Here is a 63,246-nt window from a genome sequence, read left to right as displayed (position 1 = left end):
AGTTTCATCTCCAACTCCACAGGACTTTCTGAAGTGGACCTAAGCGCTGACTTGGTGTTCCGGAAATTGCAGCACTTAAGACTTGACACTTCTCCTGGCCCGGATATGGTTCATCCTGCCATACTGAGGGAGGCAGCCTCAATCCTAGCAACGCCGCTTAGCGTGATGTTTTCACACTCGCTTAGCCGAGGCAAATTACCGGAAAACTGGAAGTTGGCTCACATCACACCAATTTTCAAAGGTGGTCGACGCAATGAACCTTCAAGTTATCGGCCGGTGGCTCTTCTGTCATTACCTTCAAAACTCATGGAGTCCCTGATATGCGACGGTTTAAATGACTATCTACTGTCCTTAAATTTCTTCTCACCCCAACAGCATGGTTTCAGGAAGGGTTACTCTTGTATAACCAACCTGCTGACTGCGGTGGACAGATGGACAAGCATCCTCGATCGCAAGGGAAAGGTTGATATCATCTACCTAGATTTCTCAAAAGCTTTTGATAAGGTTAACCATTTGCGTCTTATCAATAAGCTCAAACAACTAAGTATCAAACCACCTCTAATCGATTGGCTTACTTCATATCTAAAAAATCGACACTTTAAGGTTAGAGTTAATTTCACTTTATCTCAGGCTATGGAATGTCCTAGTGGGGTCCCCCAGGGCTCAGTACTAGGACCTCTTCTCTTCTTGATCTACATAAATGATCTTCCTCAACAGGTAACGTCAGACTTATTACTTTTTGCCGACGACGTGAAACTTTGGAGAGAGATACGCAACCAAGACGATATACAGGCACTTCAGGAGAATCTGACTCGACTTCAAAGTTGGGCAGACGATAACGGACTTACCTTTAACACTTCAAAGTGTAAAGTAGTCCATCTGCGACATGTCGCAAACTACAGTTACAACTTAGGAAACTCCTCTCTAGTAGCATCCCAAGTCGAAAAAGATTTAGGAGTCCTGGTGCCCCATGATTTGAAGTCTTACGCTAACTGTGACAAAAATGCCTTCCGAGCAAACCTTGCACTGGTAACGTTGAAGCGCATTTTTTGCCAGTTTGACGGACGAACTTTCCATACAATCTTCAATAGTTTCATCCGTCCCCATTTAGAGTACGGAAACATAAAACTCCCCCTCACTCCAAAAGGACAAGGTCACTTTGGAGCGTATCCAACGGCGAGCCACGAAATCAGTTCGAGGACTCAAATCTAAGCCTTACGAAGAACGCCTCCGTTCACTAGACCTTTACCCACTAGAATATAGGCGTCTTAGAGGTGATTTACTAATGGCTTATAGTATTCTTAACACTTCTGGACATCCTCTTTAACACCTACTTAAGCTTAGTTCGAATAATAACCTAAGGGGTAACACCCAGAAACTGGAAACACAACATAGCAAGACGGAATGTAGACACAACCTCTACTCCCTAAGAGTTGTCAAAAGCTGGAATTCGCTGCCGGCCGAGCTAGTCCAAGCGACTTCTCAGGAGTCCTTCAAGAGGCAACTTGACCTATTCTTAAGGACCAAGGACAGCATCACATTATGATTTACCAATTTCTTCTCCTTTTTTATTGTTAACATACCTAGGTTCCTGCCTGGAGGATTTGGTGATCCCCTGCTACTAGACACGGAAGCCTGTTAAGCGAAAGCTTCTTCTATTCCGTCCACAACCATTTGAACCATTTGAACCATTTGAACAAAACTGCTCTCTTCTCTAAGTTATCCCTACATAGTTAGAAGAAAAAGGGAGAATTAACAAAGTGACAACTCATAACTGAGCATTCAACGGATCGTTAATTATTTACCTCTAACTCTGTGGCAAGTTGAAGTAAACAGGTTCAGCTTTTCGAGACACACTGCATATTGCTAAACAAGCAGATCCGGCATTACATGAATAGCTATATTCTCTTCTTGTACTAAGAAATCTAAAATGACTTGAGAGCACTGATTTACAGCATGACATTAATCCAGCATTGGCAAAACACTGTCAAAAAGTTTCACAACTATCTACTCCTCTATCTTATGTGAACATTATAGTTTTAAATTTCCTATTTTGATTGATTAAATCAGTGTGTTTCTCACTGAGCAGTCCTAAAAAAAGAAATGTTGCATATGCTACCTTAGTGATAAATAAATCCCCAAAATAGATGGATCAGCAAGTCCTCGACATTAATGCTGACCGGATTAGTTTTACCGTATACTTCCTAGCTGAAGGCGCTCATTCACGGATTCGCACCAGATCACGAGTAGAAACGACGTGTCCCCCTCTATTTGGTCGGACACTTCTCAAATAATCGACAACCTTCCAAATGTGTCTTCAGAATCATTCATCCTTGACCTCTTGTGTCACTGGGTTAGTATCCTTTGATTATGAGTGCGTTACAGAGAAAACAGCTGACAAACTCTGAATATCAGTGACGAGCATGTCGTAAATCGATAAAATAAGTAGTGTTCATTACAATAGTTCTTACTTAATTACTTACTTGCCCACTTACTTACTTACTCCTGTTAGCCGTCATCGATAAGCATATGCCGCTCACTACAATTCTCCATCCAACTCTGTCCTGGACTATCCTTTCCGTTGGCTTCCAGTTGCTATTCATTCTTTTGATAATTTCTTCAAATTCCCGACGTGGTGTGTTCTTTAGCCTTCCTCTTTTCCTGTTCCCCCCAATATTCCAAGTTAATGCTTGCCTCATGATATAGTTTGGTGATTTCCTCAATGTATGTCCTATTCACTTCCAACGTATTTTCGTAATTTCCTCTTCAAATGGAAGCTGGTTTGTTCTCCCTCATGGTAGCTTGTTACTGATGGTATACGATAAACCGACATTGAGTATTTTGAGTAGACAATTGTTCAGAAATACTAGTACTTTTTCGATGTTGTTTGTAATAGTGGTCCCTCATGTTTCATCTCCGTTCATCAGAACTGTCTTGACGTTCTTATTGAAGATTCTGACTGGATGTTGGTTGACAGTTGTTTTGAATTCTGTATGTGTTTCATATGTACGACTGCTATCCTTGCTAATGATCGTCACAGTAATTTAAATGCTTTGAGTTTAATCTGTAACACTTGGAGGAAAAGAGGTTATATTTTATGCTGAGGCTGTTAAGCCTACTGAAATGTTGAAGAGTAGGCTCGTCCATGCACTTATGTTAACGCCTCCAGACCCTAATTCCCCAGACGTATGTTGAGGATTAAGTAAGTAAAAAACTGGAGATATTAGCAATCCAGTTTTGTGTACTTTTAGGAGGTATAAAGCCATAATACCGCGGTATCTGTGTGTCTGAGTGTTGCATATGAGCCCTGGGAGATTCCACCTGTTTGTTTTAGTAACCGAGTCGACTATTGTTCAATCGTTCATTCAGGTCTTTTATGGAGGTAATTCCTGAAACTCACGGTGATCAGTGAACAATGTATTCATCTTTTCTCTGTAGGTTGTTTCTGTACATAATGTGTATACATCAACAAACTAAACGTTTTTGTACAAAAATATCTTATTTACTTCATCAGAATTTTCTTGACTTTCTTGTTGAAGATTTTGACTGGATGTAGGTTGACAGTTGTTTTGAATTCTGTGTGTGTTTCATCTGTAAAAATGTGGCCCTTAGTTTGCCAATCCTTAATTTTACTCTTGCATCGGATTCTTTTCGTTGATCGTTGATCTTGCTGACCAACTACGTTAAACATTCCACTTCCCACTGAGTTTCTCCATCAAGTATAGTCGGGTTAGTGTTCACTGTTGTATTTGAAGATCTTGCCTGCCCCATTGTGTGGGTTGAAGCCTGATAATGTAGAGTCTGCTGCTGCTACACTAGCTGTCTTCATCTGCATTCGTTGCTGTGTGAGATAAAAGGGCCGAGTTATCTGCGAAGTCTAAATCGTCCACCCGCACATAGCCTATCCTTTTTATTCTGTGCTTCCCCTCAGATGTCAATATCCTGATAATGATCAGAAGAAAGATACAGCGGGAGAGTAAGAAGCCTTATCTGACTCCGCTCCCCACTTGAAATACATCTGTCAGCTGTTCTCCATTCACGACTTTGCAGTGTAGTCTGTCGTATGAATTCCGAATAATGTTGACGGTCTTCTCATGTACACCAGTGTGGAAGAAGGTTGTAAAGGTCTACCTATCCAATATTTCAAACGCCTTCTCATAGTCAAGGAAGTTGGTGCATAGTGACGAGCTCCATTCAACTGATTGTTCGACGATGATTCGTAGTTTCGCGGTGTGCTCAGTGCACAACCGATCCTTACGGAATCTGAACTTGAAGTTGGGCATCTACCGAGTCCTTCATCCATTTCAGAAACACTCTGTTAAAAACCTTCCCTGATACTGACAACAGTGTGATGACTCTGTAGTTAGTTCTCGCATTTGCTTAAATCTTTCTTTAGTATCTTGACGAGGTGTCGTTTCTTCCAGTTTATTGGGACTTGTTCTTCCTCCTAAATAGAACGTGGAGCATCTTTGCAGTTACTTCTATGTATTATATAATTATTTCATATTTTCTTCTCTTGTAGCATTTTCCGCTGTCGTTGCTAACACATATTTCTGCTTATCGGCTCCAATGCTCCACTTCAATTCCTTGTTTGTCTCTGTGTATTCAGTTTATGTCTTGGCTTTCCCCGTTTTTTTCGACTGTCGTTAATAGCTGTCTTCTTCTTTTTCCTTCCAATCTTGGATTCCCGGAATAGTACAATGTAAAGTAGGTATAACTAGATGAGCACAAATCGACGTAATATGTTTGCGATTCTTAGTCAGAGGGCAATCATGTACAAAGGAACCATAAGTTCGTACAACCATTAGGTTCTCCTATCCACCATGTCATATGCCTTCTCATAGTCATGGAAGTCGGTGTATGGCGATGAGTGTCACTCAAACGACTAACCCGTAAGGATTCGTAGTGTAACGATTTGCTCGGCGCATTAGCCACCTTTGCGGATATTGTCATCTACTAAATCTTTCATCCGATTCAACAACATTTTGTTGAAAACTTTTCATGGCACCGATAGTATTGTGATGCCTCTGTAGGCCTCACGCTGACCGATTTCTGTTTTTTTTAGTACCTTGATGAGGTATCATTCTTTCCAATCTGTCGGTACTTCTTATCCCCCCAAAACGTTTGTGAAGAAAGTGGAGCAGACTCTGATTTACCGATTTAATTAAAGGATCTCAGTAAATAATTGATCACTTACATTCAGTAAGTTTTTTATTATGTTCTCCGGTTTGTATTCACACATGAAGGCCGCCAATGTAATGAACCCTCTTACGATTTCCATTATTATAAAAACTGATGAGCGAATACAAAAGCTGTTCTCATACTACTGAGTAGTTCATACAACTGGTTATGACGTTTATATGGATATAGAAGTTGCAGAATCTCATCAAAATAATTTTCTCGACTTTTATGTTTATAAATTTGTGCTAAAGTCTACGTGATATTCTTTGTTTCTTTCTCTTCAGTCTGAGAGTACATTTGTTTAATAACAGTACCTCTGATAAAGACTTTATATCTCATTTTAAAGTATGTAACCGTCTTCTTTCCAATGATTTTGTATACAGATATGAAGTTTCAAAACCATTTCGTGCCTTAAGGTAACCCTCGTGCTATTGATAGGAGAAACCAGAGAAGTAGTGAATAGGTCTTTATTTCGATCTTCGCGCAGTCACAGTGGGGCGTGGGATTATCTGTTCAGACAAACAAAGGCTCTCAACACTCAATATAAGATAATAGGGAATATAACGCTTATAAAAAATAAGGGAGTGAATGAATACTTGAACAATACTGTTTTAGCATATGCTTGGTTGTTTGGTGTCAACTCTTAACCAACCAACCTGAGCTGTTACATTAGCTTCCCCTTAGAATCGACTTCCGTAGGAACGTCGGTTCGATTAACCTATCTATCGAAATCACCTTAGTTCTATTTCTCATCCCAAGGGAAAATTATCAACTCGCTCACTATTTGACTTACACTCAGTTACGACTAACGCTGTCCACGATAGTCCATGGATGTCTCTTCATTTACTAGCTTGTCATCTTATTTTGTAGCATGTGATCTCTTCTACAACTATCGCTGACGGTTTGCTGCGTGCTTTCAAGAGAAAGAGTGTGAGAATGTGGAATAAGAATATCTGAGGAAGTGCTGCGTTTCTCAGGCCGAATGGCATGCGTACAAACTCGAATAAGCCGAAGGGTGTTGTAATAGCTGTTTTGGGGATATCTTCATCAGCCACCGGGATATTGTGATATGCCCTGACTAAGTCAATTTTAGTGAATATGTTCATACCCTGTAAACCGTTGGTGAAATCTTGGATATGAGGTATTGGGTACCTATCTGGTACGGTTTGACGGTTTAGGGCTCTGTAATCCCCGCACAGTCGCCATTCACCTTCATTCTTCTTTGGGACCATATGCAAAGGGGATGCCCATTGACTATCAGAGGGACGGATAATTCCCAGTTGTAGCATATAATCAAACTCGGCCCTAGCGATTTTGAGCTTATCTGGTGCTAGTCTCCTGGGTTTCGCAAAAACCGGTGCACCTTCGGTTTTGATAGTGTGACTTACTTTTAGTTTGTCTTTGGAAGGCTGTGGGTTTTGTTTAGTTAAGTTTGGAAATTCCGCGAGTATATCTTGGAATTTCGCTGTTGTTACTGGAGGAGTTTGAATCAAGTTAAGAGAGCTTATGTGACTTTCTTTGCCTTTTGTGTAATACGAAGTTTCTCTTAGTGTTAATCGCCGTTTCTTGGTGTCAACTAGAAATTCGTATCTCTCTAGAAAGTCCATCCCCAGTATTGCCAGATCTAAGTCGGCTACCGTGAAAACCCAAGGGAATTGCCTCCTGAACCCCAAATCTAGGGTTAAATTTTTCTGCCCAAATGTCGCAATTTTAGTTTTATTTGCAGCTTGAAGTGTAATTGATGATGTTTCTCGACTAATCTCAGTTTTATTTTAAGGGATGATGCTAAGAGCAGCGCCAGTATCCACCAAGAAATTCAAGCCAGAGTTTCTGTCTCCAACATAAAACAAGCGACTGTTTAGGCGCCCCTCCTCAGTCGTCGCGACCTGGGGAGGGGTTACTCGTTTCCCGCTGTCTTAGAATTATGCTTAGGCCAGACGCATGGTTGCATGCACTTGGTTGAGTTGACACCAAACGTCCAGTGGTACTAACAAAACTGCCCAGATTGTCTGGACATTTGTGACCTGTTTTGTGACTTGGATCGTGGTCGTTGTGGTGACCTGCTCCTGTTTCTATGACCCATTTGCATTCTGGTGACAGCCTCAGTGAGACTCTTAACACTCGCAATGAGTCCTTCTATTACGGGGTCTTTTGCTGATTCTACTTTTTGTGTGTGACTTATTGTGCCTGATCCAGTTGGAGGACCTCTTTCCATTATTCTATCGGCTATACGCGCTAAGTGAGATAATGAGGTTTCAGGATCTTGTGCATCCAAACAGTGTTGGACGTAGCGTGGGAGAGCTTGTATCCATCCTTGTTTTAGGACTGTTTCACCCACTGTGTTATCACCCACTAAGACTTGGAGGTGACGTAAAAACTGTGACGGCGACCGATCACCTAGTGTTTCACCTTGAAAAAGTCTTTGAATTCTTTGACTATCTGATAATGATAAACGGTTCATTATCTCTCGTCTTAAGATGGTGTATGGTTGTGGTGATGGTGGATCTAAAATCAAGTCACGGACTTCTCTGGCGACTGAAGGAGGAAGGATAGAACACAAGTCTCTATAGCGAATCCCTTCAGATTTGATATTGTGTCTCGTGAAATAATGCTCTAGTTGAGCAAACCACAACTCAGGATCACTACGATCAAATTCTGGAAGTCGGGATTTCGTAGTCATAACAGTGTCTATCTCCACTGGTGACAAATCCTCCAGATTATGGGCTTCTATTGAGTCTGACATGAGGTATGTGACAAATATAGCAATAAAGTTGGCACGAAAAATGGTTACTATAACACGAATAACTTAAGATAATACGGAATAAACTAGTTATATACTCAACTTAGTTTACGGATAATCAGGTCTACTTTTACGATTAAGTAAAAAAAATGTTAATAACAGAAATGAGATTAAATTTGTGTTCAAAAAGGGCTCACCACTTTCGTGTCTTAAGGTAACCCTCGTGCTATTGATAGGAGAAACCAGAGAAGTAGTGAATAGGTCTTTATTTCGATCTTCGCGCAGTCACAGTGGGGCGTGGGATTATCTGTTCAGACAAACAAAGGCTCTCAACACTCAATATAAGATAATAGGGAATATAACGCTTATAAAAAATAAGGGAGTGAATGAATACTTGAACAATACTGTTTTAGCATATGCTTGGTTGTTTGGTGTCAACTCTTAACCAACCAACCTGAGCTGTTACAAGCAAACTCTTTTAAAAGTGCTGACTGGGAAAGTTGAATTTCAGGCTTTTATTCTTATGTAAAGTAATAATATAATCATAAACTTAAAATAAAGACGACGATCAATAGTTTGTTTCGTTTGGTTTACTGAGTAGTGTTGTCAACATTAGTAAGTCGAAGTTTACCGACTATTTTGATAATTCATTTCATGATTACAATAATACATAATATGTACCCAGTTTCTTGTTAAATGTGAATTAGGAATAAATCGCAAGTTGGTGCTGCTATTCCCAAAACAGAAATGAGAATATCAGGACAGGTACAAAAGAATATGTTATTGAATTTAAAATACGCTAGCTTTACCCTGAAGTTTTCACTTAGTAGCATAATGATTTTACACGAACTTGATGATTAGTTAATAAATACCACATACAAGGAAAGCAAATAGAATTACAAAAGAATACATTAGGTTGATACAAAATATATAATGCTAAGTAAGTGTCATACAAGAATAAAATTAGTGGGATTCTACACAAAATATCACAGTGAAAAAATTTAATATTACGTTGAGCAGCTATCGCACTGAATCGAATAAAGTATAATGTTCAACAAAAATCACACCGAATTAAAACAATCAATCTAACTCTTATGCAGCAGTTCGCGTCTAGCCAGAAGTTAATTTGTGTACTAGGATAGCATGTAGAGTAGTGTGAGTGTGGAAAATAGAAGATGAATAAACGAAAAAATTGAATCAACGACCCAGAAAGCGTGTATAATGAACTCACACTTAATTAGGAAAGCAGTGAACAACAATTAACGATAACATAAGCTTCAGATTAAAACAGTCTGGAAATCGAAACTGGAAGAAGATAACATAAAGTTTATAGTTCACTACACTTCGTTCACTATATCACCCCCACTAAGCAATGCTGTATGGTTCCTGCTAAACATGATTAATAAGGAGTTAGCCTCTTTAAACTCTTCATCACTGCACTCTGTAATACTTAAACGCAATAGAATTCCTTTTTTTCTCTAACTACGAATATTGGAGCTATCCAAGGTGAATTTTTTACAGATTTTAAAGACCGAATTCCTCCGATATCTCCAACACATTATTTACTAACGGTAAGGCAGCAAATGAAACTGGTCTTTTGGTTATGAAGGAAGGCTATTAAGATAAATAAATTGAGAAAAGTAAAGTTATGAATAAAAATTGAATTAGACTTGGACTTTTAAGAAACATAAGAGTATTCAAATAGGAGACCACTGTAAATTGAAAAGCTAAATAAAATATTTTTGTACAAAAACGTTTAGTTTGTTGATGTATACACATTATGTACAGAAACAACCTACAGAGAAAAGATGAATACATTGTTCACTGATCACCGTGAGTTTCAGGAATTACCTCCATAAAAGACCTGAATGAACGATTGAACAATAGTCGACTCGGTTACTAAAACAAACAGGTGGAATCTCCCAGGGCTCATATGCAACACTCAGACACACAGATACCGCGGTATTATGGCTTTATACCTCCTAAAAGTACACAAAACTGGATTGCTAATATCTCCAGTTTTTTACTTACTTAATCCTCAACATACGTCTGGGGAATTAGGGTCTGGAGGCGTTAACATAAGTGCATGGACGAGCCTACTCTTCAACATTTCAGTAGGCTTAACAGCCTCAGCATAAAATATAACCTCTTTTCCTCCAAGTGTTACAGATTAAACTCAAAGCATTTAAATTACTGTGACGATCATTAGCAAGGATAGCAGTCGTACATATGAAACACATACAGAATTCAAAACAACTGTCAACCAACATCCAGTCAGAATCTTCAATAAGAACGTCAAGACAGTTCTGATGAACGGAGATGAAACATGAGGGACCACTATTACAAACAACATCGAAAAAGTACTAGTATTTCTGAACAATTGTCTACTCAAAATACTCAATGTCGGTTTATCGTATACCATCAGTAACAAGCTACCATGAGGGAGAACAAACCAGCTTCCATTTGAAGAGGAAATTACGAAAATACGTTGGAAGTGAATAGGACATACATTGAGGAAATCACCAAACTATATCATGAGGCAAGCATTAACTTGGAATATTGGGGGGAACAGGAAAAGAGGAAGGCTAAAGAACACACCACGTCGGGAATTTGAAGAAATTATCAAAAGAATGAATAGCAACTGGAAGCCAACGGAAAGGATAGTCCAGGACAGAGTTGGATGGAGAATTGTAGTGAGCGGCATATGCTTATCGATGACGGCTAACAGGAGTAAGTAAGTAAGTAGGTAAGTAAACTAATTTGATTACTTCTAATTATTATACCTACCTCTTCTATCATACACACGCTAACAAATGAAGGTAAAGACAGACAGTGTAGCAGCATCTTCTGCTGCAATAAGCCTCAACGCGAAAAAATAAAAAAACGAGATCCTAAAATACAACACAGTGAGTACCAGACCAATCATAATTGATGGAGAAACTCTTGGTGAGGTAGGAATTTTTACGTACATGGACAAAATCATTGAAAAACAAGGATGATGCAAGGCATATGTAAGTACACTGTTTGACAAAGCAGTGTCAGCATTCCTATCACTAAAGAAGATTTGAAACTCAAAATCACTGTCGGCCATCACCAAAATCACACTATAAATGTCAAGATAGTTGTATTGTATGGAGCTGAAACTCTAAGAACTACTAAAATCATCATCATCAATAAACTGCAGATATTGACAAACAGTTGTCCACACAAGATACTCAGTATATGTAGGAAAGATCTCTGGAGTTAGATAGAACATACATTGCTAAAATCATGGAACTGCATCATGAGACAAAGTTTAACTTGAAATCCTCAGTGCAAAAGGAAAAGAAGCAGACCAAATGACACATTCCGTTGGGAACTGAGGATAGGTTTCAAAAGAATGAATTCATTTGACTACATTTAGAAAGAAGAGCTTAAAATAGAGTTTGTTAAAGAATCCTGGTCGGTGGCCTATCATCCAAAATAGGTAACAGGAGTAACTACACATTGAATAAGAGACAACAATGTATTCTGGATATACCACTCAGTAAGAAAGAATGAATGAATTCTGTGATATGTAAATGTATTTTGTAGGTTTATTATATTTTATTATTCATAGTCCCAGGCAAAAATGAAATAACTATCCTGCTTATTAGTACATATTCACCCAGTTTTAATTAACTATACGTTTTAATTATAAACTACAGAGCTGAAGAGATTTTATAACCCTACCCTACCTATTCCTTCCGAAGGAAAATGTATCATTAAGAATGTTTGATGTACAAAAGGTGTACATTTTTAAATGAATGATTATAATAATCTTCAGAATGTCTTGTTTTTATTGCTTAATAGTTTTGAGAAAGACAGCCCCCCAAAATGCAATAGTACGGTCAAGAATGGCGAGAGTCATCTCTCCCTCTCAAAATGCTCTCAAGTAGTCATGTGCATACAATCACTGAAACGGAAGTCATACTCACTGCTTTCTCGTTGCATTACTGTTGTTTACGAAATCAAGAGGACGAAAAGAGAATGTCCGGTGCTTTAATCGGGCTGATGGATACAGAAAATCTACCTAGGGGATTTGGAAAACCCTGATTCCAAACCAATGGTGTACATGTACTCCAGGATAATGAGGTAACAAAATGATATGATGGGAAGAAAAATCAATTTTCGATTGATTTACTTATTATGAGTTTTGTTCAATATTACTTCCCTTCTAATTCAATGTGATGATCATTCACTGTAGTAATTGTTTTTTTTTTGTCGTATGATATTTTATTCTTGTATTCCATTGACACGAACTATAATCAGTCTGTGATTTGTAATAACTCTAAGTATCCTTCATACATGTGATTTCATCCTAATTATTAATCAAAAATGGGTGTAAAATCAATATATAAACCAGTGTGTTTTAGACTATTTTGATCATCGTTCGTCGTCGTGTTTTGGGGCTAATAAATCATCAGTTAAACCAGTCTTTGTGTTCTTACTTTCGCATCATGGGAATTGCAAAAGTCCCTCGTTCCTAGTATAAGTGATCAGCGGCTTTTTCCGGCACAACAATTGTGACGACCGAACAAAACACACAAGGCGTATGAACCTACGGTTGGTCACTGACTTCCATGGGACTATATCTCTTTACGTTACTCTAATGCCTTCTGGATTGAACCTTTAGGCCAAAGGCTTGAGGTGTGACCCCCTAAGAAAACCACCTGTTTCTGTTTGGACACCGGAGTAGTAGCCCAACCCTCACATAAATTGAATGGTTTCTGTGGCGCATATCTGTTTGGTGCCTCCTTGTACCAATATTTATATGTTTAAATAAATAAATAAAATTGAGAAAGATAAATTAATCTTAAGGATCTCTTAAACTTTCACTGAATAATTCATGGCATGAACAATAAAGTTAAATCATCTGTAGTATCTACTTCAGAGTTTACAAAAACAAACAATAATTCAACTTATGAATGTGAATACTTGTTGTAACTTCTTATTTTTTATTGAAAAAACAAACAAACAAACAAAAGGGATTTCTCATTTTCATTAACAAAAAAACAAATAAATCAACATCATTTCGATCATAGTGATCAATGTTTGTTTTGTTTTTGTTGTTGGTTTTGCACATATTTATCATTTAGTGATCGAATCAATTCTATTATAGTTTATAATTGTTATACATCCCGTTTCTCACAGTGAACAATGTTGTTATGGATAAAGTAATTTCCACAGATAGATCTTAATGATCACCACATGAACTATAATTGTTAAATGTTGTTTAAAAACAAAACAAGGATGATCTAATCATTATTCATTTTGATCATTTGAGATGAAACATTACAGAGTTACTTCATAAAATAGAAAAACCATACTATAATATTTAATTTGCAAAATGTTCAATGATTGCCTCAAACTTCATTGTTCTTGCATTTCTATACTAATTGCTTACTATTCCCTCTCTTCCTTTCTTGATCTTCCTCATCTTCTGCTGCCGGACATTACATTCCTGACTCACGTCATATACTACTTATATCAATATAAGTAGCACGCACCACAATATTACTGATTGAATTCGATTAGAAAACTATTGAAAACTAGGAAACACTTTAGTGGTCCAGGATCTGACTCTAGTTGGATCATATATTGATCACTATTGAATGATTGCTATATATATATATATATATATATATATATATATATATATATATATATATATATATATATATATATATATATATATATATATATATATATATTGCCTACCGTCGTATATAATTATCAACTTAATGCGCGTTCGTGAATAACGGGATTAAAATAAGTCAAATACGAGAAAGGATTTTTGAATACATATAATTTGTAGAATCATTAATCTGGACAGACAATCAGAGGGACAAAGCGAATAGAAGAGAGAGAAACAAAATGACGCTCAATGGAGAAGTCGTGTGAGCCAACTTCTCTTTAATCAAGCGTTAATCAATATTTAGAGTCACATAAAAATAAGTTACAGGCATGTGATGAATGGGATAAGAAGTGCACATATATACGCTCATATAAAAAACAGTCAAAGTTGATAAGTGAATAATTAATAGTGTCAAAACGTGATTCCAGAAGAATGGATAAATTGGCCTCTCCAGAAGCTAGAATAAGTTATATGGGCTTAATATAGTAACCGACACTACAGCTTTATGAATGGAGTGTCATATACTTATGGAAATCAAGTTAATAGGACTTTTAATTTTTAAATAGCTTTACTTTTATAAGTATGCGTGGATAATGGGTCCTCTCGAGTTGAACAGGAATAATTTAACCTCTATAACCTATGGCAAAGTTACATCTCTCGAGCATTACATAAACTGGGCTACCGTATCATGGTAAAGGAGCAATACAGCCACTTTGGCGACTGTACAAAACAAATAAAATTTTACCAGGGCGATTTCGTGTATTTGATTTAACAGTTTAGAGCAGCTCAGAGTATGAACATACTGTGGCATACATTGATTCATAATGTACAGTTCTCCAGTTCTCTTTGATTATCCTCAACCTTAATAAAACTCGGTAGAAAAATACAATTTCTAGTAATCAGTCCTCTAATGTAGAAACGGTTCAGCTTGATGGATGTTTTCGTTGGTGTTCAATAACATTTCGTTGACTTTACGTATATTACTCACAGCTTGTTATTTCGATATCCAAGCAAGTAAGTAATTGATGAGAATTTATTGTAGTTTATGTTATTCTACGTTAATAAAAAGTTATTCAGTCAGTCACTCAGCTACAAAGTAGAATCAGGCACATATATGCATCGGTCCAAGTTGCCACACCTCATTAGCACATCAAGATGAACACTGGATTCATAGAAGTAGTCACTTCAATGGTGGTAATATATAAAAGAAAGATTGCATATAAGGATATAGTACAGGAAGAAAGAATTGGCTCATAGAAAGAAATATATGAAGCGATTTTAATCTCATAGTTGAAGGGAAGTTGAATAGTGTATACACCTACACCATTGTGACCGATTCTGAGACATGTCATCCACAGTCTCCAATCATTGGTTTCGATAGTCACTCGGACCCCATCCCAACCAAGTAATCTGCATCTAACAACATGTCTCAGACCACAAGTTAGTGACATTATGGACTGATGTCACGTTTTGATTTGACTGTCTCTCACTCTCTTACAACCATCCCCTACACTAGTCAGCATTGCACGTCGTGGTAATCGGTGTTCAGGAATGCACAACACGTGGCCCAATCATCTCAGTCGATGAAGATTTACAACCTCATCAAGTGATTTACCATCATTCTCTAATACCCAGTGTCTAGCCTCACTATTACTTATCCGGTGATCCCAACAGATGCTGGTAATGTCTCCAATACATCTGTGGTCAAACAAAAACTTATTGATATTACATTTTAAAGTTAACAAAAGTGTTGTGAATATAAAATAATACATAACAAATAAATAAAGATTAAAAGCTGGACAATCCAAGATTTGTAAGTCATTTAGTAAAGTACTTAGTTTATTCGTTTATCGTATAAAAATCATAGAAAAATTCATTTGTATTATTTGCTTAAATCTCCCCATTGATGTTTAGGACAACAATTGATCAGTTTCTTTTTGACATATGTACATCTTGTAATGCTTGCCTCGATATTATCATAAAGTCATTAAGCACTTTGATAGAGTTTTGTTCTCTGAACTAATTGGTTTGATCGTGTGTAGCTCAGGTGAATGAGCTAAAAATCTTTCTCCACTATCTCAATCATTAGGTACATCCAGTTAACGAGTCCCAAAAAGGACGAAACTGGTTCCTTAAACTCCATTGTTACTTACCATCCATCTCTGCTACTGCTAATGATGAAGAACATATTTTGAATAGTCCCTGATAGATGATATTTCATCATAGATTTTTTTTAAAATTTACTTTTCATTGTATATAAAACTGTAATATTACAATATAATATTGGTTTTAGTAATACAGTGTTCACTGATTTATACATTTTAGCCCTAACTATTGTTTATAGTAAAGGAATTTTTTGTTGTTGTTGAAAGTATTAAAAGTATTGACTGAGTTGAATTTCATTAAAACTTATTAACTCATTTTCCCAGTGAAACTTAATACATTATTGTTTTATTAAACTGATCAAATTATATTTCCTTATAGTATAGGATTCTGAGATGGTGGAGAAGATTTTTAGCTCAAGTGGATGATTTTGGTGGAGTTTTGTTCTCTGAGCTGGATGGTTTGGTCATGGAGCTTTCATCGTCCTTCTGAACGACATCATCAGCACAAACTTCAAATAGTTCTATTTGAAAGCTCCACGACCAAACCATCCAGCTCAGAGAACAAAACTCCACCAAAAGTATAGGATTCATTAGTAGTGTTTATAGTAATAGTTCATAGGTCAAAATAAAATTTATAATAAGAGGAATATGAATAGTCTAGTTACATAACAATTATACGATAAAAATATACATTTAGTATTGGTTCATAAAAGGATCCCAAAGTTACCATTCATTATGTTTCTCGGGACCTAACAGTTTGAAATATAATGATTCATATTATCAGAATGGGTTTTGTGGAGATTTTTTAGAAATTTCACAGATTGAAATCATGAGTCAATTGAAGCTAGACCACCATGGAAAACCTGAGAAGCACTGGACGGCCGTTTCGTCCTGGTATGAGACTCTTCAACAGTGCGCATCCACGACCCCGCACCTCACGGGATTCGAACCAAGGACTTAATGGTTTCGCGCGCGAGCACTTAACCATTAGACCACTGTAGAAGATGAGATTGGTGTTCTGGACTTAACTGGCTGAGCTAGGTTAGGAGGAAAGCAGGACCAATCAAGACTCTAGGCTGCTTGTACGTGTTTTACGCGTCCTCGGTTCGATCGTTAATTCACTGCCAATCTAATCGGCGATCACAAGTTATAACACACATAAATATTCTATTCACTTGATTAGTGTCATCAATTAACTTTGTTATAATTATATCATAATTATTAGGCTATATATATATATATATATATATTACATGTTTATATGGAGTTTGTATTAAATAAGTACATATATTTTATATCCAAATACAATGGATACGTATGCACACACACACACACACACAATTTAACAAGTGCAAAATTGTAAGGTCATGTGTCAAAAGTTATTTATTATTGAATGAAACAATTATACAATTACATCAGCTGTTTAGTTTTGTATTTTTTAGCATTTATTTCAGTAGTATATTTGGTAATTTTATATTGATAAATAATAAATGATGATAAATCATAGTTTACAATATAAGAATTGGGAATTCTGTCAAAGTATTTGTTAAGAATTGTTTATATGTAACATATATCATTTAGTTAATAGTGATTACTTATTCGTTTCAGCTTATTGAATACATGGATGTCAAATGTACTTGTTTTTTTCTCTTTCTTTCTTTCTTTCTTTCTTTCTTTCTTTCGTTCGTTCGTTCGTTCGTTCGTTCGTTCGTTCGTTCGTTCGTTCGTTCGTTCCAAAACGGTTCCTTTCACTAACTAAAAATGAAACTTCGTATATTTACAAATTATTATAACCAATTGATTATAATCTACCAAGATTTAGTGTTAAATTCTACTATTTTTAGTTCTTTGATATGTTATATAATGTTGATTGTAGTGGTTGATTTCTTACTGTATTTCAGAAGAATAAAGGTCAATACAATAAGGCATTCTGTGTCATTCAAAGGAATTCAAATTCAAATCTCGTGGGGATGGATCGTGAATACACAATGCAGAGGAGTCCCATAGTAGAACGAAATGACCGTCCAATGCTTCCAGGTTTTCCATCGTGACCTCGCTTCAATTGACTCATGAACTCAACTATTAAATTACTATAATATTCAAAAAATCCACTTTCTGATAATAATAATAATAATAATAATAATAATAATAATATGCTCACTAGTGACTGGCTTCAAAAGGTACTTCCTGAATTTCTAGTGAGAAGTAGTGAAGTTCAACTGAATCTGTTGTGAGATAGTAACTCACTGGAGACAATGGTGGACGGCAACTCAATGCCGTGGATTGGTTGGAGTTGGACGTTGACACCACTGGATTCCGGGTCGTTGATGTGCACTGTCAAGGATTCCCGTAGTAGGATGAAACGACCGTCCAGTTCTTCCAGATTTTCCATGGTGATCTTGCTTCAATTGACTCATGAACTCAACTATTAAATTACTATAATATCCACAAAAACCCCTTACTGAGTATTTTAATTGTCCGTCTGTGACAAAATTATCAGGTCATGAAGAAATTTACTTTATAAATATTCTAATTCCTCAACGAAACCATCTAACTTCATTAAAATTATATGATACTAAATATCCTCAAGATAGCATTCAGCTATTTCTTGTAGGTTTCCATGACCTATAGAGTTGATGAAGTTGGAAATCTGTTTCCATTACATAAAATGAACTATAAATATTTCAAACTCACTATAAAACCTGAACGTTCAACAATTGATCTAGTTAGATTGCATGGGTGTATACATTTATAGACGTTCGTCCTAAAGTAAAATGAATTTCCACTATTCATCTTCTTATACTAGCAAGCATATACATATAGTATTCATATATTGCCTGAGATAAACTCGTTTATAATTGTGTGAATCAGATAACTTTTTATCAATAATTGGTCTGATACTTAATTTAATCGGTTGTTCATTGACTCACTGATATTTTAATAATTTCATTATGATTTCCAATTTTATTTGTAATTACTTTCTTTTTTTTTCATTTTTATCGAATATTTAATAAACCTTTAATCAGCAAATTTCTAACATTAATTAACAATAAGTTAGTCAGCTACAACGTAGAACCAGGCACATATATGTATCGGTTCAAGTTGTCACACTGCTTTAGCATAACAAGATGAACACCCGATTCATAGGAATAGTTAATTCAATGATAGTTATGTATAAAGGATAAGGATATAATACAGGGAGAAATAATTAGTTCATACAAAGAAAGGTATAAAGTGTTAGGACCCGAGTTATACCCAGTAGATTAATTATTGCTTGATATGATGGAAAGAAAAGTCAATTTTCGATTGATTTACTCATTATGAGTTTTGTTCAACATTAATTCCTTTCTAATTCAATGTGATGATCATTCAGTGTAGTATTTGATTGTTTTCCCAGTATGATATTTTCTTCTGTATAATATACGATATTCTTGTATTCAATTGACATGAACTATGCTCACTAAGTGATTTGTTATATCTGAGTATGTGATCTAACCCTAATTATTAATCAAAATGGGTGTACAATCAATATATAAACCAGTGTATTTTAGACAATATTCGATTCGTCCTTGTCATAGTGTTTGGGCTAATAAATCTTCACTTATACCAGTCTTGTGTTCTTACTTCGTGCCGTGGGAATTGCAGGGGTCCCACGTTCCGAGTATAAATGATCAGCGCTTGTGTTTTTTCGGCACAACAATTGCGACGACCAAATATAACATAAAGTAATTTAAATCTCATGGTTTAAGAGAAGACAAAGAGTGTATACACCTACGTCATTATGATCGATTCTACACGATGTCATACAGAGTCTCCAAAAATTGGTTACGACAGTCGCGCAGATCCCAACCAAGTCAGTCAGTCAGCTACAACGTAGAACCAGGCACATATATGCATTGGTTCAAGTTGCAATACCGCATTAGCACATCAAGATGAACACTGGATTCATAGAAGTAGTCACTTCAATGGTGGTAATATATAAAAGGAAGATTGCATATAAAGATATAGTACAGGAAGAAAGAATTAGTTGGTAGAAAGAAAGATATGAAGCGATTTTAATCTCATAGTTTAAGAGAAAACAGAGAGTGTATACATCTACACCATTGTGACCGATTCTGAGACATGTCATCCACAGTCTCCAATCATTGGTTTCGATAGTCACTCGGACCCCATCCCAACCAAGTAATCTGCATCTAACAACATGTCTCAGACCACAAGTTAGTGACATTATGGACTGATGCCTCGTTTTAGTTTGACCGACCCTAACATTTTCTCAACCGTCTCCAACACTAGTCACCATTGTACGTCGTGGTAATCGGTGTTCAGGCATACACAGCACGTGGCCCAATCATCTCAGTCGATGAAGATTCACAACCTCATCAAGTGATTTACCATCATTCTCTAATACCCAGTGTCTAACCTCACTATTACTTACCCGATGATCCCAGAAGATGCTGGAAATATTCCTGAGTCATCTGTGGTCGAATACTAGTAACTTACGAGTATCTTTTACTCTTAATGGCTACGTTTCGCAGACGTAAAGTAGAACACAACGAACGTCTACGCAGTATACTCGTCCGTTAATTGATAGACGGATATCTCGCCTTTCGCCATAGTTGACGTAAGTTAGCAAAAGCCAAGTGAACTTTTCGAGTCTGTGCTGAGATTTCGTCAGACACCGACCCATTAAGGCTGATCAGACTTCCAAGATGAAGTTGTCAATGCGTCCGACTACTTCACTTCCTATCCTTAGTTCAGGTGTTCATGCATCCCAGTCCTGAAGCAAAAACTTGCACTTAGAGGTCCCAACCAAGTAGTCTACATCTACCAACATGTCTCAGATCACAAGTTAATGACTTGAAGCAGTGATTCCACGTTTTGGTTTGACCTCGCCTCACTTTCTTTCATCCATCTCCAACACTAATCAGCATTACATATCGTGGTTATCGTTTATACAACAAACAACTTGATTATATTTGAAATTTTTTATTTTCAACAAACCAAGCAATTCACTAGTCAAAATACATTTGATTATTCATTAAATCGATTGTTTTAAGTAATTTCAATGGTTGATATCATGAGTCAGTTTAAGCTAGACTACCATGAAAAACCTGCAAGCACTGAACGGCCGTTTCGTCCTGTTTTGAGACTCCTCAGTAGTCTACATTCACGACCCCGCCCCCCGCGAGATTTGAACCCAGGACGTATCAGTCTCGCTCGCGAGCGCTTAACCACTAAACTACTGAGCTGACCGACATCTAAAGGTGTTATTATCTAACTTCAACATTTGATTATTTATTAAATCAAATGTCTTAAAATAAGTATTTCCATATTATGAACATAATGATTTGACATTTTGTTACTAAGGATTTGTTTCGATTATATTTCTCTATGATGGTTTGATTCTGTTATTCAAACTATAAATCAAATAAATTTTAGCTTAATATTCAAAGTGTTCTTTTTCGAAATAAACGGTATGTCAAAAAAAATCTATGCAAATATTCCAATAATTTTTGACCTAGATACAATCAGGTCTAATAAATGAATTTGGTTACAAATAATATAGGTGAGTCTGATTTAACATTTATACTGTATATTGACAGTAATGTATTTGTTTTTGTCTTACATAATGTATTTAGCCGATATTACTTATTTACTTACTTACTTACTTACTTACGCCTGTTACTCCTCGTGAATAACCAATATTAACATAGTTGCAAATAAGACATTTTAACAAAAAGATTGTATCTTTTGAAGGGAAAATAGTAAAGAATAACTTCAATGCTTTAATTGTCTTTTCTTTAACCTTAAACAAAAGTGATTTGTATATATATAGATCGTTATGTATAGCTTGAAAGTTACTTGTAATTATTGATTAGGAGAATTTGTAGTTTAATCAATTAAGATACGTTTTTGCAGTTCAGGTTTATGTTTGTCAATATTTCGAGTAAGTAAAATATTTCACTTGTATTTGTTTATTATTTATTTATTTTAATACATAGATATTGGTACAAGGAGGCACCAAATATATATGCGCCACACAAATCTCATTCGATATGTGTGAGGGCTGTGGTACTGCCCGGGTGCCAAAACCGAAGCAGGTGGTTTTCTTAGGAGGCCACTCCACGAGCCTCCGACCTGAAGGTCTGATCCACAAGGCAGTGGAGCGTCGTATGGAGATACAGTCCCATGGTAGTCGGTGACCAACAATTGGTTCATACACCATTTGTTTCCTCAGGATACTGAAGCCCATGTGCACCACTGGTTTAGAATCCGGTTAAAGCACTGGACATTCGGTTTTTGTTCTCTCATTTTCGTAAACAACACCCCCGCCACGAGAAGGCAGTGAATAGGACTCTCAAGGCAGAGGCTATATACGCGTAGCCATGTGAGAGCATTTCGAGAGGGAGAGCGGACTCTCCCCACTCTCGGCCGTACCAGGGCATTTGGGGGTTAAATAGACTCACAAAGGAGTAAGAAATGTTCAGAATTAGGAGGACAACGTTTGTATTGTTAGATATACTAAGAATTGAATTGTAACTAACTTCATTGACTGAAAAAATTTTATAATTTAAACATATTTGTTTGTGATTAGGTAATAGATCTTGGTAATATTTGGGTTATATGCTCTTTATGGGAAGTTATCATATTAGTAGGAAAATTAGTATGAGATTTCAAAAGTACCAATAACCATGTTAAACTTCACAACAAATAAATAAAGATGCTTGAAACTGGTAATTTTATTCACAGTGAAGTCAACTTTAAAAAATAGCAAGTGAATTTAGTACACTCTCCTCCTGGAGTGAAGGAGAACACAGGTGAGGACAACCAAATTATATTTAGTACAACATTACAGAGTTACTTAGTAAAATAGAAAAACCATATTTTAATACCTAATTTGCAAGATGTTCAATGATTGTCTCGGACTTCATTGTTCTTGCATTTCTATACTAATTGATTTCTATTCCCGTTCTTTCTTTCTTGATTTTCCCAATCTTCTGCTGCCAGACATTACATTCCTGACTCGTGTCATATACTACTTATATCAATATAAGTAGCACGCACCACACTCCTACTGATTCTTTGCAATTGTATTTCTTAAATACGTTAAATCTGATTAGTATTTATAGTTCAATAAGTGAGTATACTGTAGTCTGTTAACTGATAAATTCAATTAAGTTCATTTTTAAACCAATAATTTTCTGCTCAATACGAAAAGAGTACTGTATTTTGCTTCCGAACGCTAATCATTGTATCGACGGTTAAACAAGTAATCCTAGAATTATACTTCATGCAAATATATATAATGTATTATACAACACGTTGTGTCATTTATCTTATTCGGATTTTTGAGATCGGTTTTGGCATAACTAACAGGAATATTCTATTTATTTATTTAAACATAAACATTGGTACAAGGAGACACAAAATACACATTTGTGTGAGGACTGCAATATTGATCGTGTGTCTAAACCAAAACAGGTAGTTTTTCTAAGGAGCCACACCCCGAGCCTTTAACCCACAGGTTTAATCCAGAAGGCAGTGGAGCGACGTCAGGAGATTCAGTCCCACGGTAGTCGGTGACTGACAATAGATTCATACATATTTTGTTCCCTCAGGATCCTGGAGCCCATGTACACCATTGGTTTGGAATCAGGGTTTTACAACTTCCTTAGGTGGATCCCCCATATACACCAACCCAGTTTAAGCGCCATACACCCGCTTTTCGTCCTCTTAGTTCGGTAAACAGCACCCCCGTAGGGAGAAGGCAGTGAGCAGAACTATGCTTACGGTGGCTGTATATGGATGGGTGTTACAGTGTTTCGAGAGAGGGAGAGCGAACGGACTCTCCCCACTCTCGGTCGTACCAGGGCATTTGGGGGCGAAGTAGTATTCACATTTCTTCATTAAGAAGGAGCACAGTATCAGACTTATTGTATAATCAACTTGTTTAAGGTGATTAAATATGGTCTTAAAAACATTGTTTTATTAATGAATCTTACAAAATAATTAGTGGAACACAATCATGTTTTAAGATAGGCCTGGTTATAAAAGATGAAATTAACATTAACAAAATATTAGCTTAAAAATTGATAATGATTTGTCAACAATGCAGTTTTCTTCAATGCTGTTCACTTAATCACAAGGTACTGATTCATTCATAAAGTGCGTATTTACAGAGGTAAAGTGCACTGTACATGTGAGTTTTGAGTTAGATTTGTTTCATTCAAAAACACTACAATACTTTATGAGCTGATTATGATCAAGGTTATACTACTATTGTAAGAGAAATCACAAGTCATTCATATGGTTGAATGCAAGCAACAATTTAACAACATTGTACTAATAATAATGCATGTGTATGATTATTCAGTTTTGTAAGGAGGTTAGGTGTCAGTATGCTAGGCCAGAGGAACTAATTTCTGTTACCAGCAATCGGGTTGTGAACATGCGTTTCTGAGAAGTCCTATAATAGGACGAAACGCAAGTCCAATGATCCGAAGTTTTCACGGTGTTCTAGCGTCGATCAGTAGTCATTCGATGCAACAAAGTTACTTATCGTTACGAGTTATATAGAAAATCCTTCCTGTGATCTTGTTTCCATCTTAACACATAAAACTAGTTGAACTACTTGGCGCATAATAAGATGTGAAACGGCGTTCTAATAAGGTTTGAAAATAATTCATCTTCAAAGTTTGATCCAGTGTGAATTCACAGATGTGTTCTGTTGGGGAATACTGGTGTATAAAAACTCTGGTGGAGTTTCACTTTTGAGCTGAGTGTTTTAATCGTGGAGCTTTCATTTTTCTTCTAAACAACACCATTAGAAAAATTGTGAACAAATGTGGGATCAACAATCAGATCAAAATAACGTTTTAGACAATGACAGGTTAAAGGTCATTATTAACCAATCAAGATTGAATTTGATAAGACAGGTAGTTAATCACATGTGGAGAAATTCGGATACTTCACTTCTACCTAAAGTTCGTGCCGTTGATTACGTTTGGAGGAACAATTAAAGCTCCACGACCAAACTATTCAGCTCAAAGAACGAAACTCCACCAAAATCGTCCACCTGAGTGAAAGGTCTCCATCACCTCAAGAATAACTCTTTGAATTTTACTGACTCTATGAATGTTATCAAAGGATTGATCAAAAATTAGGAGTCACTATTTTGTCCTAGTATAAAAGTTGTCTTCAGTGCTCACGAATAATCTAAAAAATTAAAAGCATATAGAAATGTAAAGTAACATGAATTCAAATATAACACTAATCAAACGTCATAGTCCCTGTTTCTACTATGAAGGTTTGTAAACTCTTGTTGATATTGCTATTTTTTAATTTAGCGTCACACATACCCTGGAGTAATATGTGTTTTCAGTGGAGATCATATGTGATTAATCCCCAAGGGATATGTTCCTAGTTTCTTCTTTCCTGGTATGAGTTACACATACACCAGAAATATAAAAGTCCAGGATTCACGCACTCCTATCATGAGCATAAGTGTAAGTGTTTTATTAGATTTAGTATTATTAAGATGGCATGGTGAACTTGCAGCTCTTTATATTAACCAGCAAACATTATATGCACACCTGAAATACACTAAACAAATTGACCCATTATAAATTTCATAGCATAATCATATGCATAGATAAACTAGTGTATTTATAATGTGAATGAAACATTTCTAATTCAAGTTTATCATATAGCAATCGATTAGATTGATCTTTAATCAATCTCTAATTGGACAAGTTGAATGTTGACCAGTATTTTTTTGTTTGTTTTGTTTCCATCAATTATTGAACCTTATACGATTAAATATAAACAACAAAAAAAACCCTACTAAAAATAAAACTCGATTATTTTCTATTTGAACTACAATATGAAGGAGAGAAAAAAAACACATTCAAATACAAAATAAGAAAGAACATAAAAAAGAAATGAATAAAGAACAAAGAAAATTTTTTCAAAAAAAAAAGCGGAGGAGGGGGGGAGACAATATTAGGGCGTCTACATGACGAAGAATAAAAAAAAAATTAGCAGTTTATTGTTTTGTTTTTTTCCCTTCAGTAAAACAAAAAAGAACAAAGAAAAAGAAAAGAAAAGAAAAAAAGAAGGAGAACTTTGAAATCGATTGGAATTATTCATTAAAAATAATGAAAAAGAAAATTTTCATCATTGCTATTCTCATGAATTAATAAATTATTGTCATTTATAATTATACAATGAAATAGTAGGCGAAAAAATAATAAGGCGAAACAAATAAAGTAACAATAATAATCATAATTATACCAAGAATAAATCAATAACTATTCATTTATAGAATATTAATAATAACTTGTTTCACCAGAGAAATGATTCCATGCTCTATAATTTGTAAATGATGTAAATCCATCAAAATTAGGTCGACAATCTAATGTATAAGATGGTATATTATATTCTATAGTACAATTATTATTATTATTATTGTTATTATTTAATGATTTATCGATTATCGATAATTGATCCGTTTGTGTATCAGATTGATTAGATGATTGTGAATTATTGATATTCATTATATTGATTAAATGTGGATGAAGTTTACGTTGTTCTATAATATAATTTTCATTATTATTATTATCCCAATATTCTGTTTTATCATTATTATGATTATTGAATGCAATAAAACAAATAGCAAATTCAATTTTATCATTTGGATTAAAAGATTGTTGATCTGATTCTATTAGAATATTAAATATAAATGTATCATAACGTTTTGTATTTGACCATGTACTAGATGATAATTGTGAACTATAGATTGCTGGATAATCAATGAAAGTTTTCCAATTATTTTTAGTTAAACGTATATAAACTAATTTATCATAACAAATATTTTTTATTTTTATAGTACCCTTTAATCTAATATAAGACGTTAATGGTTTATTATTATTATTATTATTATTATTATTATTATTATTAGTAGTAGTAGTAGTAGTAGTAGTAGTAGTAGTAGTAGTAGTAGTAGTAGTAGTAGTATTGGATTGTATAATATTAATACTTTCTAATGATATCATAAATTTTTCAAGTTTTTGTCTAAATTCATAATAACGTGAAGCTGGTTGAGAGAATGTTAAACTCCATATATAATGCGATTCAATATCAGTAGTATTGAATTTCATTAATTGATTATTGTTGTTTTCATATGTATTCTGAGTTTTACCCGGTGATTCAGTATCAAAATATTCATCACCGTAAAAGATTTGAAATTTTGAACGTTTATTTTGATTATCATATGATTTATAGTCTTTAACTGATCCAAAATTGTAATTGTCCAATGTATCCAATTCTATAATATAATAAAAATGAAATAATATGGATTATTATATAGATTATTAATAATGATAATAATAATAAATATTATTAATTAATTCAATGATTTCAATTATATTTTTTTCTGGTGAGTTAGTTTTCTACGGGATGGCGTTGCTCAGTAACAGTAGGTCTTAACATAAGCAAAAGGAAAAGCAAGATTCTCTGATACAACATAACAGGCATCAGTCGAACCACACATTTGATGGAGAAGATTTGGAGCATATCTACAAGTGAAGAATATATGGAATTCAAAACAACTGTTTGTCAACCAACACCAAAGTCAGAATTTTCAAAACAAATGTCAACACAGTTCTACTGTATAAGACGGAAACTTGGAGAACTACGAAAGCCATCATCCAGCAGATACAACTGTTTATTAACAGTTGTCTACGCAAAATACTTTGGCCAGACACTATTAGACACTGACAACCTACTGTGGGAGAGAACAAACCAGATTCCAGTGGAGGAAGAAATCAGGAAGAAACGCTGGAAGTGGATAGGACACATTGAGAAAAGCACCAAACTGCGTCACAAGGCAAGCCCTCACATGGGATCCTCAAAGCCGAAGGAGGAGGAGAGGATGACGAAAGAACACATTACGTCGAGAAATGGAGGCAGATATGAGAAGAATGAACAAAAATTCGATAGAACTCGAAAGTAAAGACGAGGACAGAGTGAGTTGGAGAATGCTGATCGGCGTACGTAATAGAGAAAAAAACAAAAGAATGTCTATAAAGCTCTTACATTTCAGAGGGACTTTTCCGAAATCGATTTGGTATAATTAACATAAGTAGAAAGAATTGTTTACCTTAGAACGTATTACATTGTTTCATGAAAATACACAAACCAAACATCCCGCTACGTCCAATTGTAGCACTCCCCGGAACGCTAACGTACAATTTGTCAAGAGAAATTTCACGAATATTTAAACAATTAGTGGATCCAACTAATCACTCTATCAAATCTGCTATCCAATTCCTGTATAAAATTAGGAACATTTAAATCAACGACGACAGACTGATAATATCCTTTGATGTAACAGTCTTATTCACCTCAATCGAATCAAGTTTATCAAAGGAAACTCTATCCCTGCTTCTTGTCACCGAAATAAATCTCTCAAAGTACACGAAACTTTAAAGTCAAAGTTTACTAGAACTCATCGATTCATGCTTAACAACATATTCCCAATTCAACAACAAAATCTACGAACAAACGAAAGGAAAACCGATGGGATCATCAATATCAAAACTTATTGTAAAAGCAGTGATCCAGAGACTGGAAGCCTAGATTTTAGTAGTGATCAAACCGAAAACTTGGATTCATTATGTAGACGACACATTTGTCATCATCAAAAACGACTAGCTGGAAAATAACTACAATCTGATCAACAACGTCTTTGACAACATCAGGTTCACAATGGAACAGAAGCCAAACAACAAACTAACATTCTTAAATGTATGAATCACCAGAACCGACCTAGGAAAACTGGAGATTCAAGTATATCGGAAGCCGATCCACACAGATCAAATTCTCAATTACAGTAGCGATAACCCAAGAGCTCACAAAATCAATTGCGTAAAAACTCTGTTCAAGAGGGTGAGGACACACAGAAACACAGTGCGGTAAAATGAAGAAAAATATTTAAACACTATCTTTTAAAAGAACGACTACCCAATCAGCTTAATCAAAAATACCAACCAGATGCATAGGCAGAAACAAAATCAGGTACAGAAACCAACGAACGGATTGTCTTAGCATATATAAAGAGCATATCACAAATTACAACGAGATTGTTGAAGCATTTTGGAATAGGTGTTGCATACAATCCAAAAAAATCACTCCAATCAATTATATGCAAACCGAAGGACGAAATGATAAAAGAAAAACCGAACACCATCTACAAAATAAATTGTCCCAACTACGAAAAACTCTACATCGGACAAAGTGGACGCCCTCTTCATCTTTGCTTGCACGAAAATCAATTAGTGGTGAAACGCCATAATATATCCTCGCTTATACCAGTGCATGTGGACAACTGTGAGCAAACGTTCAACTTGGAGAATTTTGAAATCTTAGATGGAGGCAATTCTACAAACACTAGAGAATTTTTAGAGGCTTGGCACTCAGGTCAATCAGTAACTAACACACATATTGAAATTGATCCAATTTATCAACCAATCAGAAAGATTATAGACAAATATAGGACCAAGAATCAAGTCAATAGTGGGAGATAAAATAAAGAAGTAAACAATGACAGGGTAAGGTCAACAGTAGTCAATCACGATTGAGGTCTGCAAGACAAGCTGAGTCATAGGTGAAAAAATTCGGACACTTCACTTCTACCTGGAGTTCGTGCTGATGGTGTCGTTGAGACGAACGATGAAAACTCCATGACTGAACCATTCAGCTCAGAGAACGAAACTCCACCTAAATTATCTTCCTGAGCTACAAATCTTCTCCGCCGTCTCAAAATCGTGAAATTTCATTGTCTCTTGACTAGATCTATTAACTGGAAGGGGGAAGGATACACAGCTCCAAGGTTAGGAATGAAAACAATCAAAACAAATATGTGAACAACGCTCATACACCTATGAACAATAACCATCTAAATTCTAGGTCAACAAAACAAGCATCCAATCACCTGTAGAGAATTTTTATTGATTCACTTGTTATTGAATTGTGTGCTGATGATGTTGTCAAGGTAGACAATGAAAGCTTTACGAATAAGTCATCCAGCCTAGAGAATAAAACTCCCTCGAAATTCTCATTTCGAGCTACAAATATTCCTCACCACCACATATATCACTAAAGTTTTGTATCCGTGGTGGTGATAGATATTTACGTGTTTGGGGAAATGCTGTTGTCTATCAAAAATACAATGTTTATCAGATAATATTGCAAGAAAAAAACAGTAGACAAATTGTGACACATGGTAAAATGATGTAAAAAAAGAACATTTCATGCGGAAATTACGGTAAAAAGAATCAAGGCTATTTAGTTTGAATAACTGAACGTATTCAGTTAAGTCAAAGTTCACCTATGAGTTTCATCATCTTTTAAATGAACAGTGTAAGCTTACTTAATAAATTCTTATCAATTGTAAATATTAGTGTTATTTTTCTTTTTAGAACAGCATAAATTTGATGACCAAAGTAGAAATGGATACAGTAAGGAACTAAAGAATACACATGGTATCTATAAGCACTATGACTAATTAAGAAAGAATTCACTTGTATTTTGAAATTTTTTCTATTCTGATCGATAATTATATGTTGACAAGTGATTAATTTTCAGAAGTATACTCAACGTTCAAATAAGAATCTATGATTAAGGGAGTTTAGCTATGTTAGAAGGCAGATATCACCGATAGTATTGATGTCAGTCCCTCTATATCACGCCCGACAGTTGCTGCTACCTTGACCTTGTGGTCGGGCTTGCTAATCGTAATAGACCAATCGAACTATATTGGCTGGAACGACTGTTCCTCAAGGTCCTACCATTCCAGGCAGGTCGGTTGAAGAGAGCTAAGATTAAAAGCAGCAAACCCAAGATCCTAGAGAGAAGTCGCACTGCTGAATGTACAGAGGTGTGACGACAGTAAGGTGTTTCTTTCAAACAACCAGCATAACAGCAATGCTGCCTTCCCACAAAAAGGGGGATTCAAAAAGTTCAACCCTAAAAATGTACACCTCACCTTATCCCACGGATTCCCTTCTCCGATGCTAAGGTTTCAACAAGTACGGAGCTCATACGAAAATTGCTCACAAGAAGGTTGTATGTGAACGACCTTAAGTAGTTGTCTCTTGGGCACTGCGGTCACGCTCTCAGGTCATTAGGGCCACCCCAATCCAATCTTTTCGGGTATCTCTAGAACAACCCTTCCACGGTGATGGCAATTGGGAAGTGAAAACCGCCCTCATACCTCTAACAGAAATCTAGATAACTGTGTTCATAATCCATCTCCCTATATCAAGATCTATGGGTAATATGCTCTATTTATTATTTATTTATTTGAACACATAAATATTGGTACAAGAGAGCGCCAATATATATGCGTCACACAAAACAATGAGAATTCGAAGAGAAATAGAAAAAAAGAGAACAATAACGAAGAGATTGGTGTAAGGTAGTGTGGTAGTAATGAGGGAACGCAAAGGTACAATCGGAAGAAATCTTTCAGGTAAGGGAGACACAGCCACTTTTTATGAAGAAAGTAAAAGAAGGTTACAGCAGGATCGCCACTGGCTTCTATTCTGAGCCATATCTGATAACGTCTCTAGCCACTGTGTTGCACCATCTCTCAGACCCCAACCAGGGAGTCGTGAGGGACCAACACAAGCCAGTCCTTTGCAGCTTTCTTTCATACCACGACACCATGTCATATACTGACCACCTCTCCGCTTCTTCCAACCAGTCCCGGAGTCGGCAAATAATGCACGACGTGGAATTCTCTGGGACGACATTCGTAGAACATGTCCAAGCCACCGAAGTCGGTGTTTCAAGATGGTGACACCAATTGAATTATCATCTCTGTGCCCGAACACACGATGCCGAACCTCTGCATTACTGACATGGTGTTGCCACTGAATGTCAGCAATCCTTCGGAGACAGCGATGATCGAACACAGAGAGTCGTCTAACGTCCTCAACTCGGAGAGACCAGGTTTCACAAGCATAGAGCAAAACTGCTCTCACCGACGCGTTGTAAATCCGACCTTTTACAGCCAGACTAACATCACGAAGGCGCCAAAGGTGGTCCAGATTGGCATAAACCGCTCTGGCTTTCACTATTCGTGCATTGATCTCATCACTCACACCCCCACCAGCACTTATGCAGCTACCCAGATACACGAACTTCTCGACTACGTCTATCTGCTCACCATCCAGGGTGAGTACAGGATTAGAATCCTGCCAGTCTTGTAGAAGTACTTTGCACTTCGAAGGTGCAAAGCACATACCATACCTACGGACACTGATTGCCAACTGATTAAGTGCGGATTGCATGCCTTGGGCATTATCGCACAGTAAGACAATATCGTCCGCATACTCAAGGTCGAGAAGTCTTTCTCCAGGCAACAGATTCTGCCCATCGTCCAAGACGTCGATGGATGTTAGTGATTGGCATCCCATCATCCTCGCAGATTGTTTCACGCACACCAGACTTCTTGCTGCCAGTGGCTCGGATGAGTTGGAAGAGCTTCCGGTAGTTACCAGATGCAGCTGCTGCTTCCAGCTCATTAGCACGCTTCGACCACCAGGCTTCTCGGTCCTTACGCAAGCTTTGCCCAATTTCCTTACGTAACATCCTTCGTTTATGGTCAAACTCACGGTCACCCGGAGTAGACCGACGGGCTTCAATGAGTTGTAAGGAACCTGGAGAAACCCAGTGCTTATAAGCGGGACGTTTCGCGAACCCACAACTGACTGTACCCGCCATTTTCATGGCGTCATGCAATTGCAACCAATGCTCATCTGTACTTTTCGGTGGAGTGGTAGCTAGCCTAGAGGCTAGCTCGGTTCGATACTTACTTGCAGCAGTAGTTGCAACCAGCTTGCTAATATCAATCCGTTGATGGCGGTCACTTCGTTGTCCACTGAAAAGTAAGGTAAGATTGGCGCAGACCAAGGCATGGTCAGAGTCCAGATAGGTACTCCAAAAGGAGCGGCAGTCTTGTACACAACCACGCCAGCGGTAGCCGATCGCGATGTGATCAATCTGAGTCCAGGCTTGAGATGCAGAGGGAGGACGCCAGGTGGCACATCGGCGATGACTGTGCCGAAAGTTAGTGCCAGCCAGAAACAGATTGTGGTCTGTGCAAAGTTGCAGTAGACGGTCCCCGTTATCTGACCTGCGACCAACGAGTCCCCATCGGCCACCTAAACGACTCTCTTCTGTGCCTAGACGCCCGACCTGAGCATTCAAGTCTCCGGCTAGTACCACAATATCTGTCGAACGCACTTTCTGGAGAAGAACAGATAACTGGTGGTAAAACTCATCCTTGATTGCATCCGGGCTGCAATCTGTCGGGGCATAGGCGGAGATAACGAAAAGACATCGTTTCTCACGCCGATTTCTCCTCACTTTGATGGAACTTTCTAATCTAACAGCACATAACCGACTGTTAATGGGGATCCAATCGACTAGTGCTGCCTCAGCTCTAGCGCTTAGTGCGACACCAACGCCAGCAAGACTAGACGAAGATGCCACAGGGTCCCCGGATAAGCGCACGTAAAACAAGCTTTTCGAAGCGACAGATGGAGATCGAATTTGTAGTACTTCGCCAGAGTCTTGAATACGGGTCTCGGAGAGACAACAAACATCAATATTAAGACTTTCCAAAGACATAGCCAGCCCTATCTGTTGTCCGACCTGCATAAATGTGCGAACGTTGAAGGCAGCCAGTTTGAAATAAATTTGTTAAAGAGAAGAGTACCTTAAATTCATTGATTGGAAGTGAATCACTTCATTCAAGAAAGTTTTTATTGCAAATGTACTGAAATTTAAAGAGCACTGAAGAGATACATAGTAGATAAATAAACTAATGAATAATTGTCATCCTAAATCACAATTGAAATGATATGAAATAGGAGAATGTACCGGCTGAATTAATTAGAAACCATTTGATTTTAAATTTACTTGGTGTTGTTTTACTTGTATCTTTCCATTTTTATTTAGGACTGCAATTATTCAGTCTCTTGTTGACATATGTGTATCCTGTGCGGATAACCTGGATATAGCCTTAAGTCATAAGGTTTTTAAGCAAGGATAAGCAAGTGGATAACGCGATAGCGTTTGAAGTGAATATTACTTGATTCAATTCCTGGAGTGAACATTAACTCTGGAATGTAGGTACATCCAGTTGATAAGTCCCATATAGGACGAAACGTGTGTCCTGGATTTCACTGCCAACCACTATCTATCATTTGATTTCAGTTCATAAAATGTTGAAAAATCATAATGTTGTTGTTGTGTTTTTGTTAGTGGTATTTCTCAAGCTAATGCAAAACACACAGATATATCATACCATATTTTACCGTATCTAAGCAGAATTGTATACACAATAGCTGCTAGTTTGTACATTTGATTAGGTATATGTTACTTTACATTCACAAATATATTCAGTTTGAGTTCAAAGGGATAATCATGTTTTGTTTTCATAGTTCCATTGTTGATTAATATAACTAGTAATGTTTATGTTGATTATACAGAACACGTGATATAAGATCTAAGTTCAGGTTAACTTTATTGTTAATAATATTATTCAGGAAAAATAATATAATTAGATTAATAAAACAAAGTTTATAGAAATGTTTATACTTTAAGGTAATCCGTTTTTGATTAAAATAGACTTTTCACAAATAAATGAGGTGTAAAATACTACTGAAATATATTTTTTTGATTGAAATCATGAGTCAATTGAAGCTAGACCACCATGGAAAACCTGAAAGCACTGGACAGCCGTTTCGTCCTAGTATGGGACTTCTCAGCAGTGCGCATCCACGATCCTGGGTTCGAATCTCGCAGGGTGCGGGATCATAGATGCACACTGCTGAGGAGTCCCATAATAGGACGAAACAGCCGTGCAGTGTTTCCAGGTTTTCCATGGTGGTCTAGCTTCAAATGACTCATGATTTCAATCAAAAACTTAACAATCTCCACAATACCTAAACTGAAATATATTTTTAATGTGTATAGATTTTAATTGATAACTTAACAAACAGATTTTCTAATTGAGATCTATGTGTAGACTACTGTTTTCTTTTGATTTGTCTCTTTCTTTAATGAAACTACATGATACAAAGAGTCATTCAAGTAGATTGTAGTATATTGAACTTTTTTATCAATTCTACAATAATATATCTAACTTGAATCCATCTATCTATTGTAGTTCAATAGGTAGCGATAATATCTTATTGTTTAAATCTAATTATACAAAGTTGTATTAAGTAAGGAATTTAATGATTAAAAGTATAGTGTGAAAGATACTAATTTATAAATAGATATATATCAGCCGGAAAACAGTACAATAATACATAGTACAATGGTTACGTATTAACTGATGATTATAAGGACAAATTTCACTGTATAACATACATATATACATACAGACAAAGGATAGTTTTGTAATAAAACTACATACATCCGGTTTTTCCCTTTTATAATAATATTCATTTCATCAATTTCAAAGGGATTTTTTTCAGTTGAAAATGGTCTGAAGTTATTATTAAAGGAAAAAAGAAAATTAGGAAACAACGAATTATGTATTTTACCTGATGAACTTATTACTGAAGCTCAACACCATAGAACTAATCGAAAATGGAAAAGAAAATTAGTCAGAACGGTACTGTAAACCTGTATTTGAAACATTTTTATACTCATTCATGAAAAAATTTAACATTCCAACGAAAATGAGTTGAGATGGACTACTAATAATAATAATAATAATAACTAGTAATCAAGTTGAAATCTACTCAACTAAAGTAAACCATATAACCTTATAAGTATCTGAGACTACATAAAGGGGCTAAAATATAAGACAATTATAATTACCCAATAAAAAATAGTTAAACTATATTTTATTTCTTATATGAAAGTGAGATATGAAGCCTTTCATGGAATTGATTACCACTTATCCGAATGTATTTATTATAGCTGTTGACCAGACACCATCAGCAACAGCCTACTGTGGGAGAGAACAAAACAGCTTCCATCTGAAGGAAAAAATGATGGAAGGGTATGTATTGAGGAAATCACCAAAATACATCACGAGGCAAGTGCTAAATTGGAATACTGAAGGGAAACAGAAAAGTGGAAGGCTGAAGAACACACTACATTGGGAATCGGAAGACATCAAAAGGATGGATAGCAACTGTAAATAACTGAAAAGGATTGTCTAGGACAGAGTTGGACGGAGAATGCTGGTGAGTGGCCTATGGTCCTCGATGACGGCTAACAGGCGTAAGTAAGTATGTAAGCAAGTAAGTAAGTGTTGAATGACTAAACGTAATCAGTAGAAAGTCTGTAATACAGTCATTTAAAGTTAATATCATAGTGTTATCAATTCTTAGGACTACATCGAGTGAAGGAAGCTTGAGTGTTTGTGATGACATTATCTTTTCCAAGGTTCCATATGCACTTGGCTGATAAGTTTTTTTATTTATACGCAAATGAATTGGATTATCTCCTAACGTTGCTCCACTGCCTGGCTCAGCAAGTCGTTGGAGTGCAGCCGTCGAACGTCCCAGGTGGATATCGGATTTTGGTGGCTCGGCGGGTCGACGGAGCTATGGAGGCTAGCGCAACGCAGACTCGACATTTTGGCGGAGAGCGTGGCACAGCAAGCAGAACCACTGGAAGAGCAACTGTTTAAATGAAGGACGAGTGTCCCCACTTGTGTTCTTGTTCACTACAGTAACATTTTTGAATCTGATACTGGGAAACATATATTTCAATCTCATAGAGGAAATCAATTCCCTCACGAGTGCAGAAACACACTGTTGAAAAGTATTAAATACCATAAAGCTTTGATCTAATATCTCCAACCGATCGCGTTCAACTAACTAACATAGGAATTATTCTGTTTTAAAATAAATACTCTGAGTATAGTGTTTACTTTATATCTTATGATTTGTATTAAATTGTTTGCGAAAGATATAAAACTATTCCATATTACATGACGGGATCACGAAGTTTATAATTATGTATATCATTGTTAGAGATTTACAAATAAATATAATTATGTCATATTTTATTCTCTAAAGTGATAAGTTAAGATCTCGTATGTTAATCTAACAAAAACCAGTTCATACATATTTTAATTAATCTATACACATGAATATATATTATTCACGATATATTACATGAATTCATTGTTGTGATACATCAGCCTAATCTGTCAAAATAAGTTGTAAGCATAAAAATTGAAACTATGCTCTCACTTTCAGTTCATGTATTTAATCGATAGTTTTTAGTATTGTAGAAGTATGTTTCATAATAACGCTAATTTAAAGCTTGGATTAATTTTTTTAATTTGTTGCTATGATATTCAATGAACTATAGCAACTCACATACAATTGAGTTTGCTCTCATTTAACTCAGTTAATCCCCTTTTTGTTAACTTATTTAGCGGACAAAGTCATTCGTACTATAACAACTTATTGTACCTTTATTATTGTTGTGCTTGTATGAAATATGTATGCTTGAACATTGCTTACCGCCTACGCATATATTCATTCTGCTAGCTTTATTATTAACTGCTTAATTGATTCGATGATCCATTCATTTCCCTATATGTATACATGTACATTTAACAGCCTACACTCTCGACTGGCGAATTCACTCATTCGCTTCATTGCTTTGTGGTCTGAGTTATCTACTAATAAAACTGTAGTCGCTGCTTCTCTTTGTCTTCTGATTTCAAACATCGTTGATGATTACATGATAACGGTTACGAGGGTGGTTGGTGAACGAAGCACAGCCACTATAGATTTTCGTGAACGCTGATGATGATGATTTATTAGACAAAAAGTCGGAGTCAGGTATTTTCAACTTCTATGAACCAAAATATTTGTATATAATTTGAAAAATGTAACGATTGAATCATTTTCACGTTAAATAAGTTTTATCTTCAAGTAACAACATTCTAATTCATTGATGAACATGTTTAGTGTAAGTATTTTCACTAATATTTTAAAGTTTAATATTTCTGTATAGTATTTGACTACCATATGTTAATCAGTACCGTGTTCAATTCTTCAAAGCAACTGAAAGTTTGCTTACCGAATAGTAAATTGTAATTATTAAGCTAATAACTACGTCACAGTATACATTATTTGATATTCAGTAAATGGAGACATTAAATACCAAATTTACTAAGAAGCTTATTGTCGACATCAATGAGGGGCTTATCCTCTATCAGAAATTACAACCTATATTCTGATTAGTAATAAAAAAGTTCCAAAATAATATTAACGAATGTCAACTCAATTATCACACTTAGTATACCTATTCTATATGGCCAAGAAATACTAATTAGTCTTAATATTAATATACCTCCATTCTTTAAAACATATCTCATGTACTAGATAAGTTTCCAGAAGTAAAATTCTTATTCTTTCATACATACTGTAAAAATCCCATAACTAGTTAACGAAATCATACCACTTATGCTGAAGTAGTGTGTAAAAGAAATTAATAAAATAGAAATGTATAATATGTTGTATTGTTTTTTGTGTTTTTTTCGTTAACCTTTATCGATCATATATACATAGTTTCTATGTACCAATTATTATGCGTATAGAATGATACACCAGTTTGGTTATTATATATCTACATGTATGCTTAACCAACAACACTGATTATTACAGTTGTAAAAAAGAGAAAATGGAAAAAAGGAACTGTATACAATGAAGTCACAGTTACAATGATCAAGTTTTATTTTTCAATGACTAAGCCTTGTATAGTAATTTATTTACTAACTAATATTCACATACTAAACTATTCAATGGAATATAAGGAAAAAAGAACAAGTGATGTTATAACATGGTGTAAAAGAATCACAACAATTCAGTGTGATTTATGTGTATCGAGTGATTATTTAGATTTAACTAATTGAGTCATTTAATAACATGATCAAATAAATAAGTTTATCTATCTATATATACATAATCTTATAATAATATGGAGTAATGTTAATTACACTACCATTTACTTATAAGATGATTGAGAATAATAATGACAAACTATATAGTCAGTTAATCTAGAGATTTATTGAATAAGAAAAAGAGAATTCAGCGAAGAAAATTTTCTTTTCGACGAAATCATTTACTTAAGCTGTACATTCGTATATATAGTTATATGGAAAATGTATGTCTATAGAAGGATAGAAAGGGTTGTATCACAAAAAAATGCATTCGACAATAAATAACAAATGAGGTTAACGTACTAATCAAGGGGTAAGGAAGAACAAAATTTAAGGGTCAGATAATAGTCCAATTGACAGATTGACAGATATGAAGAAAAACGACAAAACGACAAAGGTCATAATAATAAACTGAATGATAATCAAGAAAACTTGTAAAAGGTAATAATAATAAATGATTAAAGTTTAAAGTGCAAAATAGTAATTTAAAAATTATGGATAATAATAAAAGTGCATTTTAAAAAAAAAACAACCCTAGAAACATACCCATTAAGGCCAGGGAAGGATAAGAGGTTGGACAAATCGTTTATATTAATCTTAATAAGATGATTAAATCATCTCATTAAAGTTGACATTAGAATTAGAATTGGATTTCACTAAAAGCAGTGTAAACTATATCAGGTTAGACTATAGAAAATATCTATAGTTGTTGCAGAATATATATGGTTATATTATTAAGAATACTTACCGGTTAACCGTTAACGTAGATTACAGCAACATATTCAAAACGAAATCAATATATCATTCATTAGCCAGTCACATTGACTACTAAGAAAGTAGGTATTTGAAAATGGTTCACTGATATTAATCAGATCATTACAAAACAATAAGGCGAACTTTAAACAGTTGACTCATTCTAGTTTTAGACCCATTAGGGATACGGACACTTAGCTATGACAGAGATTAGACCTAGGACTTCCACTTCTATCTGAGAGTACATTACGTTTTAGATTACTGAGCTGTAATCTATAAGTTTATATTCCTATCTCAAACTACTTCATAGTACCGTGATAACCACTTTGAGGTGATCATCATTCAGTACTGGGGAGTACAGTACGATATTAATCAATACAAAGAAGGGATCATTTAGTTTGTTGGCCGGGTACATGAGTATGAGTCACACGTGAATTGTGAAGGCTAATGATACTATCAGGTTAACAAGAACGAAGCAGTTGGAATGGGATTTGAACCTATGGCTAAGTGACCGAAGGTGAGCTCCTTTACTTTCAGGTCACCGATGATGATAGTGATAAAGATAAAATCATCTCGTTTCGACACCAAATTGTATACTGTTTACTGTTGAGTGTATAGTGACGAATCCCATTCATGATTTGGTCTGTGCACAATCGATTCTTACGGAATCCAGTCTGTTAATCTCGAAGTTGAGCATCTATCCGGTCCAACGATATTCTGTTGAAAACCTCTCCTGGTACTGCTAATAGTGTGTTGCCTCTTCCTTGACTATGAGAAAGCATTTGACAGCGTGTACAGTGGAACCTTCTTCGATACTATAGTGTACCTGAGACCTTCAATATCATTTGGAATTCATCCGACAGACTACACTGCAAAGTCGTACATGGAAAACAGCTGACAGACGTATTTCAATTGAGGACCGGAGTCAGAAAAGGCTGTCTACTATCCCACTTTACCGTTCTTCTGATGGTTGATTTCATTATGAAGACTTCGACATCTGAAGAGAAGCACGGGATTAAAAGGATAGGTTGTATGCAGGTGGACGATTTGGACTTCTCAGATCACCTACTTCTTTTATTCCATACACACCAACAAATTCAAGTGAAGACAGCCAGTGTAACAGACGCCTCTACATCAGTAGGTGTTATAACTTATGACTGCCGATTAAAGAGCAGTGACTTATCGATCGGACCAATGATGCGTAAACCCGTATGAGCAGTCTAGATTCCTGATTGGTCCTGCTTCCTGCCTAGCCCAGCCAGTTAAGTCCAGAACACAAGTCTCAGCCTATGCAATATGAATCCCTATATTTCAAACATACTGAGTTTATATACCAATCAAACAGACCAAAACGTACCATAAAATAGAAAATAACATTTGTACAAAATTTAGCCAATGGTGACTGTGAATGTGGGAGGTAGTGATTAATAGACAGGAAATAATTCAAGAGTGGAAAATCGTATAATAACAGTTCATAGGTCAAAATAAAGCTCATAAAAAGAGAGACATGAATATGAATAGTTTAGTTAATTAACAACTATACGATAAAAATATACGTATAGTATTGGTCCATAATGGATCCTAAAAGTTACCATTCATTATGCTTATCAGGATCTAACAGTAGGCCTCAACACACATAATAGAAGAAGTAAGATCCTCAAATACGACACAATGAACTCCAACGCAATCACATTTGGTGGGGAAGCTCTGTAAGAGGTAGAAAGCTTTACGTACCTGAGCAGTATTATCATCGATGAACACGGAGGATTCAATGCAGACCTAAAGACAAGGATTGGCAAAGTAAGGGTAGGATTTTTACAATTGAATAACATATAGAACTCAAAACAACTGTCTGAAAGCCAACATCCAGTCAGAATCTTCAATACGAATATCAAGACAATTCTATTGTACGGAAATGAAACTTGAAGAACCACTACAGTTTTCTACTCAAGATACTCAATGTCCGTTGACCGGATATCATCAACAACAACTTACTATGGAGGAGAACAAACCGGCTCCCATCTGAATAGGAAATAAGGAAAGGGAGTTAGAGGTGGGTAGGACATACATTGAGGGAATCACCAAACTACATCACGAGGCAAGTGCTAAATTGGAATACTGAAGGGAAACAGAAAAGTGGAAGGCTGAAGAACACACTACATTGGGAATCGGAAGACATCAAAAGGATGGATAGCAACTGTAAATAACTGAAAAGGATTGTCTAGGACAGAGTTGGACGGAGAATGCTGGTGAGTGGCCTATGGTCCTCGATGACGGCTAACAGGCGTAAGTAAGTATGTAAGCAAGTAAGTAAGTGTTGAATGACTAAACGTAATCAGTAGAAAGTCTGTAATACAGTCATTTAAAGTTAATATCATAGTGTTATCAATTCTTAGGACTACATCGAGTGAAGGAAGCTTGAGTGTTTGTGATGACATTATCTTTTCCAAGGTTCCATATGCACTTGGCTGATAAGTTTTTTTATTTATACGCAAATGAATTGGATTATCTCCTAACGTTGCTCCACTGCATAGCGGATTAGATCTTTGAGTCAAGGGGTGAGGGAGTGAGTCCCCACGAAGACCACCTCCCCTGCTTTTGGCTCTCGGGAAGTAATCCATTCCATGCAAAAATCTGATGATTTATGTGGTGGAAATATATTTTGGTGCCCCAATGTACCAATGTTTGTGTGTTTAAATCGATAGTAATTGTTATTGCTGTCTTATGTAGTGTTGTCTTATATAATTGATTTTTATTCGTATTGGAAAAACGATCTTAATAAAATGCTTCTCTACTTGGACAATTTCATTAATTGTTACCGTAAATAACGATAATACCACTGTAAGAATCAGTTAAATTGTAAAATGTATGGTTCATTCATTTTTGTTTTATATCCAGTAAATACTGATATCGATGTAACGTATTTAGTGAAATAAGCAGTTATAACGCCTGCAAATTGTGACATTCGTTCATTGCTTATGATCATATAAATCTCAGTTGTGAACCATAACATATTTCAAGTTTTTTATGATTTTCATATCCCGCTGAGTGAGAACCGATCTCTTTAAACGTTGGTGAAGTTATAATTTATATTTATCAGTTCAAGATATTCGAACTAACTCTTTTACCTAATTGACATTAATACTCACCTACAGTACTTTTTCATTCATTATATCTGAGCAATATAAATTTCAGATTGAATGAAATAGACATCATTAGACCAAGTGATTGAAAAGTATAGTGATCTTTTCAAAAATGAGATTTTCCCTGTTTGATTATGCCTTGAGGTTGCATGCTTGAATTTTCAAAGAATTTCAAATTATACCAAAGGAGCTATTCGTCGTTTTCTGGTTGTCAGTGGTTTATTCCTCAAATGATAACTTTAAATTAACCAAACTTCCACAGACAATACATGTAATTTTATCTGTTCAAACTTAACTAAAATTTCCATTTCAGCTTAAATTATTCATAGAACTTTTAATTCATGAAGTTACCGGAAAAAGATTAATTTTTAAATAATGAATAACTAATTATAACAGTTGAGATCATGAGTCAATTGAAGCTAGACCACCCTGGAAAACCTGGAAGCATTGGACGGCCGTTTCGTCTTACTGTGGGAACCTTCAGCAGTGCGTGTCTACAATCCCGCTTTGTGAGATTCAAACCCAGGACCTATCAGTCCTGGGTTAATTACACTGAGTGTTGTTAAATTATGAGATATTTTACAACGAAATGATGATCGAAGGAAATTAAAATATGGTCATCATAGTGGTAGTTTCTGATCTGTTACTAAACAAAATATCAGATACTATTGAAGTTCTAACTTCTGTCTACAGTTATTTGTTTAGTCAGGTAGGTTTCACGGCTTAGTTTAATGTCAGTCAATCAGTGATAATCAACACAGTACCTGGGATAAATTCATCTTTAACCAAGCTGCCATACTACATTATCACCAGAAAAATTAATACAATGAATACTAAGGAAGTTGAAATTATCTGGTAGTAATTATGGGAAGAAGGAATACGCATTGAGAACATGGTTTGAAAAAAAACAGAGTGAAAAGGTATGGATGAAGGAATACTGGAACTCAATATCTATAAGAAGATAAAGAATAAATGCATCTGTGCCATGGTGGTCGGTTTTGAGCAGTCTCACAACTTCTTCAACCATTAATCGCTGTTCTCGTATAGACTAAATAATCTACATCTTCCAACACGTCTTACACCAGCGACCAGTGATTATATCGACTGATGTCAAATTTTAGGTAAAATTAGCTGAGGAATCGTTAAAAACCATATAGCACTAGACAGCTGTTGTGAGCCTAGTTTTGGAATGTTCAGTAATGTAAACCCTGACCTTCCTAAATCTCGAAGCCAGGATTTCCAGATTGTTACCATTTGGATAGAACTCAAAAGTTCAAATTTCTCAAGGTGAACTTCTTTATGTTAAACCATGAACATTCTCATGGGATGAATCTATTACATGATTGAACTCCATCAAACATAAATTCACTAGAATGACAAGAATTATTATTGAAATGAGTCATTAATGAGTATACGATTATTACATAGTTGAGTAGACTTTGTAGATTAGTTCAGGAAGAAAATCGATTTTTTTTTCCTAACAGATTAGTATCAGTGTTTTATGGTTTTCAAACAGTTCCTCAGTTGACTTCAGTTCATAAATAAATAAATAAAAAAAGAATAATAATGTACTTTTACAAAGACTAAACCATTCAAAATGATACCTGAAAATCCATTATATAATTCATCATCATCGCATAGTGTAAATATTTCAGTTAAAGATTTCCCAACTTCATCAGCAAATGATACAGATTTATTTAATTTCATATTATTTTTCGATGTTGATGAACGTGTAATTGGCTTATTCACAATGTTATTTACAAGTTCATTGTTTGATTCAATTGAATTTGTAATGTTTAGTAAAGGTAATTCATTTTGTAATTCATTTATACAATTAGGATTTAGATTTTCAGCTGACAGAGAAAATTGATTATCATTTTCATTTGTATTTACTAATAATAATTCATTTTGTTTATTTATAAGTGAAAGCCAATTATCATCTTCGGATTGATAATGTGAGCAAGCATTTTCATTGTTTGTCTCCATCTCTCCAAAGTTGTTTGTTTTCAAGTCTAAGCTTGTTGATGAAATATTTTGTGCTTCTTCTTCTAGATGTATTGATGTTGTAATATTAGTACTTAGATTTTGTTTATCTTCTTCATTATCATTCTTATTTTTAGTATACTCAATATCATGTAAGAATAGTGAGGATAAGTTATCTTCAAGTGAGAATAAACCACTTTCACTGTTACAGTGACGACGTCTGCATCGTTTACTGAAATAAGTTTCAATTGTATCCCATTTAGAATGTACAAAATGATCAGCTTCAACTATACTTGTTAAACTAGCATTTAATGAATTCGAATGGGAAAAAGTTTTTAATATAGGGTAATGACTACGTCTTCTAGCTTTTCGCTCTAATTGAGATTGTGCAAAAATATAATCCGTAAATGAACGTTGATGGACATTTCCAACAAGTTCAGCATCTGTATTAGTTTGACGAGATTTATACATAATAAAGTTCATTAGACGACTTAATCCCAATAATTGTGTTAAACTAAGTAAATTTGCAGAATTATGACTATTCGATGTTTCTGTAAAAATATCAGTTTTCGAAAAATCTTGCATATCTAAAATAAGACTATTCATAAATGATGTTTTTAATGATCTTTCATCAAGATCCATAGTTTGATGATTACTCTTGGACATCCAAGACGGAAATGATGTATTATTCGATTCAGTATCCCAGTTTTGTTGAATGAATTCCTCACTGGTGTTTGATGAATATCCACAATTATTTAAGTCTCCAAGAGAACCAGTACAATTACTTCCCAAATTATACCATTGCCCAACAAGAGTTCCCATTTCATTAATAAATCAAATAGTATTGAATAACGAAAAATGTATACATGAAATGATTACATTGAAAATTGGAAGGTATCTTCATTATGAATAATATCCACAATCACAAACCTTCACAATAAGTAGATTGAATTGAAATGACACAAATTTTAACAAATCATAATCCAATAAAAGTACTTTATTTTGATTGGTCATTTCTATTTATTATTCTATATAGAATAATATAATTGGTCGAAATAATACATCCATTTAATCCAATCCCAAGTCGATACTAAATATAGTTCATTATTTGACCTTCAATGCATATGTCTGTCACACTATATCTTAGTTGTGTTTTAAGCATTAAACACATGTTAACTAGTACAAACTTATATTGAATAATTCCTTCCCCACCCTTTTGTTTTTTCCTGCAGATGTTGAATTTATTTATTTATTTATTTTCGGGTCGATTGTAAATATGCTCATATAATAACTAATTTAAAGTACAAATGTGTAGTTGGCTTTTTGTTGTTGCTTGTAGCTCTTCCAGAGTTACTGATGGTTCCAAGTCTGGGTAAAAGAAGAGGATTGGGCATGGGGTCGGTAACCCTATCACGTATAGAAAAAATCTTGCTAAAAAGACACCAACCAGATTAAACAAGTTAAACCATTTAAACTCTGCTTTCAGAGATGAAGGGAGAACTATGACGCCTCAGGATGAAAGCCGAGTCCCTTCGGAAGTCATGAGACCGATGCCCCTTCTAACAACCAGGGCAACAATTTTTTATAGGTATATGGAATCTCCGGACAATGTGATAGACCGTGAAGACCAGTCAAATATAAACGGAAATGTGGAGATACAACATGGCAGTACTGGCAATCTGCGAAACTCATTGGACCCAAGCTGGACAACAAAGGCTAGATACGGGAGAGATGCTGCTATACTCCGGTCATGAAGAGGAAAATGCTCCACACACTCAGGGAGTTGCTCTGATGCTGTCCAAACAAGTACGAAATGCACTTACTTGGTGGGAATCTCACGAATCCGGAATCATCAAAGCATCATTCAAAACAAAGGAGGGAATCACGATGAACGTTATCCAATGTTATGCACCCACCAATGATAGTAACGACGACATTAAAGATCAGTTCTATGAGAGGCTGCAATCAATCATAGAGAAGTGCCTAAGAAAGGAACTCACCATTTTGATGGGAGATCTAAATGCCAAAGTTGAAATAGACAACACCGGATATGAAGATATTATGGGACGACATGGACTGGGAGAGAGAAACGAAAATGGAGAAAGATTTGCAAATCTATGTCCATTCAACAAATTGGTCATAGGCGGCAAAATATTTCCACACAAACGTATACACAAAGCTAAATGGGTCTCATCGGACCACACCACGGAGAACCAGATAGATCATATTTGTATTACTAAAAAAATCAGAAAGTCAAAGGAAGATTTGAGAACCAGGAGAGGAGCTGACATAGCTCCAGATCACCACCAGCTGGCGGTTGCCAAGATGAAACTGTAACTAAAGAAGCATTGGACAATTGGGGAAACAGCATTACATAGGTCCAACACGGCTTTCCTTCAGCATACTGACAAACTCAACCAATTCAAGATAAATCTCAACAACAGGTTCCAAGCCTTACATGATCTACTGAAAGAACAAAAAAACTACTATGGAGGACAACTGGAAGAGGATCAAAGAAGCATTGACTTCAACGTGTTAGGAGGTTCTGGGCCTCAAGAAGCATCATCATAAGGAATGGATCTCTATGGGAACCGTGGACAAGATACATGAAAGGAAGAAGAAGAAGACAGCAATTAACAACAGCTGAATAAGAGCAGAGCAAGTCAAGTCAAAAGATGAATACACTGAGGCAAACAAGCAAGTAAAGAAGAGCATTAGAGCGGACAAGCAGAAATATGTGGAAGGGTTAGCAACGACAGCGGAAAAAGCTGCAAGAGAAGGAAATATGAGATAGCTATATGATAGAACGAAGAAACTAGCGAGGAGATATAGTAAACCAGAGGGACCGGTCAAGGACGAAGAAGGCAATCCAATCACTGACATTCAAGGATGGACAAGCAGGTGTGTGGAATATTTGCGGAACTCTTAAATAAACCGAATCCACCGGATATCGAAGCAGCACTTACAGACCTTCTGTTACATGTCACTCCACCAACGGTCGAAGAAGTCAGGCAAACTAAGAGTTGGAAAGCAGCAGGACCTGACCATATATCAGCCGAAGCACTGAAGTCAGACATCGAAGTAATCGAGAGTACGCTACACGTTCTATTCAGGAAGATATGATGGGAAGAGCATGCGCCACAGATAGACTGGAAAAAAGGACACCTGATCAAGATGCCAAAGAAAGATCTGAGAAAATGTGAGAACTACAGAGGCTTCACACAAATGTCAGTACCAGGAAAGGTGTTCAACAAAGTATTGTTGAACTGGATGAAAGACTCAGTGGCTGTCTACTATCTCTCTTCCTTTTTCTTCTGGTGGTCGGCTGGATTATGAAGACCTCGACATCTGAGGGAAAACACGGCATACAATGGACAGTTCAGAACCAATTAGACGATTTGGACTTCACAGATGACCTAGCTCTCCTATTCCATTCACGCGAACAAATGCAGATGAAGTCAGATAGTGTAGCAGCAGCCTATACATCGGTAGGCTTCAACACACACAAAGGAAAAAGCGATATCATGAATTATAAGACAATGAACACCAACCCAATCACATTTGATGGGAAAGCTCTGTAAGAGATAGAAAGCTTTACTTACCTGGGCATTAGTAATATCGATGAACATGGAGGATCCAATGCAGACGTAAAGGCGAGGATTGGCAAATTGAGGGCAGCGCTTTTAAAATTGAAGAACCTATGTAACTCTAAACAACTGTCTGAAAACCAACATCTAGTCACAATCTTCAATACGAACCTCAACACAGTTCTACTACATGGAGGTCAACCTTGGAGAACTAACACAACCATTATAAAAAATGTACAAATATTTATAAACAGTTGTCTACGTAAGATATTGGATGCCCTTTGGCCGGATACCATCAACAACAACCTACTGTGGGAGAGAACAAACCAGATTCTAGCTGAAGAGAGACTTAGTAAAAGACGTTGTAGGTGGATAAGACACACATTGAAGAAATCATCAAACTGCATCACGAGGCAAGCTGTAACTTGGAATGGTGAAAGGAAATGGAAAATAGAAAGACCAAGGAACACACTGTGCCGAAAATTGGAAGCATATATGAAAAGGATGTATAACAACTAGAAACAACTAAAAAGGATTTTCTAGGACACAGTTGGCTGAAGAATGCTGTTGTGTGAACTATGCTCCTCCACGAGGTGTAGCAGGCGTAAGTAAGTAAGTATGGATATTGAAACCAGATTTGTTGGTTCATTAAAATTAATAATTTTCTCTGATGCACTTGAATAATTATACTTGGTGACCCATTATATTTCCTCTATAAGAATTGTACATATATGCCTTTTTCTTAGGATATCATTATAAGGCTCGGGTTTCGAAACATCAAAATATCACTCTATGACGCAAGTGAGAGTAGTTTGCCAAAATGTTTAGACTACCTATTTTACGACTTTGCAAGTGTTCTAATAAAGATTCTTATTTCAGAGCAGTTTCAATCGAATGAAAGTGAATGGTATCTGTACTTTTCTAAAAACTCATATAACCTGTCGCAGTTTTATGTTGGGAACCTCAAACGTAAACATTGAAGTAGGTGGCAAGTTGCCCAATTTGTTCATCCTTTGAAGAGATTAAATGAAACTACATTTAATGTGAGACATAAAATATACAATGGATAAAAATGGATATTGTAGCAGCCGTAGAAAACGTCTACAACTGAAGATGAGTGGCTGAAATTGAACGTTAAATATCATTCACGAAATGTTGTTCTAAACAATTTGTTGCATTACTGCATAATTACTGTTGAGAATTCTATAACAAAATTCACAGTACTAAATGAAATAATCATCATTGTCTAGAATAGATGGATTATGGCTAATAGTATTATCTAAGACGTGAGTTTCACTCCCTTTTTTGTTCATCAATTGATGAACTTGCATTTTCTTGCTGATGTTCACATTGAGACAGGAACCGTCTACCCTTCAACTTATCGAGTCCAGATAAAAACGAAATTGTTTGACGGGTAAGATGCTTATATCATCAATAGTAAGCATTTGAATTATACCGCGGTGGTTTTTGTATCGTTATTATTATGGTGAATATGTAAGCTGCCTAAACAAACATTGCCTGAGACAAATCAGTATATTTCTGACAAGAACTTTAAGAGAGTAGCGAAAAGTTGTTTCTAAAATGAATATTTAGCGTATCTCATTTTTTGTTGCTATTTATTAAGCTATATTCTATGGGTAAAAGCTCATAAAAGTCAGTTCCTATCAGATAAATTCAATTTTCCGGATAGAATGAGAAAAGAGAGGAGAGTTGTGATTGATTTTTCTTCGTAATCTTACTGCTTCATTGATCAGTTAGTATAGTGATTTTCTGCTAATTGACGTGACCTTAAGAGGAAAAAAAAGTGTGAACAGTTGTTAGAAAACATTTTGTTTAGTAGGATTCACTAAAATTTCTAGTATAATCTGAGAATCTTATGAATGTAGTTCTTATCATAAATTATCAAACCATTTGAACTCAGCATAAAATTAGATAACGGTTCCTACACGGTTCGGTACACTCTATTTATTCGAAATGTTTCTTCGTTTGTTTGTCGGCCATGGAATCAGTTGAAAGGAAATTAAAACACGATCTATATCAAAAACAGTTATAAGTTTTACAGTCTATGTTGTATAATCGTAGCAGCGGTGAGACATCCAAAGAATCATAAACAGTGCAGAAACACTTGTGATCAATCAATTCTTATGTAATTAATACTGTATCTTGCAAAACAAGCGACCTATGAAAGTCGAATAATAAGTCAGATTTGATCTGACTGATTAGTGGTTGGGTTGTCCTTAGCATTCAATAATTATATTTATTATCAGAATGCGTTTTGTGGAGATTTTTAGAAATTTTCACAGATTGAACTCATGAGTCAGTTGAAGCTAGACCACCATTGAAAACCTGGAAGCACTGGACGGCCGTTTCGTCCTAGTATGGGACCCCTCAGCAGTGAGCATCCACGACCCCGCACTGCCCGGGGCTCGAACCCAGGACCTACTGGCTTCGCGCGCGAGCACTTAACCATTAGACCACTGAGCCGGCATCCAACGGTGTTAATGTCTAACTTCAACCAATCCACGAAGTTGCGCTACCGTACACCATTGTCTTCAGTGAGTTCCTATCTCACAACAGACCTGGTTGAACTCCACTGGTAACGACTTCTCACTAGAACTCCAGATGTGTCTCCTGAAGTCAGTCACTAGTGAGCAGGTGATTATTATTATCAGAATGTGGAGTTCAACCAGGTCTGTTGTGAGATAGGAACTCACTGAAGACAATGGTGTACGGTAGCGCAACTTCGTGGATTGGTTGAAGTTAGACATTAACACCGTTGGATGCCGGCTCAGTGGTCTAATGGTTAAGTGCTCGCGCGCGAAGCCAGTAGGTCCTGGGTTCGAGCCCCGGCAGTGCGGGGTCGTGGATGCTCACTGCTGAGGAGTCCCATACTAGGACGAAACGGCCGTCCAGTGCTTCCAGGTTTTCAATGGTGGTCTAGCTTCAACTGACTCATGAGTTCAATCTGTGAAAATTATATTTATTCTAAATAGTATTTTAGTGTATATTGATACGGACCTTGATTAAAAGTGTGAATATGAGAATGACAAACTACCAGTAATGTGATTACTAATTAAATCAACGACTGACATTTCGTACTTTATAGGACTCGCCAGCTAGATGTAACCACTGATGTTCACTCAAAGCAAATAATTATCGAAGTACTCGATATGGAGAGCCAATAAGAAGTAGCAGAAAGTCAGGCGATGGCAATCAAAAGTGACTCAAAGGTCAAATGCACTTCATTGGGGTCAATGGGTCAATTTCTTAGGGATAGAGTGGTATATATATATATATATATATATATATATATACCACTCTCTCTCTCTCTCTATATATATATATATATATATATATATATATATATCAGATTTCGGACACCGCACCTCATAACAGTAATCATAAAAAGGTTATTCATATGAGTTACTGAGTCACTATACCTATTAACATGTCCAACGGGTATCCCACTTATGATTATTATTTGTAAAGGATTAATCAAATTTATTCTTGAACAATGGAGGATTACAAGTGTTTTACGAACACTTGTGTGATTAGATTTGGACAACTAGAAAGAAATGATTAATTATAAAGTAACCAGTTGTAATTCATTAGTTTCTGAGTTCAACGTTTAAAACGATGCGTTGCTGGCCTTAAATATAGTGGAAAATCTTACTTATCTAAGTTCTTTAGTTGATCAATTAAATTGATGCTATCATAAACTAATGTCAAAGTTTGTTTAAACCAAGATAGAAACAATGAACATGTCAATAAAATGTCAACTAATAACTTTCTATAATACTATCTTTTGTAGTACAAAAAATAAAACAAATTATAGGTTTGATTCACTTGGTATTGTTTTGCTTGAATCTTCCCATTGAGGTTTAAGACTGCAATTAATCAGTCTGTTGTTGGCATATGTGCATACTGTGAGTATTGCCTCGATATTGCCTTAATTCACAAGCTTTATATACAAAGATAGATAGTAGCTAGCGGTAGAATCCAGAACGCGCGTTTCCTCCTATTTGGGACCTGTCAGCTGGATATACCTGCATCTTAGAGTTGATGTACACTCTGGGACTCGAACCCAGTACCATTCGCTTCAAACTCCATCGTGTTATTCACTTAACTACACAGTCCTGATAACCACATGCTCGTACAATGGGGTGAATTTAAATTCACTTGGTATTGTTTCCACTGCTAGCCACTATCCATCATTGCTTTTAGGTTTGATTGTTTTCTTTATAAAAATAACTCAACCTGTAGCTCTTCTCGAGTTACTGCCGGTCCGAAGCTCGGGTAAAGGAGAAGGGTTAGGTATAGGGTCGGTAACCACATCCCGTAGAAAAAAATCTTGCTAAAAAAACGCTAATCAGATTAAACAAATCAAACCATCAATTTTTTGTATTTAAAAAAAATCAACTATTAAGAAAGAAATCATCACAATGACATCAATTCATTGACGTCAATTACATTGCATCGACTGTATTTAGTTGACTTCGTTTTTTCCTTGATAAATACATTCATATCATGTGTTATTTTTTTCTAGTGTTGAACGTCTAAACACATAGATTCTGATTTGTATTGTCCTATGGAGGGAGGTATGATAAAATATGTATTCTTATTAACAAATGCTTAATAGAGTGGATTTCTGAAGATTAACCATGGCAACTGCATTGATACAGTACCAAAATTAAATTCTGTTGTTCATTTATGACATAAAATGTTTCAAAGTATCAACTATATGACAGCTATTGTCTGTTTGTTTAAGTGAGGATTTGGATAAGTTTGCTAATAGAACTCTTATTACTGTCATCAAAGTTGCTTTCTATAATTCCAAACTAGTTCTTCATGTCATTTCGAACAGTAGAGATAAGGACAATGTTTTTACATTAAAATAGATATGAAATTATACTACTATACTACTATAAATATTAGTTTCTGTTTACATTATGGATAAATGAATGGAAAAGAGATATTCGATGATTTCAGATAGACATCATGGTTTATTGTTAATTGATGAAGAAAGTAATCAATGTGAAAAAACTGTTTGTTATTTTGAAAAGGAAAAGAGAAATAGATTTTACTTCAACACTGAATAATTTCCAGTCTTTCAGATGATTTCTCAAATGAAGTATATGGTCAAGGCGGTAGGATACATTTTAGCTACATATTACTAAAATTTCAAGTGGTTGGAGAAATTCAACAGGAAATCATGGATATAGGCACCATGAGCTTTGACATTCATGAATAATCGATACCTACAATGTTAAGAAAACTGATGCTCCCTGATTGGTTCAAATAATCGTTGATCAGTCTCACATCCTGAGATGTTACGTTGAACTATATGAGTGGCAATCGACATACTGAAGGACTGATATATTTACAATTGATTGGTTTGGTTTAAATCTGTCAGTTAGCACCAGTTCCCCTAAGAATACAGGTACACTTTGCTTACGAATGATAAATAGCATAAAACTGTTAGGATAGTCGGATAAATATACCAATAATTATCGTGTTAAGTCTACGGTGGCCTTGGACCTTAAATGTACATTTCCCGTTGGTCGATGTTTGTTTCACTTGCTAGATATTGTGTAAATGTTGTTTTCTATTTTATGGTACGATGTGGTTTGTTTGTTTGGTATATAAATAGAGTATGTCTGAAATACAATGATTCATAACTCAGAGGCTGTGACTTGTGTTCTTGACTCAACTGGCTAGGACAGACAGCGAAGCAGGGCCAATCAGGTCACTAATTCGTCCACGAACGTGTTTGCGTGTCCACTGTCACAGAAGCAATCGATAAATACGCTACTTATCAAAAACCTGCAGTCCCACACGTTACAACAAAACCAAAGCCAAAGATCTGTCGCCTGCCTCCAACTACCAAACATTTCAGTATACTGAACTTGATGTTGAGACACTTACACAAATAGCCACATTTTAACTCGGCTGATAGATGTTGGTTAGATCTAAACAACTACGAAAATATGACAAAAAGCACTAATCAATAATCAATTAATTCAATATGAAACCAGTATGCACGTATATGATGAAATGCGTTGAATTTGAATGCTTAGAATACAGTGTAGAAAGAGAGTTTGATAATTAGAAGACTGACAATGTTCACAAAGAATGAATCTAAAAATAATCCAACAAAATTATAGTGTGCGAAGATTTGGTAGGGATAACCGAATCACACACTATTTCAACAAAATATGAAAATCATACATGTTATACATTAGTAGCACATCTTCTTTGAAATGTTTCTTAAAAACTTCATCATTCCTTCATTTCTGTTGTTACCTTGATTACTTTCAGTCTTCTTCTCTTTTCGCTTCATTTTCCTCTTTTATCAGTAAGAATTCTACTTCGCAAGTCTGGTTCAAACTACTTATATCTGTCCGTATAAGTAACACACATCGCAAAATTCCACTAAAGAAAGTCTTAAATAACTGAATTCTTGCAGTACATTTAAACAATAACTGGATCATGTGATTTATCAATGTAACATTGGTATACGTTTTAAGGCTGTAAAATTATATTTTATGATTATACTGTATATCCGACAGAAATATTTCTACTTCCTCCGTAAATTATTAAATCACTACAGCTTATTAACAATACAGATTGGAGCGTCACATTCCTGGATTCTTGTTCATGGTATAAAAATATTAGATAAACAAAATTTTCCCAAATTTTAAATCAGTTGGGAAGGAATTTAGTTAGAATTATAATGGAAACATCTATCTGTGCATTTCATTTGATTGTATATTACTGAATGTTTTAAAAGTCACGAACATGTTTGTTGATGGGTCAAAGAAATATAGCTCGTCAAAGTCTTTCATGGCTTAGGAAAGGTCAGAGAATTTATAGAATAATCACTATTGAATAGAAACCACTAAGAAATATCTGGAAAAAAGATCCGTTGTCACATTTTTGATTGGATTATTATCCATAACTTGATTATATTTAGTATAGAAGGTCATGGTCACATGCAACTTTACAAGTATACTTGATTTTCTGTATACTGACTAACTTCAGAGTAAAATTCTTACTCAAATTTTACGCCTTTTCTCTGTTGTTCGAAATGACATGAAGAACTAGTTTGGAATTATAGAAAGCAACTTTGATGACAGTAATAAGAGTTCTATTAGCAAACTTATCCAAATCCTCACTTAAACAAACAGACAATAGCTGTCATATAGTTGATACTTTGAAACATTTTATGTCATAAATGAACAACAGAATTTAATTTTGGTACTGTATCAATGCAGTTGCCATGGTTAATCTTCAGAAGTCCACATGTAATAAAGTATCACTACTAGAGAAATTCTGATTTTTGTTCATTCCTTTTGATCCCCACCCTCACAAATAGTTTAGTTTTATCTTACCTGTACTCAGTTATTTCTAATTCATCCATATCAGAACTACTCATGCATCGAGTTTATGATTAACAGTCAGTGAACTGTATCACTTATATAAATTTAGGTTTTTTTCAATCAATATGACAGATATGTCACCAATTTCCGGTATTCATAACTTCTAATGTTATAATCAATTACAGTTACCAGTTCTTATTATTGAAGGTTATTTTTCATTTCAATGGATCAATGGGTTTTAATGATTCTATTAGAGATGTAAAAAAACTGGTGAATTCATATTATCTTGACACTTGTCTAAATATTATAAAAAATATGTTATTACCTAAATAGAATTGACAAAGATGGTTTGTTGTAAATATTGGGATTAAGTTAATAATACATATCAGTCAAATGTTAGTTCATTTCATGCATGTGTATCAGATAATCCTTCATACAAATTTATTAAACAAAGCTTTCAATAACAGATACTAGAGCTTTTGAAGAATGCTGTAGTTAACATAATCCAATTATTTACTAGTTGATTGGAGGCATTAGATAAGAGAACTTAGAACAGTGTTTTGTCCCAGCTGGTCACGTGTTATGTATGCCCAAACACCGATTACCACGACTCGTAATACTGATTAGTGTTGGAGACGGTTGAAAGTTAAAGACAGTCGAACTAAAACGTATCATCAGTTCATAATGTCACTAACTTCTAGTTTGAGCCATGTTAGTAGATGCAGGATACTTGGTTAGGGTCTGCGTGACTGTCATAACCAATGGTTAGAGACTCTGGGTGACATGTCTCAGAATTGATCGAAATGGCGTTGTATATACACTCTTTGTCTTCCCTTAAACCATAAGATTATAATTACTATATTTTTTATTTTACGAACTAATTTCTTCCTGTACTATATCCTTATACACAATCTTTCTTTTATACATTACTACTATTGAAGTGACTACTTCGGTGAATTGGATGTTCATCTTGTTGTGCTGATGAGGTGTGGAAACTTGGACCGATGTATATATGCGCCTGGTCCTAAATTTTAGCTGACTCACTGACTGAAAATAAAGGGGACTTCTGCTTACTGTTGAATATGAGTATATTAACGAGTGAAACAATAGACAAAACTGATCAATCGTTTAAGATACCAGATTTACCAAAATGATACTTCCACAAGTTCACTTAAAAAATAATCTTCTAGTCTAAAGGAAACCTTAAACCTTGGTATAGTGCTAGTTAGCATTCGCCAACAAGGAGCGTCTATAATCTTGAGGCAAACATTGTTCTCTATTAGGTACCAGGTGTGTCCCTCTGCTAAGTACTAACTAACAGAAACCTATGTCCATGATTTCCTGTCTATTGCCTTGAAATATCCAACATTAAAAATAAAATACACTCAATATAGAGTAAATTAGACTAGTGGCCATGTTGTAACTTGATTCATAAAATCCAATCATCACTAAAGTGCAAACTATACTCAAATATCTGTCAAAATAAACTTGAATAGTTATGTGTTACCGAAACACTGATATTGCGCGACTTTCGTAATGACAAAACTCCGCCTGTAGCTCTTCTAGAGTTATTACCGTTCGCAAGCCCGGGTAAAGGAGGAGGGTTGGGCATGGGGTTAGCGACCCCATCCCGTAGAAAACTAACTCGCTAAAAAAACGCTAACCAGAAAAACATAAGTAAGTTTGTAATGATAAAAGATATTACTAAAATATGCTGTTGTACATTAAACCCTAGAAAAACTGGATTTTAATTCAGTCCGAAATGTGATGCATTATTCCGTTGCTGACATTATGATTGGAATTCAGTCTTGGTTGAAATATGTGCATCCTGTGCGGATGACCTCTTTGTAGCCATTGTTGTAGCAGTTAATATTGGATGACAGATTGTCACCAGTAGTGGAATACGGGACTCATAGTTCGTCCTGTTTGGGACTCATCAGCTGGACGTATATTGGTCCGAGATTAAATTCGCTTCAAGACTACAATCCAGTATTAGTCTCGTCAAAGGCCATCACGTAATCCACATAGCAGCCCTTACTCTTTGAACAGTTGCTTGGATATCTGGATAACGCAATGATGTTCAAGTCGAACAGTGATGTGTTCGAGTCACGGAATGCACAACATCTCTGAGATCCAACAGACGAGTCCGAAATCGGTTCTACTGCTAATCACTATTCATCTATTCTATAATGTAAATTTTGTAAACGTTTTATATTAACTGTTTTAGTTCTAGTTATTTTCACTGTCATGTTATCTGGACTATCATATGACTGATGATATCTTAAGATAAATGTTTACAGCAAAACTGTTTTTTCACAAACTTGTGACAAGAATTTTGTTTTTTTAAATTAAGATTGGATTGTAAACTTTACAAACTTTCAGTGTGATCAACCTCATAATACTAACCAATGTCAGATTGTACAAATGAATGGTTATCGTAAAGTAATAATCAAAAAATAAATTAGCTAAGAGAAGCGTTTGAACAACCAAGCATTGAATTTCATCACATGGAAAGTCACTACATTTAACTTAAATCTGTCAATTATAATTAACATAGAATATGGGACATATGTTTACCCGCTCAAGTTATCACACCAACAGTGATCCATTCCTTGTGGTGGCGCTTCTTGTGACCCAGAACCTCATGACATGTTGAAGTGATTGCCACTTTGATCCCCTTCCAGTTGCTCTCCACAGTGGTTCCTTCTCCACTGAGTAGATCATGAAAGGCCTGGAACTTGTTGCTGAGGTCTATCTTGAATTTGTTGAGTTTGTCAGTATCCCGAAGAAAAGCCGTATTGAACTTTTGTGATATTGTCCGCCTCGTTCTCCAGTACTTCTTGAGTTTCGATTTCATCTTGGCGACCAGCAAGTGATGATCTGATGCTATATCAGCTCCTCTCTTGGTTCTCACATTCTCTATAGTCCTCCTGAACGTTTTGCTGATGCAAATATGGTCGATTTGGTTTTGCGTAGTGTGATCCGGTGAAATCCATGTGGTTTTGTGTATGCGTTCATGTGAGAATATGATACCGGCTTTGACCAGTTTATTGAAGGCACATAGATTTGCAAATCTCTCACTATTTTCGTTTCTTTCTCCCAGTCCGCGTCGTCCCATGATGTATTCATATCCAGTGTTGTCCACTCCAACTTTGGCATTGAAATCTCCCATCAGAATAGTCAGGTCCTTTGTAGTGCACTTCTCGACAAATGACTGCAACCTATCGTAGAATTGATCTTTAACGTCTTCATTGTAGTCGTTGGTAGGCGCATAGCATTGGATGATGTTCATTGAAATGCATTCTTTCTTTGTTTTGAAGGAGGCCTTGATGATCCTTGGTCCATGAGATTCCCATCTTATAAGTGCATTTTGTGCTTGTTTGGATAGTATCAATGCAACTCCTTGTGTATGTGGAGCATTTCCTTCTTCATGGCCAGAGTATAACAGAAGTTCCCCTGAAGCTAGTCTTAAATATTCTTGTTTTTAACGTAAGAAATGGTATGCTTGTATGGTAATCATCTGTTTGAACAGAATATACGTAGTTGTACTTAACTCTGAGAAATCCCCTATCTTCTAAGAACTACATCAAATTGGTTTTCAGTTTAACAGCAAGTGTAAACTGATTAGAAACGAACGAAACTAAGGCAAAATTCAAAGATATGTAAATCGAATTAGTTGCAAATAAGTTAATCATGAGATGATGTCAGTAAGAAATCAATAAGTGAAACATTTTAATTAGTCGATAATATAAATTGTACACTGACATTAAGATTTTGCCTAATTTTATCCAAGGCTACCTTGGCTCAATGTATTGAAAGTTGGTTGATCACATTAGTGATTGATATATAACTCAACATATTTAGTTATATTGGTTAGTTTATTACCGATTTATTATTGATACATAATAAATATTTATTAATACTGTTTACTTTCTTTCATCGAGTCATGTAGACACTACGATTAGTTATGTGTAAGAAGTAACAGCTAGTTTTCTTACAGTTATAACAAGTAGCCATATCAGTGTCATGTCAGGTTTTATGACAGAATCTACGTAATAACAGTATACTGTGCTCACTGATTGCAAGCTTCATTGACAAAACAAAAGTAGAGAAAACTATTTCGATAATCTATCGAAATTTTCAGCTTTTGATAAAACTAACTATTGTACACTTTGCTACGGATAATGTTCAGAAGTAGAACAACTAATATATGAGCTACATTTATTTGTTGACAATACCTACCAAGTTTCGTAAAGTAAATTAGGAGGATAAACTTAATCACAGTGTTTATCTTCAAAATTCTGAAACGTATAATTAACATACAACTGCATGCCGTTTTCTCGTTCACTTTACGAAAAACACAAATAGTGATATCAAACAGTTTAAATCATTAATCATTTATTCACTCACATTAATACGTCATATCAGTCAGACACAAATCATTTACAAATCTAATTGAAAGACAACTACAAACAGATCCTATCAATTTATTACACAAAATGATGACAATCATTGATTTAATATCAGAATGCGCTGTTTTGTAGATATTATAGTAATATCAATGGTTGAGATCATGTGTCAAGTGAGGCTACACCACCATGGAAAACCTGAAAGTACTGGACTGCCGTCTCATCCTATTGTGGCACTCCTCAGTGGTGCAGAGGTTAATCGTTCGCGCACTGAACTGATAGATCCTGGGTTCAAATCTCGTGAGGCGGGAGTGTGCATACGCACTGCTGTGGAGTCCCACAATAGGATGAAACGGCCGTACAGTGCTTACACGTTTTCCATGGTGGTCGAGATTCAATTGACATATGATATCAACTATTAAAATCATTGATTTATGTAACAGTCAACAATGTGAATATAACACATAATCACTATGTACACATGTCCTTAACATGAACTATATTTTCTATCCACTAATTTAAAGGTGAAGTATTCAAACTTGTTAGTTATAATGATAGAATCAACATGAATATTCCAGTAACCTGGAGATTATCGATTATTTTCTCTACATTCAACCAACTCTTCATCATGATAGATTTGATCATATTTCTCTGGATGAATAGTTCACTTAATTAGTGTGGGTTAATTTCTAATATGTTTCTATTCACAGAATGTATTTAGAAGAGTTGAACTGATAAGCTATCACATCTGGTCAAATACCAGTTGTGTGATTCGTCAAGTGAACTTGTGACAATGAATGAATGATCGAAATTTCGTCTCTATCACATTACTCAGTCATTATCAGTTGAAGTAACTAACTAACTAACTATAAACACCGAATATCACAGTTGATCAGTTGAATACTAACCACTCATTCAATCTCAGTTCGAATGACTGATTGATTGCAATTTCACTAAGTCCATAATTCAGTGTAATTGCACATTGTCACGCTGTTGGCAGATCACATTGCGACAGAGTTCTCAACTGATATCTCGTACTAAGTCAAATCAACCTCCGAATCAAATACACTATCCAGTGTTCACACACTGCATTTTCACAAACTACAAACATTCATCATCTTCATACTGAGCTTGAAATTACTATCATCTGTCGTCAAGTAGTACACTCACATTCAATGTTACTCTCAAACCGAATACTGCCAACTGTCAATACTCAACTCGAGATGGTGAATTCACAGAATTCGATGGTCAGTTTATTGACTGGATTCATATCGATTGTATTTGCGAATGATGTGAATTGAGTAGATGATGTGTTGGTAATTCATTGCACAATACGAGTCACATTACCTTCCATTTATCATTGTGTACAGATTTCTGAAACTTGTGAACGGATGATGCTGTTAAATAAGTGATACATGATCAGTATATTAAGGAACGCAGACTCATTGGTTTCGATAATCACGCGGATCCCAATCAAGTAGCCTCCATTTACCAACATGGCTCAGACCACAAGTTAGTGACATTATGGACTGATGTTATGTTTTGTTTGACTGCCCCTCACTTCCAACTACCCCCTACGCTTGTCATCATTGCGCGTCGTAGCGATCAATGTTCAGGTCTTCGTAACACATGGTCTAACCATCTCAGTCGATGAACATTCACAACCTCATCAACTGATTTACCATCATTCCGGAATATCCAGTGTCTAACCTCACTGTTATATATCCGGTGATCCCAGCAGATGCTGGAAATATTTTAAGACATCTATGGTCAAATACTAGTAGCTTACGAGTATCTTTTACTCTTATTGGCCACTTTTCCCAGCTGTCAAGTAGAACAGAACGAACGTCTGCACAGTATACTCGTTCCTTAATTCATAGACGGATATCTCGCCTTCTTCATAGGTGACGTTAGTTGCTGTCCAATGGATGTTGAGCGTAATGAATGAGTGAATGAATGAATGAAACTCATCAGCTTATTAGTAATTGCTCATAAAACTCTATTTACATTGATCTATTCTACTTGGATTCAAACAACGTTGAAAGGAATAAAACAACAGTAAACAAAAAGAAATAGTCAGCTGGTTTTTGATGAAAACAAAACATACTTTTCATACATGGATAGATTAAAATTAACCATCATTAAAAATCAATATTTTTTTTGTTCTTTCTGTTTTTCAGGATTATTGACTTGTTAACTTCTTTTTTAAAAAAATCAAATTGTGATAAATATCAAGATTTATAAAGTTAGTTAAATTGTTTGTTATGGATGTACACGGCTGAGGAGTCCTATAACGGGACGAAATGGTCGTCCTGTACTTCCAGGTTTTAAACGGCTGTCTATTAACTTACTTACTTACTTACACCTGTTACTCTCAGTGGAGTATAGGCCGCTGACTAAATGGTTGTCTAACATTGATTTATTTATGATATCAATTTAAACTCAACAATCTTCACAATACTATACTGGTAAAATAGGTGCTAAAAAACTGTTCATGTTTAATTATTTTTATATAGAGGTCTACCTTTTCAGTCATTTATGTTAAATTTAATATTTTATATACTGCTGTTGTTTACTAGTTTAGTCCTTCTATCTTTAAAGTCTTTAATGTTACCAATAGTTGAACTACGTAGATATAACGACATACTATCATGTTGTCATCTGTGAAAGCCTTGAACATTGATCTTCTAATGGTCATATTATTTTCAATACATTATCAAACCGTAATGTAATCATTATTTGTTAGGTTTGAAGCAATCATGAGTTCACTTAATCTGCGAACGAGAACAAAGACTCAGTGATCAAAGACCACTAAGCCAGTTATTTGATGCGTCCCAGCCCCGCTAACTAGAGGGAGAAGTCCAAGTTTGGGATGGGAAGTATATTCTGCAAAACAGCCAGAAACGGGCGATAACAACAAACACAATTCAAAACGTTTATATACAGTGCAAAACCGTTACAAAATAGCATATTAAAAGGCGCAACGGACCAATAGCATTTAAGATATTTTCCAGTGGGAAATACGACATGAAGGTGACAAGAGCGCCTTTGGCGCGAAAACAAAGAAATTCAAATTTTCTAAATAAAATTACAAAATTAGGTCCTTTCCCAAGTGAGTTCTCGGGATCTAACGTCTCCAACATTATTCTAACTAAGTAAGTCAATACAGTGATACACAAAAGTGTAATTTTACAAAATTCATGATCGAATTTCATCGAAGCTTATCTAAGATGTTAATTAATAGTTTTCATGTAGCCAGTAACTACTGTATTTAATGTCTATTTACTGGGTATTTGAACTAATATCAGAAATTTTGC

At 35.5% G+C, this 63,246-nt stretch overlaps 3 protein-coding genes across 4 annotated transcripts; 2 read left to right on the top strand and 1 right to left on the bottom strand.

The window, feature by feature from the left end:
• Window positions 1–23,742: 23,742 nt before the first annotated feature.
• Window positions 23,743–45,496, bottom strand: PPP1R3B (Protein phosphatase 1 regulatory subunit 3B). Of its 2 annotated transcripts, none has more exons than XM_051213894.1 (2): window positions 44,176–45,496; window positions 23,743–27,008 (listed from the first exon to the last, which is right to left on the bottom strand). In XM_051213894.1, exons 1-2 carry the CDS (start codon window positions 45,374–45,376, stop codon window positions 26,011–26,013), a joined length of 2,199 nt encoding a protein of 732 aa, XP_051069915.1. In that variant the 5' UTR covers window positions 45,377–45,496; the 3' UTR covers window positions 23,743–26,010. The 2 variants fall into 2 exon arrangements, with proteins under 2 accessions (XP_051069915.1, XP_051069914.1); XM_051213895.1 differs by lacking the exon at window positions 23,743–27,008 and adding an exon at window positions 39,186–41,207.
• Window positions 27,100–31,280, top strand: MS3_00005808 (uncharacterized protein). Its single transcript, XM_051213897.1, has 2 exons — window positions 27,100–30,103; window positions 30,145–31,280. The coding sequence occupies exon 1, from the start codon at window positions 28,906–28,908 to the stop codon at window positions 29,266–29,268; it is 363 nt and encodes a 120-aa protein (XP_051069916.1). The 5' UTR covers window positions 27,100–28,905; the 3' UTR covers window positions 29,269–30,103; window positions 30,145–31,280.
• Window positions 45,497–45,751: 255 nt separating the features above from the next.
• CFDP2_4 (Craniofacial development protein 2) lies at window positions 45,752–48,657 on the top strand. The gene has a single exon (XM_051208029.1). The coding sequence runs from the start codon at window positions 46,202–46,204 to the stop codon at window positions 46,889–46,891; it is 690 nt and encodes a 229-aa protein (XP_051069913.1). The 5' UTR covers window positions 45,752–46,201; the 3' UTR covers window positions 46,892–48,657.
• The last annotated feature ends 14,589 nt before the right edge of the window (window positions 48,658–63,246 follow it).

This window comes from Schistosoma haematobium, chromosome 3 (assembly GCF_000699445.3).
Source record: "Schistosoma haematobium chromosome 3, whole genome shotgun sequence".
NCBI lineage: Eukaryota > Metazoa > Platyhelminthes > Trematoda > Strigeidida > Schistosomatidae > Schistosoma > Schistosoma haematobium.
Note: the sequence above shows the minus strand (reverse complement) of the source record. Positions and strands in the feature narration are given on the sequence as shown.

Bases quoted from the DNA above. Each gene is read 5' to 3' on its own strand.
- MS3_00005808 (XM_051213897.1), top strand. From the start codon at position 28,906: ATGATAAAAGAAAAACCGAACACCATCTACAAAATAAATTGTCCCAAC.
- PPP1R3B (XM_051213894.1), bottom strand. From the start codon at position 45,376: ATGGGAACTCTTGTTGGGCAATGGTATAATTTGGGAAGTAATTGTACT. The intron at 27,009-44,175 runs GTATCATTTTGA...ATTATATTATAG, and splicing joins ATTATATAATGGATTTTCAG to AATTGGATACATTGGACAAT.
- CFDP2_4 (XM_051208029.1), top strand. From the start codon at position 46,202: ATGTGGAGATACAACATGGCAGTACTGGCAATCTGCGAAACTCATTGG.